The following is a 72,089-nucleotide window of genomic DNA, read 5'->3' as shown; positions in this document are numbered from 1 at the left end:
GGACATGCATCACTTGATATCAGAGCTTGAGAAATAAATTGCAGCAAATCAAACACTGTATTCACAACAGCCATAAAGCAATCAGCATCGTCATAGTTTTAATGTTATCCTCAAGATTTTTGGACTCATTCATCCATATGTTTTCTGTTAGATCATGATATAAAACTTACTATTCATTAGTAATTTTAACCTGCCTTTGACATGGTCACTTAATTTTGCCCTTTCCAAATAAACCTCTCTTTACTGGACCGGAGGAGTTTCCCCCCTCCACAAAATTAAGAGCAGACAATCAATAAAACATCACTCTGGTTACATGCAGTCACTAATGCTCCCATCTTACACTGTAACTTCATCTTCAACTGTTGCCATGGAAACAACACTTCCTTTCAGTCATGTCACAAGGACAACATTATTTTGTTGTAGCTTGCAAACTATTATAATGCGAACCAAAAGCCTGCTCTGTTATTTGGGTCTGTAATAAGCAGCAATGACACCCGACTATTTGATTTGATTGGTGCTGTTGGACATGAGGGAAAAGCAAAATATATTCAAAAGGAAGATCAGCAAGACGCCAGCTCCATCTGTGTGCAGAAATGTAAATAATGCAGAGGTAATAAACCTTGATTGAGGCCATGACATAAATCATTTATATCACTGCTCATCTCCCTTCATGTAAAAGCACAGGCTCCGAACGTCTCCAGCACCAAACTTAACCAGCATGTCTCAGAGGTGGGTAAAATAAAAACTACATGAATCTTCTTTAAATATGAAAACAGTTTGCTCACCATGCAATGTTGTACTAACTCCTCCCAGTCCAGGTAAGAGGTACTTTTAAAGCTTGTATCATACTTCACACTTCAGCAGACAAAATACAATATTTTGAGATTAAATACAAAAATGTATTAAATAAATGAGGATAAATTCTTCATGTGCTCCACCGGGGTGCTTCATACAAACCCACAGTTTTTGTTAACAAATGATGATGAGGAGAAATAACAATGTCAGTCTACAGTATTTAATCATCTACATAGTCACTTGTCACTTGCTGAGTATTTTAAGTGACAGGAGAGTTTGATCTTTTACTCTCGCTTAAAACAGGCACACTGAGCATGGAGGGTCAATGCGACAGCTCTCTCTCATCTTGTCAGAAACACCATTGCATCAATAAATCCTGTCACTGCCTGCTTCCTGAAACAAAAAAGGTAACTCAAGATAATGAGTCTGAGGAATGGAGGGACGGGGAGGTGACAGAATCACTTTCTGTCTCAGACATATCGAAAAAAACTGCTACTGGGACTGTATTTCAGTTGTTTCATGGAACATCATAGACACTCCTAACCCACAAGCAATTTCTATAAATCCGCCTTTGATTAACAAGTACAAATTCACGCCTCTTCTCTGGGAGCTGTCCAAAAGTATTCTGGGAAACAGCTAAATACTGTGTGGATGTGGCAAGTTGAGGGCAAGAGGGGACATCAAAATCAGTCAAAATAATAAAGCAGTGAATTGTTTGACATTAATCATTTTAACAGGGACATTGATATTTTCCCTTTTACCTTACAAACCTACACTATCCATTGGACTGAAATTGTAGAATTGAAGAGGCCGCATCAGTTTCACTGGCAGACAGGGAGTCCAAGCCATTTAAACCTACCGCAGGTTGACAGACTCACATGACTTCAGGTGTGAATTGGTGTGAAACCGCCTGGGAGTGGATGTCAGATGGCACCGTCAGTACCTGATAGTCTAAAAGGCACCAAAGGTGAGGTGTCTCCTGAATTTGATGTCCCCACCCGGGGGATGTCCCACTCTCTGGGGCTTGGAAAGTGGGTGTGTTGGAGAAATACCAAGGGTGTGATGACACAGGACTGTTGTAAACAGCAAACAGTTGGCATCACAGCAACACTACCCTGTTCCTTTAGATGAAAACCTACAGAAAATCCACCTATCCAGACGTGTACTTCCTGTTTAAACCATTCAATTGAGCATAAACTGGACATATTTCAAAATTTTTCAAAACTGAGCCAAGAAAACAAAAAATCCACCAACAGGCTAATTTCAATCAATCGAATGAGCTGTTTATATGTTTTAAAGCTGTTGCAGACCTGGGTGGATTTAAAGGGGAAATAACGTACATTCTCAGCAAAACTTTCCAGGACGAAAAAGGTTAAAAATAAAGTAGGAAGGCAGAATAGACGTTCTACAGTCTAGCACTGGATTACATCAGCAAGGATGCAGATAATCAAGGGAAGCCTGGGTGAGGGTCGGAGCTGCACCAAGCGTCTGAGCACAGCCCAGCAGGCGGACCAGCTACTTGGTATTCCACTCAGGTTTGGATCAGAGTCAGAAGCAGAGAGCTGAGGAGGAGAAGGGATTTTTGCTCTAGCTCCTGCTTTTGTAACACAGGTGAAGACGGCGAGATAAGCATAAAAGAGACGGTGCTAAAAACATCTTTGATTAAACAATCGTGAAAGCTTTTATCATCTCCACAACTGAAAATGAAAACTGACTTCGCTGTCATAGTCTCTCTCTTCTGAATGAGGACAGCAGCGTGAATGCAGATGAATTAAATCATGGGCCATGATGGTGATGTAACTGATCAAGAGGAATTTTCCATTTCTATGAACGTGGAATTACATTTGTACATTTCACATGCGCTTATTGATCCATTGTAATATAGATTTAAATTGAGTCAGAGTGGGCTGGGCTGCGTGGTTAATATACTGCATTGCACAGCAAGACCCTATAAAGTCTGGCTTTGTTCTTTGCTGGAGGAAATAAACTCCACTTCTGGTCCTCTGAGAAATGACTGGCTCAGTACCCCAAAACATACACACACGTAACACACAAGCACGACACTAAGACCCATAAATCTAAGCGATTCATACAGACACACTCGCATGCACAAGTATTTACAGACTCAGCTTCTCTGAGAGCAATCTGTGCGACAGGAGATTGAAGTTGGAGCCAAGCAGTGATTAGTCACCTTAAGGGCCCCCGGGGACAGGAAGCCGGGCAAAGAAGAATGGGGTTAAAGGTCAGGATCACTATGTAAAGAGTTTTTAGTGCCGAATAAAATGTCAGCATCCTCTGTGGGGCTGAACAACTGACAGAACGAATATGCTGCACAAACCCGGAGAACAGAGAAAATGTGGGGCCAGTTCACTGCAGAGATAAGGTGGAAGTGGCCATTAAATAATCTTACTCCATTTTGTGGCTTTGAATGCTCCGACACTCGATGCATGAAGAAATCGGCTGCCCATATATCAGGGAGGAGAACGCTGCAGTCCAGCTTTGTCAAGTTGTTGTATTTTGTTCCACCGTGCATGCACGCATGGCTGCCTCCCAACTGTGGTTTGAATGTTTGAGATTCTGAGTAAAAAGTAAATGGCAGCACAGTGTACAACAAGCAAACGCATTCGCCCATTGGCAAAGTTTTGTTGAATTATTTAAATTTCAGCAAAATATTAAGAATCCTGTCTTAGTTTGTGTTACAGAGCGCCAGGCAGAAATTTCCACGCATCTTTGATTTTCTTTGAGAAGTTTAACGGTCCTTTTCTGTCTTTGTTGACTAATAGTTGACTGTTTCGATCTCTCTCTCTCTCTCTGTGTCTTTAGGATGCCTTGAATGCTGCATCAAATGCCTCGGTGGGATCCCGTACCCGTCCCTTATAGCCACCATCTTGCTGTATGCGGGCGTGGCTCTGTTCTGCGGCTGCGGACATGAGGCCCTGTCTGGCACCGTCACCATCCTCCAGAACTACTTCGAGGTGGTGCGGAGCCCTGTGGACGCACTGGACGTCTTCACCATGTGAGTAGAAAAGGATCGCACTGGATTCTCTTAGTTTTAGTTGTTGCAGAAAACAATATTGACCCTAACGAACTGACAATTTGCATTCCCACAAGGGGGAAAACCATGAATATATGGGCCTACGTTTTCCACACTGCACCACCCATTGATTTTTGCTTTAGGACAATGTATTATCTATGTTACTAAACATTACTTTGACCCAGAATTAAATCTCCCCGTCCTGCAGCAATTTGACATGAAGACTTGTTACATCTTCGAGAACAAAGTGTAACACTGTGTTGTTGTGGATGTTTTCAGTGTTTCTCTATTCATTCTCCAGGATTGACATTATCAAGTATGTGATCTACGGCATTGCTTCGGCTTTCTTCGTCTACGGCATCCTGTTGATGGTGGAGGGCTTCTTCACCAGTGGAGCCATTAAAGACCTGTATGGAGACTTCAAAATCACCACCTGTGGACGCTGTGTCAGCGCTTGGGTAGGACAGTGCATATTTACTGTCAAATTTAGCTTAGATATTGGTTTGCATTATATATACTGTTCATTGCTATTATAATATGTACTACTACGTTTCCATTGCTGCTGCACTTTTCAGGGATCACTTGGTATTCAAACAGTCTAAATGTCAGATTTATGTTTCTCAGGGATTTACCTTTGAAATTTGAGTAGGTGAGGGCTTCTGTAAGTGACACTTTTTTCAGCCATGGTGGCAATCACTGCTCCTGCTACGTGTCCAGCTTTTGCGTTGTTTTTTAACAAATCTCTGTGGCATTTATTTTCAATAGAAAGTAGAGTAAAATGTAATAGATTGCATAAAGAGGGTATAGGTTGAACTTCTTTTGGGTTACGTTATCAATGGTCATTAAATATTATGCATTTATCTAATTGTGAATACAAGTCAACTTCTTATGCAGAACATTTAGGAATTGAGCAAGCATACAGACAACAAAACATTTGTTTGCTGTTGATTTGTATGTGTTTGTGTAGATTTTTTCAGAAAATGAATTCCTAATAACATACTGTGTCACAAGAGCTGTTAAATCACATTGTAAACATCTATCAAAATCATTTTATTATACTGCCATAATGACAGTAAAAGAAATCAGGGGCACTCTCATACGGAGCATATCAGAGAGCCTGCAGAAATCCTAACAAGATTATCTCTGGGATATAATTGCTTAGCAAATCTGAAGCTCCACAGGGAGGCAAAGGAAATGAGCTATGCTGTGGTATTTGTGGCCATTGGGGTCATTAAATTTGTGTGCGCTAATCTTGTGCCCACGGAATAGTCCATGCCAAAGTAAGACTGGTTGGTAGAAATGGACAAGTGGTGGCTTGGGAACACCTTGTAACCTAAAGGGTCATATGTTCACACCAGCCAATTTGTATCCCTCAAGACCCATATGTCCTTCCATAATGCCCTGAAACAATGCACAAACCAGTTCTACAGCAGCAGCAGCAGCAGTAGTAGTAGTGTATCAGGATACAGAAAACATCAGGCTAATTTGTAATTATTTAACTTAATTAAGAAAATTCAATTTTACATAGATTGTATTAAAAGCGACACAGTACCTAAACGTGACCTGTGTTCCTCTGTTGCCCTCGCAGTTCATCATGCTGACATACATCTTCATGCTGGCTTGGCTCGGAGTGACTGCTTTTACCTCCCTCCCAGTCTTCATATATTTCAACATCTGGAATATTTGCCAAAACGCGACCGTGCTGGAGGGGGCCACACTCTGCCTGGACCCACGCCAGTATGGTAAGGATAGATAATGTGATCTTTATGGCTGCTACTGCCGAAGTATAGGTCCTAGTTTTCTTCTTTAAATTCTGGATGCAACTATTAAGGCTATGCATAACTGATGGTGAGTAAAATTATATTTTGCCGTATGGCAGAACACATCTCCAACTGCACAGGAATCTAATAATCCATGATAAATTTCACACTTAATTTGTTTTATTTCTTTTTCTAATTTTGCATGTAAAGACAATGTGTTAAATAAGCCACTTCAGAAATAAAAATAACTGTTAATGACCCAGTTTGAAGGTGATGTTATATGGTATATGACACACTGTTCCTCCTCAAATTACTGTCCTGAAAACTTTAATGATCCAGAATAACGTTATGTTAAGCTGAGATAAAGGTCCATCGTATCAGTTGCCTATATGGCTGGCTCATTATTTTTAATTAGTGCCACATCTTTCAGTCCATTAGCCACCAACAGCCACTAATACTGCCTCTGTGTCAACAACCATTTGTTCAGCCACCATCACATTAGAGGCCTATACTTTTCCTATGTGTGATATAGTGTACATTAAGTCTGTATTATAATGGTGTAATTGTACATGTGAACCTTTTGCCACTTTTTTCACTTTCCCTGTTGTCTGTTCTTTGCCTACATCTTGTAGCACACTACTTTTCACACATGCTTTGTAAATAAAAAGCACTTTATTTCAGGTATTGTGCCAATTGCTGAGGCGAAAACAGTGTGTGCTGGATCAGAGAAATTCTACAAGATGTGTGAATCCAACGAGGTAAGGCGAAAGTGACATCTCAGGCTCAAACAGTGTTAATAATTACTGTAGATGGAATGAATTCAATAAATAAAATCAATAAATTGATGATAGATGTGTTTTCAACATAAGGATGTATGCATTAGACATGATTATGAGCAGTTTGACAGTTGGAACAATGGGAACAAGTAACACGCATTCAAAAGATCTCAGGCTGCTCACCACCAGCAACAATGACTCATCGAACACACACACACACATTACTTACACACCACTGCCTAGGTGCCATTGAACAAGGCATTTTACTCAGATGTAAATAGTGAAAGATATCCGACGCACCGGATAGCTGTGAATTATCCCTTTTCTTGGCGGTTTAGAGTGCGATGGAACAAAGTGAGGTTCCTGACACAAACATTACAGCATTACTCCAGTGAAAAAGGTGAAGAGTCTGAGTCACGCCATGTAAACAGAATCTATGTCAACTGCAACAACCAACAATAAATGCTGACTGGGAAATACTACATCCAAAAGGCATCTTAAATCACAATGCTCTATATCACACTGAAAAAATAAGCGGATCAATATAACTAATATTAAATGATAGTTAGACCATAAGTTGACGCATTGTTTTGGGAAAAATTGACATACTGTTCATAATCACATGGGTTTATGGATGTAAAGCAGAACGAACTGAATGTGTTTTCAAGCAGGGCTTTGATTGACAGAGACGTCCACTAAGCCTCGAAGAGTTAATATGTGCTGTGATTTGTTTTTGCTACAGCTCGACATGACTTTCCACCTGTTCATCTGTGCCCTCGCTGGAGCAGGTGCTGCTGTTATTGCTATGGTGAGACACCAATAAAACGTGCACCTCTCTCTCTCAAGGGATGAGACATCAATACATCACTCAAAGCATAACTAAAAGCATGACTAAAACATCTTTAAAATCAATAGAGCAATTTTCTTTTTTTTACGAATGCAGTATCTCATATTCTTCATAAAGGACACATTTTGCTTTGGTGTTAGCAAATCATTTCTGCAGTGGTAGGAATGAACTGTTTTTGTAAATAAAAGGTAGCTGTGGGGAAATACTGTAGCTGGGAAAATAGCTGTGTTTTGTTGTGGCTGGTTCATAGCTAGACGGTGTTGTGTTTGCCTGCGAGAGAATAGCTGTAGATGGAAGAGAAGGCATTTTGGCGCAGTGAAAAAGACAGGGTTTGTCTCCCTCCCTCTTTCGGAGGCGCCAGGCATGTCATGTCGTTGTCATGGAAACAGGGAGAAGAAAGGCTCACAGATTGTTGCAAACATCACTCAGTAATTTGTGAGGAGCCATTTTCTGAGAAACAGAAAGTGTTTGCTATTCAGGGATGATGTTGCAAATCGTGGCAGGACTCTTTTCCCCACATCCTCATTTTTTTTTTCTCCTCAGCTGATGGCAGAAAAGAATCATCACAACAGATTCACTGATGCATCCCAATAATGAGCTGCCCTCAAAGAAAAAAAGCTTCAAAGCCAAAATCACAATCAGTGCTAAAAAATGTTTAAAAATGCATCAGACTCAACAAGTGACCCTGAGGGAAACACTGGCGCCTAATTGGTCTTTCTGCATATCAGAAACAAAGAGCAATGCAGCTATGAAACTGTCATTCCTTGTGAAAAGAGAAGCTGTGTTACAACCTCAGTCATTAAAGCACAATACATTCATTATAGCTTCAGCTGCCATGGTAACGGCAGTCGAAGACTACATTCAGCATTATGCTGCCACCTGCTGGACCATTGGAAATGTCCTCCTTAATTTAAAGGGCCAGTCTACCCAAACAAGCTTTACAAGTCTATCCCATGCATTTTAAATGAACATAAGTAGTCTAAGTTGATCATTTGTATTCACAAAAGATAATAAAACTGAGAAATTAATAATAATGTCTACATTATATTATAGCCATCCCATGTGATTCCCGGTTATGTGAAGTTATTTAGGATCTGTCTCTGGGTGGCAATGCTTTCACAATGACATTAGACTAAACAAATATGAACACAAATCATAGAAGACAGATCTTATGTGATTTTTCAAAATTGGCTTTGTATTGTTGTCACACTTAATACATTTTCCACATCTCACAGATCCACTACTTGATGGTGCTGTCTGCCAACTGGGCCTACGTGAAGGACGCCTGCCGAATGCAGAAGTACGAGGACATCAAGTCAAAGGAGGAGCAGGAGCTTCATGACATCCACTCCACCCGCTCCAAGGAGCGTCTCAACGCTTACACATAAAGACCAGCGTGAGGCCTGGCCCTGCCACTCCGGCCTCTCTCCCTCTCTCTCTCTTCTGTCTTTCTATCTGTCTCTCTCTCTCTCTCTCTCTACCATCCCCTCCCGAGGGGGGGCGGATGGCGCCTAGGGCCCTCGCCACCGCTGATGTCACTGGTGCGTCATATGACAATGTGGTCTGGGGGGGGGAAGTCACACAAACCTCCTCAGTCACAAACAGCATTTCAGATGAAAAAAAGCCCCTTTACCTCTCTCATGGATGGTGTTATAATTATCATTATGGCAGTTATATTATTCTTGATACAAGTTGTTTAGTGCTGATAGTAGTTTTAGTGCAGTTTGTAGAATCAGAAGTAGCAGTAGTATTTCAGCTTTTTTTACTTGAAATCATTTGCGTATAATTGTTTTATTTTTCTTAAATTTTTATTTGATGCTACGTGTCATTTTGCTCTCATGAATAATTTATTTTTTGCTGATTTCCGAGGGGGTCAACTGGGGCTTACAAGGGTTTTCAAGCACATTTCTCATGTCGTGTGTCTGGAGATTTCATGTTCAAGAACTATGTACTGTATGTGAATGGGTGGTTAGTTTTGAAAATATTTTAAATCTCACAACGCAACCATGAAGCATCATAAACCTTTGTCATACCACTATTCCCAGGGATTAAAACTGCTTTCACATGAAAGTAATTCAATCTGTTTTTCTATTTGAAGTTATACAATAGCAAGATAACACAATGATAAATACCAAATCATTAGAGTAAAACAAATATTTGCTAGATGTGCCAAGCCTGTTTAACAGGAAACAATGACTTTGATAGCTATCAAAGATGGGATTAGTCGATAAAAGATAAATTATAGGTTATTTTATGATAATCTTACCAATTACATGTATTTTAGGACTGTGAATGATTCTATAGTCTTTGAATCACAAGCCACAAAAGCACATGCAGACATGCTTTCATAACCCCTTTTTTAATTTCTTAAAAGTGGAACTTTATAAATACAAAACTCCTGTTTTTGCAGAACTCTGCACTGTATATACTGATATATCAAAGCATACCTATATGTTAAGCACTGACATTTAAGGACAATTCATGTGAGAATAAGAAGAGATCACTGTGGGTCAGTCACTCTGCATCTATCAGTCTCAACCGAAAAGAAACCCTGACATTAAAAAGTTGTTGTAATGGCACTCCTTGGTGGACTCATCAGATGTGAGAAAAGTGTGTGTCACAGTCATTTTGTTCATGACAGTAACTGTATTGCTTACACATCCTGATGCCGTACAATTACAAAGGTTGTCTGTCAGTTCATTGCCTGGCAAAGTTTTGTCAGTATTCCTAAAAGCTAGTTTCATGCACTTATTTGACCATTTCTGTGCTCTCTCTAGATGTAAGCGCATTGGTGTTCAACTCAAAGTTGGATAACTGTACTGTTAGTAAAGACTGTGAATTTAGATGTTTTTCGTGGCATGGACATGCATTAATATAGTCTTATTGACTCAAAAGTTACTTTACTTCACTTCTTTATTTTTACACTTCTGACTGTCTTGCTGGATCAACCCTTTGTTTATATGTGCAGTACTAAACCTCCCACGCTTACCGCGTTATGCTACTGATATTAGAGACTGTAGTCTTTGAGTTGTGTCTATTTAGTTTGTGATGAGCTCTCAACCATGTCTTGAAACTAATACCTGTACCAACATTGCTTACTCTGTAATGATCTGAAAAAACGCTTTCAGCTTTCTCCTCGTATTAGTCTTTTGTACTTTCACTACGAATGCTTAGTAGCAGGCTTTAAATTGAATCTGTTTTGTACATTCATGTGCCAACAGCTTGAAGTGGCTTATTTGACCTGTATGATCAAATTTGCTTGCATTAATAAAATTCACTTGTGTACTTGTTAATAAATACTTGATGCGCCTTGTGTCCATTTTGTTTTAATGTTTGGGTTAAAATTACTTGGTAGTCCAGCAGGATTTGTAATAGCTACCGCCTGAGCCAATATCAACTGTCAGGTGAGCTGTTGAATATGGTCAGGCAAGATTAGACTCTCGAGAGATGGATTTTAATTTTAAGAGAAGAAAGGAAATTGATGTTTATCACAAGGAAATACACTCAGTAACAACCTCACACCACTAGATGTCTCCCTTTCCTCTTAGTCACTCCATATAGAGTTGGCTGTCAAAATTGAGATGTATACCAGCGTGAGTAAGATTACAAAGCACTCTTTAACATAATTGACCTGATACAGTATATGAGAAGCCAAGAATCAAGGAGACACAAGGATCAATAGAGATACATTCGGAGGAATAAAAAAGAATCCAACTTTAATATTAAAACTACAGGGCCACTAAAGTTACGTTTCCACCCATTTACATTAAACGTCTGTATGTCTGTCTATCAACACCGCAGCGTATGAACAGATTCCATGAAGTGTTTAAGGCTCGAGTCTAGGAACAGGTGATTTCATTTTGGTGGTGATGCAGATCTACAGAATTTTTACCATTTTATATCAGAGACTAAAGAAGACAAATAAGTAGAGGCCAAATTGCAAATTTGTGTTTTTAAAGTCACATTTCAATTAAGAAATAAATGATAGGAATGTCTTTTACTTGACATGTGCATTTACGCTTCAGGGTAATTGTGTGCAATGCTTAAATCTTTATCAACATAACAAATGCTAGGTAGAAAATACTAGCATTTGATGCTAGTATTGGCACATTCAATTGAACCCTTTAAAAGTAAGCTAGGAGCAGAAGTTGTGTGTGCCCATGTTAAACCAACATGTGCAGAAAATATGAAAGGGATACACTACTGTGGACCTGTCATCGGCAGGCAGGTTGAGTTTGGCCCCTTATCTTAAGAAACTGGTCCACCCAGTCAGGTAATAAATCACATCCAAGATTACACTTTGCACCCTAGTGCCAGACAGAACTCGCTCACACATCTTACACATGGCCTCCAGCTCAATAATACATTTACATTAAAGGAATTTATTGAGAGCAAGAGGGACTCGCATCAAAAAAAAAAAAAAATCCCACCTAAAATCTTCTCGTTATTTTAGAAGCAGGTTGACAACAATGAGTCAAAACCAGAGCCTGGTATCACGACGGAAAGGTTATTGGATACAACTAAACAGGGCTGGTCCTAGCTTTACATAACGTCATATAAAAAAAAGTTTTCCACTGTATCTAACAATGAATTTGACATATAGGTGCAGGCATGAACATTCAGAAAAACTTAAAAGTAGTGGTGCGGTTGGTAACTGAATGGATTAACAAAAGGCGTGGCTGGATCCCATGAGGGGAACCCTCACCAGAAATAGCTGATTAGCGCCATGCCCAAACTGCCCTGCTGCCTAGCTTGCGTGACCCTGTCAAACCTAAGAAATCCGCCACTAATCCACCCCCTCCCCCACACAGTCAATCTAACAGGTCACCTGTACTGTAATTAGAGCCTTAGCCTGTGTACTGTTGCACCCTATGGACTTTGAAAGCTCTTTTCTTTATTCTCCATTTGTTTTTGGGGGGGGGGAGAATAATTTTTCAGGATCTCAATGATTCCGGATGTCTTTTTTCCTGATCTCTTCTCAATGTGAGAATTGTGGGTGCATTCGGTGAAATCATGCGTCGACTTCTCTATGTGCATGTATTCCTATGCTGCCTCAGTATGGCTCATCCCTTCTGTCCATCCCAGTGCACCTGTGTCTTCCATGGACGTACCGAGGGAACAGGAACCAGGTAAATTGTACTTTAATTGTGTTGTCATTTGCACACACTTGCTGTCTTGTGGCAATTTGGAAAATTTAAATGAAAGACAGATGCAGATACATTTGTTTTCCCAATTAGGTCACCCTCTATACCTTCATTTACATAGTAATAAATGGTAAATAAAAAAGATAAATAAATTCACCTCAGTGTTCACTAAGTTTGTGAAGTTTTTTAAAAGTTCAACAGCTTATTTAACAATGATAACCAATTTGAATGAGCATAACATGAACATCCACTGCACTCAGACCACCTGGTGCGTGATCCGTGTTAAATCCACGGAAAGTAAAGATGACGCACTTAGTAAGTTATATTACATGTTTAGCGAGGAGCACAAAGCTAAAACCTTTTCAGCCATCCTGCCTCCATTGGTGTGTGTGTGAAAATAACTTTTTGAGGGTGACCTCATTTGGATGAGCAACAATTAGCTAAAATACAGAGGCATTGAACTGAGAATGTTAAAATGAAGGAAGAGCCACATTAACACCAGGGCTGTGAACATAAAGGTAAATACATCAAAATGCACCACAGTACAATTTGTACAGGTTCACTGACCTGTATTGACATAGTGTACATTCCCTGGCAAGGTCCCAATCCATTTATCCCTGAGAAAGACCTAATTGCCATCTGCATAATCAGTCTTATTGGTGCTAGACCCTATTCAACATTGCATCCCTCTTCTTGCAGTCAAATTTGGGCGACAAAGAAAGGACGTCAGTCCATCATGTTGACAAGTTGATGAGAAAATGCTAAATAGCAACATATAAACAAATACTATTCCCAATTGCTTGCCTTGGGTTGGTTTCTATAAGGAAGGTTCCACCGACAACTTAAGACAACAGAGAAGTTTGTCAGTTGTTAAACAGGGAAAAGGTGACTGTGGCAGTAGTGATACTAGTGAAGATGACATTATTATTATTACAAGTATAAGGGCACATATTATGGTACAGGCCTACTGACACTACCATTAGAAACGTCATAGCCACCACAAGCTAAAAGTAATAGCTAAAGGTAGTTTTTTTCCTTCTAGTAATCATATATTGCTAATCAACACTTTTATTGAAAGCTATTAAATGACTCCCTTTTACATAGGTCTTTGTCTGTGACTATAATTGATTCCAGGTATTCCACCTCCTGCAGTAGAAGACAATCCACATAATCACTCAGTATTTATGATGATAGTGATTAGCTCTGACCTTGCCATCTGGGAAGTGCCCTTTAGATGGACTACAGTCATGTCAGAAAAGGCTTCCCACATCACAACGGAGAGTCTGGATGGATGGATGGATAAATGAATAAATGAATGGATAGATATACAGATACTAACACCTTATAGACTCGCTGTTAATTCTTTAAAATGCTCTGCTGACATCATCTGCTGTCTCATTGGAGAATGTGTTAAAGTGTTACAGTTACCCTTTTCTAAAACAGTTTTGTTATCTGGCCATAGGATAGGTTGAAACCCTTTAACTTATGCATCTTTCATTCTCAGATCTGTGCTCTGCAATGATCCAGACATGTCCGACATCCCCGTCAACGTCCCTGTGGATACAGTCAAACTTCGCATTGAGAAAACCATGGTACGGCGAATCCCAACAGAAGCTTTTTACTACCTGGTGGATTTACGGTACCTGTGGATTACTTATAATTCCATAACCTCTGTGGATACTGGAAGTTTCTACAACCTCAAAGTGCTCCACGAGCTGAGGCTGGATGGAAATATGATCTCCATTTTCCCTTGGGAATCTCTGAAAGAGATGCCCATGCTGAGGACACTGGATCTACACAACAACAGAATCACTAATGTTCCCACTGAGGCAATACCCTACCTCCTCAAAATTACCTACTTGGACCTATCCAGCAACAAACTAGCCACCCTGCCCTCTGATCTCATGGATATCTGGCCCCCCTTCAATGGAGCACCCATCTCTACTAATGCCTCCCAGAAAGTTGTGTTAGGTAAGGATAAAAGATTGTGTCTGGCTTAGTTGTACAAGATATTAGGGCCAGGTCAATACACTTTTGGGGTTATTTCTAATTACCTCAGGAACTTCATTCCATCACCTGTTAATCTAGCCAGACTTGTTCTGATTGACTCAAACATGCCCTGGTAGTGACTGCCAGGTCACAGTCAAATTAGCTTATTGTAAGTAGTGGCAGTGTTGACGCTTAATGTACATTATCAATTTATTATGCCTCTTGGCGATCCAAGCCAGGGTCAAGTTCAGTGGAACACATCAGACAAAACAAATGTATAGCAAGTATACTGAGTTACATGTACCTATGCAATATAGTCAACTTATACAAAAGAACACGTGAGGTAGACGTATATTTCTCAAGCCAGGATGACCTGTGACTCTTCCAGTGATCAAACATTTATCATCATTTCTGATAGCCCCACAGTTGGTTGTTTCATTTACATTTTGAAACACCCAAAACTCCATGATTTAGTGTCATAGTTCTCTCTAGCCAAAGAAAATTGCAGTGCCAAAATTGTCCTTTTATTGGCATTTTGAAAACCATTGTTTCCATTGTAAACTGGAAAGTACAATATCTACTACATGACTGAGCAAAGTTTGCCCATGCGCAATACCTTGCGGTTGCAAGACACTGGTTATATGCTAAATAAGACAAAAATGTGTTTAAAGGTTTAGTCCAAAAGAAATGTTGCAGAGTCTCTACATTTCAGTTGAATAAATTGGTATTAATCTTGTGAGGGGATAGCAGACATTTGACAACAGAGTAGTGTCTACTTTTATGCATCAATCTCCTCCTGCAGAGTCAACTACTTGACATGTCATTTGGGATTGTTTTTGGGGGTTTTTGGCGAATGATTTTGGCATTTGTCACTGAAATATCTTGTACCAATGGTCACTTGCTTGTAGTACTGTGTGCCTTTGCACAAAAAACGTCTTTTTTTATTTGCATGTAACTGAATGTATTTTTCTAATAGATTCTATTAGCCTAGCATATATGACAATGGATGTTTGTTCACAGTTTTTGTGTTGCATGGACAGTGGGAGGGATATTGTTAATAGGCTGTATAAAGACAAGCTAGCTTATCTGTGCTGAAAGAGCTGGCTGTGTGAACTGGTGCACCTGAAGGAGAAACAGGATTAGGCTGTAGGAAAAAACAGCCCATGCACAAACAGACAACAGCTTTTTTAGCATATTCTAAGACCATTTCCTGTTAGTATTATATGAGAGGTATGCTCACCTTTACTGTTTTGAATTATTTGACCACTATCATAACTAAGTTAAAAATAAAAGTATTTTAAAATATAGAAAGAACATTAAAACATGGTTTGGACTTAAAACAAGAATCTCCCATGCCATTTAATTTTAAGTTTGTAATAAAAATTACATTAAACCACACAAATGCTTCCTATACGGTCAGACTTGACACATGGATTACAAAGTGTCAAAGTTGTTAGTGATCTATTGATATTTATGCTAACAGAAGGGCTAATGGAAAGAGTGTGTTGCCACAAAGTGGAGGAAGGCCAGAGCCAGCTTAGGTGCTTTGCCACTGTTAAGACAAACTAATCTGGTTAAAGGGCTTTAATATGCACCAGTACATGTGCTTACCTATTGTGTGCAGCAGGTGTTTACAGCAAGTTGTAAGGGAGTATATATGTAAACGTTTGTGGATTATTATCTACATCTATCTAAAGGCGGTCGATAAATATGGTTAACTTGTGTATACCCTGCAACATAATGGTACCCACTGTTTGAAATGGTGATTAACTCGCTTTAAAATATACAACATTAGCTGTCAAGTTATTTGTGTTGGCTTTTTTGTGCCCTACATATGAATTTGCCATTTTGAAACACATTTATCTTCTACTGATTTGCCTTCTATAAAATAGTACATCCATGTTTTTTTTCCTAGTCCCATAATTATAACCTTAATTTTTCTCTTCTGTTCATCGTCAGGCCTCCAAGATAATCCCTGGTTTTGTGACTGTAAAATCTCCAAGCTGATTGAGATTTCCAAAATGGTTGTCACACCAGTGGTTTTGATGGACCTATTCCTGACCTGCAGTGGACCAGAGAATCTGGCTGGTGTCCTTTTTCAGCGTGCTGAACTTGACAATTGCGTAAAACCATCAGTCATGACTTCGGCAACCAAGATCACATCTCCTTTGGGCAGTAATGTTCTCCTGCGATGTGATGCCACAGGGTTTCCAACACCAACTCTTTACTGGGTTAAGTCAGATGGCTCGCCAGTCAACAACACAGGTATAATATGCAGGCTTTTGAAAGTTTAAGCATTTTAGACAGCAGAAATATTTTTTTCTGAATTCATTGAGACTTAGACTTGCTATAAATTGTGTATAGATTTCTATTCCCTGTTGTGCATGAAGCATTAAGGTGTTCGGTACTAGTCCCACAAGGTAATAATCATGAAATCATGCAAAGCAATCCAAGACTTGGTAAGACTTGATCCATGTTGACTTTTGTGTTCTTGTTCTACTCTACAGTCCAGGAGTCACCTGGAGACGGCATCAGGTGGTCCATTATGAGTTTGCATGGAATATTGTACAAAGACGCCGGGAACTACAGTTGCAAAGCCAAGAGTGTTGCAGGCAACGCAGAAGCCACCATTTCTATCTCGATTGCTGGTACCATCAGCACCACTATCCCTCCATTGAGGCCGAGCATCGAAACAGGACCAACTAGCCAAGACACAACATTTATTCCACCAACGGACATCCCCAACTCGCCCGATGTCACGTCCACAGTTCTCCCAATGACATCAACAACACTACCTGCTGTCCCCAGGAAGCCGAAAACTACCCCCAGCAACAGTTTACAGAAAGGCCCACCCAAACAAGGAAAAATCCAGCAAGGAGGTAATGGGAGAAAGCTTGCAGCAGATGAAAAGAGCAAGAAAAGTGATGCATCAAAGTCTGTCAAAGACCTTAAGATTGTAGAGGAAACATCTGACACTGCAGTGTTGCTCTGGACAGCCGATGGGTTACCAAGTGATGCGCCACTCACAGTTGTATATTCACCTTATGATGACGATGACATCAAAAGGACAGTGGAGACTAATGCTGGCAGTGGAAAAGTGTTCCTAGAGGGACTGTCATCTGGGATGAGGTACTCAGTTTGCCTCGTAGCAAAAGGTAGTGCTGCTGGAAAAGATCCTTGCATTGACTTCTACACTCTGGAGAGCTTAGAGGATGGTGGGCAGAACCAGCTTTTCATGGTCATAAGCGGCATTGCCTGTGCTTTGGTTTTGCCTCTTATTGCACTGTTACTGTACAAGATTCTCGCTCTGTACTGCAAGGGACACAACATACCTTCAGATGAAGAGGAGCTTGAAAAAGAGAGCTATGTCAAGTTTGAGACAATTTCAATGAAACACAGGACCTTGAACTCTCGTCCAACTGAGCTTTGGGCAAGGAGACTGACTCATGATTCAGAGCAAATGCTCTTGTGCTCCAGGTCGAGCATCGACTCCCAGATGACCTATAAGAGTGACAGTTCCCGGTCTGAGTATCTCTGCTGACGCCACGAATCCATGGCCAATTCCCAAACGCCATGCTAGTAACACATTATATGAAATTCTCTTTATATGCCTTTTATAACACTGATAAACTATTAACTGTGAAATCATTTTTAAATCTTTATAAATACATATTTTCATTTCAAATCAGTGGGGCTGTAAGGAAATTATTTGCTGTATTGACTGGTGTAACACATTTATTCTGCAGTTTCCAATAACTGTTAATTTATAAAGATTTATATAATGATTTAGAAAAGTGTAGTTAACATGAAAACATTCCCTGGAGGTTGTTTGGGTGTTCAAAAGAACTTTTGTTAAAAACCCAATCAGATCAGTCAATGACTGTTTATTCATGTCCTTATTTATTTTGGAGCCTTATATTTGATAAAGAAGTTTGAGTGGTTGTCACTACAGCACGACATCTTTGTTGGACTTATAACTTATAAATAGTACCATACAAAGAGCCTGTCAGGTAGCTGTGTGTGGCATTTTATGTTATACCCAATGCCAAAGTTTAAGTGTCAGATATGAATATTACGTGGTGTCAAAGAAGACCCATTGTTCACTTCCCATCACATTTACAACATAATTGTTGCTTTAAGCATCAAGCTGATTGTTGCCTTACTGGACAAGAAAGTACTGCCATTGTGTTTGATAGAATGTGACTCGTCTGATAAACATTGCCTGTTTCTATGACTTTGCATATATATTTGTCTATAAATGGAGTTGTACATTTGTTTTTAATAAACTGAACAACTGTTGAATTCTATTAGTGTTGTGTACTTGTGTGGTATTATGTTACCTGAGTAGATAGGTGCACAGAAAATAGATCTCTCAAATACAATTTTCCAAACTTTAAAAAGAGTACCACGGTTTGGTAAATATTTAGATGTCAAAACACAGACATAAGGAAGAGAAGAGTGATTGAAAAAAAACTGCATATTATCTATTATGAATCAAACACAATACTTCATGTAGAAGCAAAATATAGATGTATCTACTGGTAAAAAGTATGATCAATGTCGTGTATTAATAGAAGTGGATATAGAAAGGTACACAGACATATAACATGTGCTTACTCAGTTATGAACAAGAGCAGACGTGTTCACCCTGAAAATCAGTGGGTCACAGTTGTCATGCTCTCATCTGAACAGGCGCCGTAAATCCCGATAAGATGATGGGTGGACCTGGAAAACTGTTCCCATGGATACCTCTGTACCACCAGCTGCATGAGCCTGCAGCACTAAGTAATCGCTAATGCCAGCTGTGCTGTTATCATGGCAACGGCCAGGCTGTTTTAACAAACAGAATGAATGGATGGTAGACGAGGATGGGCTGGGCTGTTAATGACGGATAAACTATGAATGGATAGACAGACGGGCACATGGACAGATAGATGGATTGGTAGCTAGGTAGATAGACGGGGTAAGAGGGAAAAGAGACATAACAATAGATCAATGAACAGACTAATATAGACAGACACAATACATTTCAACTTTAATTGTTAAACAGTTTCCACTGGGCTGTGGTCCAAGAAAGCAAATCCAGACAGGGCAACTGGAAGTGAGATACCTCACTTCTCTAGAGGCTTTACAGTTGCATCACAAATCTCCTGGCAAACCATGATTGGTGCCATTAAAAGCAGCCCAGTGGAAAATTGGCCACATGTAAATAGTGACAGAATATATAACAAGGCTAGAAAAAGGCATCGCTCACAGATTGTTGTGGTTGTTTAACCATTTTGTAACATAAGAGATAAATGAGTCTAATTAGGCAGATCTAAGTTGAGGTTAATGTGAAACAATAAACTTATCCTTAGCCTTTTCAGCCAGAGGTCAAACACAAAGGCACTGCAGCTTCATGAGTCAGTGCAGTTCATCTTAAACCTGCAATGATTTAACTGTCCACTCATTAAAATTACAGTAAACATCATGGAGCATCTAAGGTTGTATCTGTGAAGTCACCTTGTTTTTGTTGACACTGAATGTAGCAAAAAATAGAGTATGGAAAACATTTAAATATCCCCTCCAGACATGTATTAAAACACACAAACAAATAGTCTGCTTGGAACAATTATGTGTGTCTGATATGTTTTTTTCCACAAAAAAAGGATCATTTCCACATTAAAACTTTTTAAAATGGGCATCTACTCTTTGTAGCTCATTAACATTTCCAGAATCTATGAATATGCACATTTTGTTAATTTCTAAACTTTTCCTGCTGGACACAAGATGTCTCAGTGTATGTGCAGCAAATGTGAGTACGTATGAAATGTCAGCGTGCTATTATTTAAATCAAGAGCTACGTAGTCTCAAATGCTTTGTATTGTAATTTCTAAAAAAAAAAGTGACTCACCCAGCTGGAATTAAGGACCAGAACTATTTGTCTTACAAAAGCAAATGACATGAGGTGGCATTTAATGCAGCAGCATCTCTTGCTGTATGCTAGATATGCACTCTAACTAACTGATGATTCAAACCCATGTGGCACCATCATCACCCAGGACCTCAAGTGGGAGCTGAATCAGCTCCTTCACCAAGAAAGCACAGAAGAGGAAGAAATTCAACCTGCCAAAGTCAATGGTGGTGCACTTCTACACCGCCATCACTGAGTCCATCCTCACATCCTCCATCGCCATCTGGTACTCTGCTGCCACTGCCAAGGACAAGGGCAGACTGCAGCGTATCATTCGCTCTGCTGAGAAGGCGATTGGCTGCAATCTGCCACTTCTCCAGGACCTGTACGACTCCTGGGAAGCAGGGAAGATTGTGTCTGACCCCTCCCACCTTGAACACAACCCGTGTCTGGTTCGGCGGTCCATCAGGAACCAAAACCTCACGCCACAAGAGCAGTTTCTTCTCGTCTGCAGCTGGCCACATCAACAAGGCTCCCATAGACACTGCACGTTACATTATGCACATCTTTTGTACATTTGCACATATTCCTTATTCTTTATACTTCATACTGTGAATTTTTGCACACATTCCTTGGTCAATATTTTGTACATTCCTGCACAAAATGTACAGCTCTTTCATGCTAAAAGCAAATATATTGTATCTACTTTTCATAATATACAGTGCATCCGGAAAGTATTCACGGCGCTTCACTTTTTCCACATTTTGTTATGTTACACCCTTATTCCAAAATGGATTAAATAAATTTTTTTCCTCAAAATTCTACACACAACACCCCATAATGACAATGTGAAAAAAGTTTTTTTGAAATTTTTGCAAATTTATTAAAAATAAAAAACTAAGAAATCACATGTACATAAGTATTCACAGCCTTTGCCATGAAGCTCAAAATTGAGCTCAGGTGCATCCTGTTTCCACTGATCATCCTTGAGATGTTTCTGCAGCTTAATTGGAGTCCACCTGTGGTAAATTCAGTTGATTGGACATGATTTGGAAAGGCACACACCTGTCTATATAAGGTCCCACAGTTGACAGTGCATGTCAGAGCACAAACCAAGCATGAAGTCAAAGGAATTGTCTGTAGACCTCCGAGACAGGATTGTCTCGAGGCACAAATCTGGGGAAGGTTACAGAAAAATTTCTGCTGCTTTGAAGGTCCCAATGAGCACAGTGGCCTCCATCATCCGTAAGTGGAAGAAGTTCGGAACCACCAGGACTCTTCCTAGAGCTGGCCGGCCATCTAAACTGAGTAATCGGGGGAGAAGGGCCTTAGTCAGGGAGGTGACCAAGAACCCGATGGTCACTCTGTCAGAGCTCCAGAGTTCCTCTGTGGAGAGAGGAGAACCTTCCAGAAGGACAACCATCTCTGCAGCAATCCACCAATCAGGCCTGTATGGTAGAGTGGCCAGACGGAAGCCACTCCTTAGTAAAAGGCACATAGCAGCCCTGGAGTTTGCCAAAAGGCACCTGAAGGACTCTCAGACCATGAGAAACAAAATTCTCTGGTCTGATGAGACAAAGATTGAACTCTTTGGTGTGAATGCCAGGCGTCACGTTTGGAGGAAACCAGGCACCGCTCATCACCAGGCCAATACCATCCCTACAGTGAAGCATGGTGGTGGCAGCATCATGCTGTGGGGATGTTTTTCAGCGGCAGGAACTGGGAGACTAGTCAGGATAGAGGGAAAGATGAATGCAGCAAAGTACAGAGACATCCTGGATGAAAACCTGCTCCAGAGCGCTCTTGACCTCAGACTGGGGCGACGGTTTATCTTTCAGCAGGACAACGACCCTAAGCACACAGCCAAGATATCAAAGGAGTGGCTTCAGGACAACTCTGTGAATGTCCTTGAGTGGCCCAGCCAGAGCCCAGACTTGAATCCAATTGAACATCTCTGGAGAGATCTGAAAATGGCTGTGCACCGACGCTTCCCATCCAACCTGATGGAGCTTGAGAGGTGCTGCAAAGAGGAATGGGTGAAACTGCCCAAAGATAGGTGTGCCAAGCTTGTGGCATCATATTCAAAAAGACTTGAGGCTGTAATTGCTGCCAAAGGTGCATCAACAAAGTATTGAGCAAAGGCTGTGAATACTTATGTACATGTGATTTCTCAGGTTTTTTATTTTTAATAAATTTGCAAAAATCTCAAAAAAACTTTTTTCACCTTGTCATTATGGGGTGTTGTGTGTAGAATTTTGAGGAAAAAAATGAATTTAATCCATTTTGGTATAAGGCTGCAACATAACAAAATGTGGAACAAGTGAAGCGCTGTGAATACTTTCCGGATGCACTGTATATATATATATATATATATTTGTTTTCTATTTCTTGATTTTTGTCATTTTTTTTAGTTTTCTCTTCCTAATACCAAAGCAAATTCCTTCTATGTGAAATTTACTTGGCAATAAACCCAATTCTGATTCTGATGGTCACTCAGCACTCGAGTCACGTGAAGTGACACTACAGACATTAACGTTTTCATTCTTATCTGCCAGGGGTGAAATCGTGGGAAAAGGTTAGTGCCCTTCAGACTGCTAACATTAGTCTGGAGACAAGGCAACTTTCTCAGCCGTGTAAATCTTCTCCTGCTCCTCTACAAGGTTATTGCTGACGTTGTTGCTGACAATATCCTAGTCATGGAGGGTATGAATAGAGGTTTTGGTTCCTGGAGCCTGTTAGTTGTTCTCCTCGGTAAAAAGAGGACAAACAATTTAGGGATAATCTGCTCCACTCCTCCTCCGTTCTCTATAAATTACTCATTCTACAGATTGGCCCCGATAGCCAGACGAACTTCAACAGGGGACAGTCTGACACACTGACTGCTCATTCGCACACAGGACACAAAACAGAGTGTCTATTGTGTGTGTGGCATGTGTAAATTATACTTGTACTGTAGGTGTACGTCATTTATGAATGGTGTTATAGTTTTAAAAACTCAATTTTGTTCCCCAATGAATAAATAAATAAATATTTCAGGGTTGTGTTTGGTCTAATAGTCTTATATTGCAATGTCCATCTCCCAGTCTCTCTCTCCCAGACACAGACACATCCATCCACATTCAGAAAGGACATGGGTCAGGGGGTGGAGTGAGAGTAAGATGTTGTTATTATGTGGGACCTTTCTTCAGCCAGCCTCATTTCTTGCATATTCCACATTCTGCTTGAGACACTGACTGCAGCTTAAAGAAGATCTTGCTCCAATGCTGGACTAGCATGTGCAAAATTTACCACGGGGGTGTCAGGAATTTCAATCTTTGCTTCCAAAACAGACTGGCAGCCCGGGGGCCGAAGTGGGGAGTGAGCAGGATCCCACACACTGTTTTTTTTTTTTTGGTTGAACACTGCACTGACAGTATTACCCTCTTTATTCTGAGTAATCTTTTCATTGGGGTTTCACATCTCTCTTTAGCGTGACATCTTCTGGTATGTAAAGCTCCCCTGTCTCTCTGGTTAAAGCCCTGGACAAGGATGCCAACAGTCCATAAGCAAACGTTGCTTAATTTTGGGGAATTCTTGTGTGCCAGTGCTTATAGTGGGAATGCCTGAGAAAAAGTGAGCAAGTGCAGCTCCCAAGAAAGGGGCCGAGTGCAGGATTATGTTGGCTGCAACGATCACAGCAACGCTGATCTATTTTATGGTGCAAAGCTCTGGAACCTTGGCCCTCGGTACGGCATGTTGGGATGAGCGTCTATCGCGAGTGGGGAGAAACAGCAGCTGTGTGGGTGAGTTTGGCTGACACTTATGACTTCTGTCCAGACTGATACTCCCAATTCATGGTACTGACAGAAGTGATGTTGAATGTACTCTGCTGTATATGAGGTCTTTTGGTTCTTAAACCATGTGTGTCACAAGTCTACAAATGTTTTTTTTTATAGATTCATTGTGCTTGGCAAAGAAAGTAGTTAAAATGACAATCCTAACATAATCAAAAACAGTATATCTTCTGGGTATAGCTGGTACTTCTGATGCAATTGTACAATATTATGACATTATCACAGGGCAGCTTGGCCAGGGAGCAAGAACTACTTTCATAACACACAGATAAATAATGGTAAAATGTAATGATATTCAATATATGTATATATGTATATATATTAATATGTATACTGATGTAGCATGTGCACATTTTGATGTACAATCCTTTTTGTACATCAAAAAAGTGTGTTTGTTCACTATAACATCTTGTTTTATCAATCTTCTGATCAATTGTAAGTGGATTAGTATCACCTGAAGTTTATGTCAGTATATCTAAACTTAGATAACCCAGTTTGTATATCTTTTAATTTCAACAATAGACTTTTGCTTCATTAATACAAAATCAATCATTTTCTTAGTCGCTAGATATCCCGTTCTGCACAAAAGTTCACCATTTTCTCTCTATGTGGATACACGGGCTGGTGCGCAAGGATTAAAAAGCAAGCCACTAAAATGAAATAAAACAAAAAAAGTTGCTCTCAGAAGAAGTACCCAATCTCAAGTAACAGCAGGGCAACAGAAGGTAAAAGTCAGCCCCTCTCTACAGCATGTGTGGCAAAGTGAACTTGGCTGACAATACAATGCACTGTAGCAAAGGTACAGTAAGCTTGCCTGTGCTTGAGTGGGTGTTTCTCAGATTGTACCCAAGTTTTCTGTGGGATGCCACAAAGACATCAGTCGAAGCTTACAGATGGTGTTCGCTGATGTCCAAAAGGTTATCTTGTAGGAATGGCCGCTGTCATGCCAGATTGGCAGAGTTTAGCTTTATCTCAGTAGAACGTAAACTGAAGCAAAACATCATTATAATTGTAAATAATGTGATGTGATTTTTGACGGTGGAGAAATTCTCATCAATATTCTGTGTCCTCCACAGAGAGGTCAAAAGGTCATGGTCAGCTACAGAACATCACCCTTTGAATTTTAGTTTCTTCTCCACTCCAGCAGGGTGGATACTTATCAATGCAGGTGTTGGAAACTGGAGGCTTATGTGAAAGGCAGTCTCACACTTAACTAGGAATATTTTATTTTCTAAAAATTACTTTTTAGTAGCCTGAAGCAGCATATAGAGTGGCTGCAGCAGCAAAGTGAGAGATTGTGCTTATACCTCTGGTCACTAGAGCTACATAAATTATCTGGACACAACCCAAACGGTGTGCAAGAAATTAGAGATCAAGTACTGTAAGCTGCATTCAGTAACATTACTCTACATATCTGGTTATAGAAACGAAACATTTTCCTCACATGTATTTGGGACTGTCAACAGGTCTGGGTGATATGGATATACGCAGCCCTATATTTTAATTACATCCAACAAACTGAGCTTACCAAGTGAAGAATCATGTTGACCACCCTGTGAACTTGTCAATTAATGATTCATCAGGATGCCTCCTAGTGACTCATTTCATTATGTTATTTGTCTGGTGCTGCTCATTGTTTTCTTCATTCCACAGAGTTAAGAGCAGTATCCATGGTTGCACATGACACTGTTACGACCATGACAGACCAGAGCACCATCTATCAATAGTAATCCAAACTGTGAATACAGATTTGTTTTCACCTCATGGCCCGTTTGTCAAAGTTTAACGGACTCTAATGCAAACTACATCTTTGTATTATAAAATCTAACTCAGTGTTTCCAACAACGAACATGTTCCACTCATTCCATTTACAAAAGTAAAACCAGAGAGAAAAATCACTAATACACTTCAGCCTTTAATTTCAGTCATTGCAGAGTCAAACATTGGTACAAGAGCAATTTGTTGCTAAGGAATAATGTTTTATCCAGAAGCAGCCGAGTCTGCCTTGAACTTCATCCCATGAATAGGCTTTTTATCAGAGAATTTGACAAATTTAACGACAGCTGCAGTGTGACACAAAGAAGAAAGAAGCAGCTATTGAAATGTTAAAATGCTACCATAGTTAAGTTCCTGAGACAACTAGAACAAGAATATAGGAGGCAGTTTTCATATAAAAAAATCGGTACCTATTAGCTGGTCTGTCGTAGCACGACACAATTAAAAATAAAACTCAAATGAATAAATATGCTGTTGTAAAGCAGTCTGTAAATCTATGGTTGGGAAAAAGGTGGGGGGAATACTACTGACTAGATCCTTTGTATTTTACTAACATTTAGGGCTGCAACGTTAGGCGATTGATCTATAGTGGATGGACAGAAAATTACTCAACTATTTTGATAATCGATTAATCATTTCAGTTATTTTTCAAGAAGAAATGCCAAATATTCTGTGGTTTGAGCTTCTACGTTATTTTCCATTTTAAAACCTAAGCCCACCAAATTGTTATTATTATTATTATTATTATTAAGGAAGAAGTGTAGCAAATACTGAGGTACCTTTGTCTTTGGCGGTCTGCGCTGTGTGTTTGAGGACCTTGAAAAGAATGGAATTCATAAAATTCATGAAAGACATGTGATGTTTTATTTTTTGTTAAGCTTCACAGCCCTTCCTGATATTCGGCCATGGTAAAGCCATTCATCGGATGGACCTTGATGGGAAGAACCAGAGAAGGCTTGTCGCTGCGGTGGGACGTTCTATCCTGCTCGACTTTCATTTCAGAGAGGAGAGAGTTTACTGGGCTGACAAACACACTGGGGTCATCTACAAAGCATCAGTGAGAGGAGCACACAGACAGGTGGTTATGTAACTAAAGTTGGAACTGGGCAGGCACAAATGGATTCCAGTCCCTTGAAATGTATTCAGATTTTTAGTTTAGTTTTCAGTAAAGCTGTTTTAGGAACAGTGTGTACAAATGTGTAGGATTCAACGGGAGATCCTCCCTAAAAAAGGATCTGTTCTTCTTAAGATTTGACAATTATGCAGCGGTCTGAGCTTCAATGAACAACATTTTTATTTCAATGTTTGTTTTCCAGAAACTGTACTCATCTGACAAACACATCTCGGGCCTTGCAGTGGACTGGATTAGGAACAGTGTATACTGGACAAGTGGAGAAAAGGGAAAAATCAAGACAATGGATATAAATGGGAAAAATGAAAGGACTCTTTTAAGACACTTGACCCAACCAAGTTCTATAACTGTTGACCCCATTAGCAGGTAATACACTCTGCATTACACTTTTGACACATTTGTCATGATAGCTCTTCTTTTTATTAAGGGACGGGTCAAATTATACATATATAATAAATATATAACATTTATTAAATGAAAAGATGAGCTGGAGCAGAGCAAACGATTCCTACACAGCTCCTCACACAGTTCAGGCAGATCCCTGGCATTTTGTTTGTGTGCTACTATAAATGTTTCATCTCTCTCCATCAAGCACGACTGGCACAGAAGTGCAAAATGACAGACTGACTTTCACATACCACCAATCCCTCTCATAATAGACAGTTTCGTTTTTACCAGGCCACATACTGCCTGCTATCTTATTGCATTTTGGTCGGGTCGCTTGTCAAGTGCAAAAGTGAATACTGGCGATGGAGGATTTATATTAACATTTTAGAATATTTCCCCATGATAATAAAACGCCAAGAGCATGTTTTAAATTACTTTTTTACATATATGTCTGTAGGGCATCTTTATTAAACATTGCTAAAATACGACTGAGGCAAAAAGATTATGAAGCTCCTGATTTGGTGGTGGCGGTTTTGTAACAGTCAGACACACAAAGTGAGCAAATTATTTTTAGAAAAAAAATATAGAGCACATTGGGAATACTTCATTGCAAAGCCCTCAGTTCAAAACAAATACTTTGCAGGTTTCTCTTTTGGCTGACTGGTGGGACGACTCCAAGTATCCAGCGTTCTGATGCAACAGGACAGATGAAAACTACACTTATTAAGATCGTAGAACAACTAGACGCACTGTCGATTGACCGAGAGGACAAAAGACTGTTCTGGGTTCAGTTTGGTCTACAAGGAGAAAGTGCCATTGCCTCTTGTGATTACAACGGGAACGTCCTGCACATCATCGATCAGCCACTTCAGTGAGCATGTTGTTGTCGTATTCTTTTATTTTCGTTGGTAATTTTCTGATCAGCAAACTGGAATAAAACACTTTTGTTTTTGTCTCCTTTGCTCAGGTCTCAGCCGCTGGGGATTTCAGTTTTTCTGGAGCACTTATACTACACTGATGCTGCATCACGGGTTATAAAACAAGTGAACAAGTACACTGGTGGAGAGCCACTGCATGTTAACACAAAACGAATGGCAAAACCCCCAGCTGATATTAAGGTGGTGCATCCCCTCAACCAGCCAATGGCAGACTCCCAATCATCATTTCCAGGTTACAGCTGAACTTTTAACATTTAAACCACTCTGAACCTATTTCATAACTTGTATTTAAGACTCAAATCACAATGTTTTAGTAATATATTACCGTTCACCCTTTCAAACAGGTTGTGACGAACAGAGTGGAAATTGTGTGAGCGTGTGTTCCAGTCTAGCTGAGCGAGGGACTTGCCAGTGCAGTGAAGGCTTTGCTCTCAGTAAGGAAGGCACTTATTGTGAAGGTTGGTATCGATGCCATTTAATCAATGAATTAACAAATGTATAATCATAAGAAATTATCTTTAGTTCAGTTAGTTTAGAGCTTAAAAACAGAAATAGAAAAAGATTTTGTAATATTAAAAGAGCCACAGCATTGACTGCGTATTACTTACAAAGTTGGCATGAGTCTCACACATTTGCAATATATTATACCCATCATAAACATATACTCCTCCTGGGGCCACACAAATAAGAGCATACAGTATGACTAAAGTATGGCAAGGCATTTAAATTAAAGCATCCACTAAAATGTCACCGTATTTGTCTGTGTGTGCCATAGATGTGAATGAATGTGCCCTCTGGAACCATGGCTGCTCTCTTGGTTGTGAAAACATCCCAGGCTCCTATTTCTGCACCTGCCCTAAAGGATATGCCCTCCTACCGGACAGGAAGACATGTCAAGGTATAGTGGAAACATATATGTTGTTATTATGTTGATCTTTGAGCTAGTTTCTATTCTATTTTCTTAAAAAGACTTAGTTTTGATCCCATAATGGTTTTAGTAGTGTGGACAATTCATGACACGAAGAAAACAAATGAACAGATGAAGTTATATAAAGCTAGCTAGCAGTGAAGTCACTTAGCTGTTAATTGTGGATTAAAGAGTTAACTTGAGAGACACTAGACAAATATTCACTTATAGCTTTTCGAGATTGCAAATACACTTCTGGATGACGTTGACACCATCAATAAAATTGTCTCAACCTGCTGACTGACAAGAATTGGTTTTCATGTTGTATTCAGTATAATACCATGCAGCAGTTCTGTCCTTTATGTGAAGCTATGTCAAGCTGTGCAGGATCCTTGCTCAAAATGTAGGTTTGTTTTGGTCAGCATAATGAATGTAGCTCTGGTTTCAGATTAGATCCTCTTCTTTTTGTGGTGCTATGAAAGGTGGCATTTGTCCTCCATACACTACTTTGACCCTACAGAGCCAATAAAAAGGCTGGGTCATATGCTAGACATACTAGACTAGACACATGCGAGCTGCCAATTGTGTGTTAGGTTACTTGGGTCAAAACACTGACACTTTGTCACTAAAGGTCTACTAGTGCTGAGACTGAGGGGCTGTGTGAGGTATATGGAAGCAGGGAGATCCCATTAAAGTTAGTCAAAGAACTTCTTTTTAGGATAAGAGTAATATATATATGTGTTTGCTGGCATCCATTAAATAATAATAATAAATCAGACAACGGCCAGTTTACTGGTAAAATGGTCAAAAGCGCCACACTAAAACATATGATGTTTTATTTGGTTTATTTTACGAATGCAGGTATTCCATATAGCTGTTCTAGGTCAGTCTGTCTCTGGTCATTCCTCTCTGCCATAAAGCAGCTCTGTTGTCTGCCAGCATCACAACAGATTCTTTTGAGTGAACAGATACCACAGACAATCTAATATTTCAGCACAAACATAAACATATTGCAGTCATGAGGGAATGTATAGAAGATCTTTATTTAGTTAAATAAACCGGTAAAACCAATATATTTGGTGATTTTTTTTGTTTGTTTATTATCTGCCATCTAGTGTGCCCCGATACCGCAGAGTCTACACAGTGATTAACTGTATACTCGTAACATATTAAAACACATTATGGACACATCCTAATCACTTCTCTTCTAATCTCACAGCTATGAGGCCAAGAGAACAGGAAAGGCTCACAGACACAATGAGATTAGATGATGAGGTGACATTTGGAATAGGGAACATATCTGGTCAGCAGCTTTGTCCGTCTAAGCTGTTTAGCAGACAACCTTTGCCAAGGTGCAGAAGAAAATAAACATGCAGCCAAGCAGCAGGCTAGACAATGGAGACGACAACAGAGATTACATGGAGGAGGTTTATAGCCGGGCTGCTGTCTGTTATTTTTGATTCAAAAGGAGCAAACAGGAAAACATAATTCACAAATAAACAATTGTTTTCCAATGATTCAGCTGGGTATTAAGTTTATTTTTAATGTAAAAGTAATTATTTTTTTCCTGTTGTCTTTCATTCTTTTATCCTTGTTTACACACAGAACAGATAGAAGAACAGTTAATTCTTCAATTAATGTTCAAAGTACAGTATGTAGTTGGCGACATGACACATTTTTGACCATCAAATTAATTAACTACCATTAGGGAGAAGTTATCCGTCAGAGGCAAAGCAACAGATACTGTAACTATTTCACATCAGATTCATATCTGTATGGTCTGCCTCTGTATACCTGGCCCTTATCCACAGGTACAGGAGATACCATGCTCCTGTGAGCTAACATTACATCACCCTCGCTGCGTGGGCTTTGACTGCATTCTCATCACACTTTCACCTATTGTAATGGGGTTGAAGCTGACTTCATGAAGGGATTTTGCCAGAGAGGGCCCTAAGAAGCTTGTCGTCCATCTGGCTCTGTCAGAACCGACTACCTGCTGAGCCCAAAAATAACCTTGAACATGTAACAAGGTGTATGATCTTGACAATATGGCCCTTAATTAACTGTTGTATAATATGACATTCTTTAGCTTACTTTTACCTTTTATCGGTTTCTATGAGTTTAACGCACTTAGCTTTACTTCATCAGTGTTTCAACATGTACATTTTCCGTCCACAATCAGAGATCATAGCATGTGAAGGCAATATCACCAAGTGCGGCCATGGGTGCCTGACAACAGACGAGGGTGCTGTCTGTGTGTGTCCTGAGGGATCTTTACTGCAAGAGGATGGACAAGCCTGCACTGGTATGGACCATATTACAGTTAATCAGCCGTTATAATATTCATAATGATCTCATTCGAAGTGAAAATTTGCCAGTTAGTGTTTTCACAACTACACCAGTGTAGAAAGTATTCCTTCCTGTGTTTATATTCTGAGGCTTAATGTATAGAGCATGGCTATCCCCCCACTGCAAGTGTATTTATTTTCTTATACTGTAAAATAACTAAACTAATAACTGTTTACACATAATGACTTTTCACTGCACCAGTATGATTTTAATAAACTGAGCAACGTAATATATATTGTAGTTACTATATTATTTTTTTATCTTGTTATCTAAATATCTTGTAAGTAAGAGTTGGATCAAAGTGATCAAACTGAGGTCAGATGGATCAAAAGCTTGACAGCACAGCGGTGCAGTAACCAGGTGGCTTTGCATTACAGCTCAACAAGTGATGGAATCAACTTAGAGTAAGACACTATCTATGAAGACTGAGGTTTTATCATGTTTGTATCATGTTTTACAGGACAGCTGCCTGGTATATAATGTATTAATATGCAATGCTGCTTTCTCCTACAACCAGATCAAATACTGTAAACGAGAAAGCTGCCTTTCTTCTGTATTAGGCTAACTGAATAAGAATTAAAAACATAGCTTCAGTGATAGAGGAACAGGTAACATTAGGAACACTACATACTCATTTTGTATTACCAGTAAAATGGGGCCTCTGTGTGAAGAACAGATCTGTGTGTCTGTGTAACACAGTTTTTCGCTGTTGCAGGCTGCTCGTCTGCAGACAGAGGGGGTTGCAGTCAGCTCTGCACTCCTGTCAGCCCTAGTAGGTGGCAGTGTGGTTGTCTGCCTGGCTACCAGCTTCACCAAGATGGCAAGCGCTGTATTGCCTCTGGTGAGTCATACTATGGCAAAGCATACAGCTGAGGCGGATAAGCCCACACAGATAAACACTCCATCTAATCTCACAGTCTATCTTTCACAAACACATTCTGTAATTTAAATAAGGTAAAATGCAAATTACGAGTTTAGTGGGTTCACATCTACTACAGTACATCTGATCATAGAATAACGTGTTTTTATTCCTCAGGACCACCACCTTATCTACTAGTTGCCAATCTAGTGGATGTACGACAAATTCATCCTGATGGCACTGTGGATCAAACCCTGGTGGAGGAGCCCAGAGGAACAATCATAGCTTTGGACTATGACCCTGTCCAGAATAATGTAAGATGAAAAGCCCTTTCATCTTTTATTGCCAAAGCAAAAGTAGTAGAATATAACCTAGAGTCTCATGAGCCCCCTGGAGGAACAGAATATAGGTAGGCCACATTCAGGTTTTGGTGAAGACATCTAGTGACACCTAGTGGACAGACACTGTAATTTGATGGCTTGTAAGGGTCACCAAAGTTTAATGAAAAACAATCTTTTCTACTTTATTTTTGAAATACAGAACATATTCAATTATTTACTGCTTGCTTATTTTATATAATGAATGCGTTTCTTTATATATTTTCTGTATGCATGTTTAAGGTGTACTTTGCCAGTACAAGCCAGAAGACAATTGAGCGGGTTGATTTGAACGGTGGGTCGAGAGATGTTCTTGTCTCTGATGGTTTGGACTCACCAGAAGGACTGGCAATTGACTGGGTCCACCGCAGGATGTACTGGACAGATACAAGGTGTGTGGTGTTTGCAGAGAGTAAATGTTGAGGAGTGCTAATGAAAAAAAAATGAATCTAACAAATTAGATTTTGTTAATCTGTTTTGTTTTTATTAAACCTCAAACAAAGCAGGGATTTAACTAACATTTTAAGAGTTTTGAATTTTTGGAGTTGGTTTTTATAGTTTATAACATTACCAGAAATCAAATGTTTTTTGTTTTCCGTTTTACACTTCTGTGTACTTTCGTCCTCCAGACAGTCAACGGTAGACTGCAGTACCTTGGCTGGACTGAACAGAGAATCCATTGTAAGCAAAGGGCTGGAAAAACCAAGAGGAATCGCAGTTCATCCTTTGGCTAAGTGAGTGTGGCTGTATGTGTATGCTAGTTTGAGAAATTAAAACTACAAACTAACTGCAGCTCACTTAGAAGGGTTTAATCTTGGGTAAATTTGCTTCACGATAATTTTAATCGTTGAAAATGATCGACCAGATATCATGTATTTGTTATGATGGACAGACTGGAGGTTCTGTGGGATTAATAAATCTCCTATGCCTAATTTACAATTATTTTTTTCACTCTTTGAGGAAGTTGTTCTGGACTGATATAGGGGCCCAGCCTGCCGTGGAAAGTGCCTCTCTGGAAGGCAAAGACCGTGCTGTCATTGCAAGCACCAACCTTGTGTCACCAAGCGGCCTGACCATCGATTTCACGGAGGATCGTCTGTTCTGGTGTGACCAGAGGAGGGGCCTGGTGGAGACCGCTGCCCTGGATGGTTCAGATCGACAGGTCCTGTTAGAGAACCAAGTAGGTGAGGCTTGTGTGACAACAAGATACACATGCACAAGTGCACAGTACAGACAAACAGTTGGATTATGATACTGTAACTAAGATTAGCTTGCTGTTAAACGCAAAACAAAACCTCAAAAACTACTAACTGACCTAAACCTGAGAGAGTGCACCTTAGACCGACTAAGCCAGAGCTGAGTCTGACAAAGTAAAGCGAAGTCTAACAAGATGCCCTAAGATGTCCTGAAGCAGCAATAGAAGGGAAAGAAATTAAAACGTGTGTACGCTCTTATTCATTCTCTCATTCAGTGATGTCCCCAGTTAACTGCCTATTTCCTAGAAACATCATTCAAAGATGCTGAAATCCCTTTTTAACCAGTGTCCTTGCCTTCACAAAAGGTCCTTAAAATAATATGAACACTAGATAAACAACAGCTCTAAACCTTGAAATTCTTGGTTAACTCATGTCTTCTTTCTCTCTATTCTGATTCATCCAGGTCGACCTTTTGACCTCGCGGTGTTTGAGGACAGGTTGTGGATCTCTGATCGGGAGCACCAGCAGCTGAGGAGCGTACACAAGTGGACTGGGAAGAAGTTGCAACGTATCCATGGCAACATGGTCCAACCAGCATCCATTGTGGTGGTTCATCCCCTTGCGAAACCAGGTACAGACAGACAGACAGACAACAGGGATTCATTTCTGAGATTAATTTGTTCAGAAATTAAACACTCGTAGCAACTCCAGCACAAGCAATATCAAAAAGAAGGATTACAAGACGATCTCATGTGGAAAGATTGAGCATTATGATAAGTATATTCTGCTGCCCCTTTTAATTAAGCTATGCAAAAACATTGACTAAAATTCCTGCTGATTCATCGTAGATGGACGATTTCTAAATGAAGCTGCAAAGCATTTCAGATAAATGCTCGGATATGTGTAGGCCAGCACAACAAAACCTGTCAAAAAGTTGTCGTTTTGCGTCTTCAGGGGCAGACGTTTGCCTTCACCTGAATGGAGGTTGTGCCCAGGTGTGTGAAAGCAAACTGGGATTCGCCCACTGCTCCTGTCTGTCACACTACATCCTGTCAGCTGATGGAAGAAGTTGCCTGCCTGCCGATGCTTCGAATGGAACAACAGGTGATTTATTTTAAGCCGTCTTACTGAAGGTGCGTGCACTTAAGTATCAACTATGAAGTTGATGTTAACTATATGAACTCATTGTGTAGAATCTGGTGAATCCGCTGATTTAACGTCTCTCAACAACAAGACAGTCAACGATGAGAGCACACCCCTGACAACACCTGGGCTGTCAACCGATAACGCCGAGGCTAAATTAGACGCTGATGAAGGCCGTGAGCCAACTCTCTTTACAGACAAGATGGTTTCAGGTAACAGAGAACTCTTAAAAGCAAATTATCTGTAGTTCTTCCCATTCAAGTTCTTACTCTACCTAAATGTTATGATTCCACATGTCCCCTTCTCCGTCAGACCAGAATGAGTGTTACTCACTTCGCTGTGATGTAAATGCAGAGTGCCGGCTGAATGCTGGCAGCCCAACCTGTCTCTGTCTAGAGGGCTTTACAGGTGATGGACAGTTGTGTGTGGGTGAGTAGCTCTCTTCCTGTACTATAAATATGTCTTGGGATGAAGTAACATATCCTGAAGAAAGCTTATGGGATTACATTTGATGCAGAGACACTTTTATCTCACCAACTGTAGCAGGGGTTTAAAATTGTGCATTTTGGCATAGTTGACAGCACAGGGAATGGAGCAGAATTGAGTTTTAGATATAAAAACATCTCACAGAGGCAGAGCTGCTCTGGAAGCAAAGATAATCACAAAATTTAAGATAAACATTAATGACAGGAGCTGAAGCCAAAATGCCTGAAAGGCTCTAAAAACTTTTCTAATAATTCATATTATTATATCCTTTGCAGACCAGTTTAGGTGTTTGCTAGGTTTGTCTGAATGCAGCAGTCAGAGGTCATGTGTCAACTAACGTGATGGATAAAAATACTTTCACCAATGTACCAGAGAAGTGCAGGCTTAGTTTTAGAAATTGTATATCGTCATTCTTCTTTGTTTGACTGTAATGCTGAAGAAAAGTAATGTTTGTTTTGATGAGCTGGCAACATTAAAGTTAACTGTAAATCTGCGATACTCTGAATACTGTAAAATGTTAGATCTCTTCTCCTGTTATTTTAGATATTGATGAATGTAAACAGGGAACGCACAAATGTGACAAAAACGCAGAATGCCAAAACACCTTGGGAAAGTATCTCTGCAAGTGCCAGACTGGATACCACGGCAATGACAAGATATGTCAAGGTGTGTCTCGATTATTTACTGCACAAACAATTTTCACTAGCAAGTTTATCACAATTAGAATATTAGGAAAACTGTGTTTGTGATATTAAAAGCAGGATACGCGCATTTGCTCATCAGGTGTACTACTTACAGCAGAATCAATAAATTCAGTAAAGTGGAGGCTTATAGCTGTCTGATTCAATATAACCAACACTAAATATAATGACCCCTTTCATTATACATGGAATATATTGTTTATATGACTCCCCTCATAGGAGGACTATTATTCTAAAAAGCAGACCAAAGGTATTAAAAGGAACAGTGCCATAACTGCATAACTGTCTAATTTCATGAAATCATATCCTCTCAAGAGTTGGAGACTACGTCGCCATGGGTGACCACCGGTAGCCCTGCTGATGTCACCACCCGGCACCACAACAGTAACTCAGTGGAGAGTTGCCCCTCCACCCACGAGTCCTACTGTCTGTACGAGGGCGTCTGCTTCTACTTTCCTGAAATGGAGTCCTATGCTTGCAAGTAAACAACCCCTCTTGTGTAACCCCTCAGTGTTTACTGTGTAAACTGCTTTCCTAAACTGACATAATTTGATCACATGCTCTGTAGTACAAGGCTATAGTTCAACTGCTGCAGTTGCACTCTAAAATATGTCGTAACTCAAAATGTAACCAGGAGAATATTTAAGTGATCTCTGGGTAGTATTTTCCTTTTCAAGCAGCTCTTTACAAACACTTTGGAATAAAATACCATCATAAAATGCCGACATTGTTAGAAAGTATGAGAATATCTCCTGCACCACACGTGCCAGGCTTTCGGGTGTCTTCTTTTTTATCTGCTTATCTCTCATGTCTACTGACAAACAGTAGGTGTCACTATTGTTCCATGATTAAAGCCATTGCCTCAGGACAGAGTGGCTGCAGGACAGACAATTCTGAATTTGACCATTTCATATTTATACACATATGCAACATAAAACATATGAACAAAAAAAAGTTGGTCATATGCATGTGACCCACTACGTTGTAATCTAAGTACGCACTTACTTGTTCAATACCAGATTCTGATCACAAACTACATAATTACGCTGTTAGCCTTATCTCATTTATGTCTGCAAAATTAGAATATGAAAGAAAGAAATGGCTCTTTGCTTTTAAAAAAAATGTCAACTATAACTTTAAATTGTGTCTTTGTCGAACCTGTTGCAGTTGTGTATCAGGTTACATGGGGGAGCGTTGTCAGTTCAGTGACCTGGAGTGGTGGGAGCTTCAGCAAGCTGAGGAAGAGAAGAGGAGAAACGTGGTCATCGCGGCCTGCATGGTGGTCCTCGTGTCCCTGCTCTCCATCGCTGCCTGTGTCACCTATTGCTACGGGTGAGAAGGAGGAAAAGTAGTAAAAGAGGGCCAAGGGGTACAAAACTGCAACGTAAAAATGAAGGAAAGAGTTCATGAAGAGGGGAAGTAAGGAAAAAAAAAAGGTAAAAAGGGAAATGAGTGAAGGGAGTAACACTTTGTGAAGAGTTGAAGGAGGAAGAAAGTAGGGACTGGGGAAAAGAAATCAATGACAAGGCATAATAAAGGGACTGTAAACAGAATGAAAAAGAAAAGGGAAAAAAAGTGCAAAGGTAAAGTAAGGACAATGTACGGATGAAACGAAGGGAAAAGGAATATGATCCAATGAAATGAGGGGAGAAAGAGGGGAAATCTAATCAAACAAGGACATGTTTCATTTTCAGTGAAAGATGCAAGGAAGTGTGAAATCTTCTCCCTGCTAATAAGATTTTCTATAAATCAGCCTTCAGGAACATTTTAACCCTTTGCTCAAAACTACATTGCATATGTAGCAGATTCTCCAACTGGTTATCCCTAAGAGTAGTATAATGCAAAACTAACCTTGTCTGGAGATAGTGCGATAGTAATGCCCCAAAATAATTCTAGTTTTATTCAAATAGTAAATATGAGAGTCCCGTTATTTAGGTCTTAAGTGGGTTTCATAGGCTTTTCCACCCTAATGGTAAAAGACAATAACAATGGGCAGAGTTCTGTTATGTATGTCTGCATGTATTTCGAGGTATGTGCTGGTATATGCATTGTAGTAATGAAGCGTAGGGCAGCACAGATAGCCAAAGAGGAGCTGCTGCCACAATGAATGAGCTGACAGCATTTAGAGGTGTCTATCAAACCCAGGGTGGCATGAGCCGTGTAATGTAGGTGTCTCAGCGTGACTGCAGGGGGTCAGGGAGCAGATCACATGTGGAACGAATGGCAGCATGCGATTCTGGTTAGCTGAGAGAGTAGCATACGTAAACTACACACTGCGACCCCTCCTCCCTTTTATTTCCACCTGAGCTGTCTCTAAGTAGCTGATTTGTTTTACGGTTGTTTCGCTGGCTTATGGACAAGGCTGCTGGCATTCTCCACTCTTTTGACTCACAAAGCACACCCCTCCCCTCCCCTCCACCTTCCACGTTTGCACTCCTGGTTCCCCTGTGGAAGTGGCACGCTTTCAATTACATGCTTGGTTTAGCTTGTTCTACAGCAATTACACATAAAAATAGGTCATTTCTCAGCTACAAAATGGAGCCGCTGAGGTATGACCCCAGTGGAAACGCTACATGGCCGCCAATAGCTCTGCCTCAAATTGCCTTCTGCACTTGACTGCAAGTGCACTTACGCAGTTTTTGAGTTTGGTGGTTTAGTTTCCTCTGCAACACACACACACACACACACACACAAGTATAATACAGTACACAGCAATATGGGCTAAAAAAAACACTTGCTTCTCATGCTGTGTCTTTTTAGGCTAAAAGATGCAAACAAACCCACTGAAAGCATAAACACACACACAGTCCTTGGGGTAGTTTATCACTCTTCTGGTTAACAAGTAGGCTAGGATCATGCATAATGAAAGCAATTTAAACATCTGCAGTGTGTTGCAGTTTCTCACAGACTTTTTTTGGAATAAATGTGTTTTACAATATATATGTGTTAGTGCAGGTGCAGGGCGTTAAACCGTTAACAGGTTATGCACAGCACGGGTCAATTCTATATTTCCTACCGTGTTGGATTTGAACGCATAATTTTTTTGCCACGGCTCCGTGAATTGATAACCATGTAAATGTCGCATGAGTCTGTTGATACCTACATGCTCATTATAAGTTGAGTGAGTTTGAGGACCCCTGGGATTTATAAATTAATTAGAATACTGCATGTCTTCCATGCAGAACTAGGAAATTCTTCCACAAACAGCCCTCAGAGGATAATGTGAGTGAGACCAGCGTGACAGATGAGAGCATGTCAGAGACCAGTACCACCAGTGTGCCTCGGGTAAGATCATCATCACCAAGCTCCGTCATAAAAACATCAAGTAGAGCCATAGTTTTGTATAGTTTGTATATAGCCATAGTTTGCGGTCAACTGTACAAATTTCCTTTAAAATCAATGCAAATTTGGGTGATTAAGTACAATCTTAAGAGCAAGAAGCATGACGTAGACTGAAAGCTAAATTAGTTGTTGAAAGACACCATGACAACATAACAAATTGAGCTATAGTTATAAAATGTTTTAGAAAAGCACATAAACCTCTTAATGAATCCCTGTATGACTCTGCAGTTCTACATGATGGTAGAAAGTGGTGTGGAGGGAATGGTCATCCCTGCCATGGGCTGCCCCAGGAGAGCCATCTGTCCATCCTGCTCCTCACAAACAGGTAACTGAAACTGATATAAGCGCCCTGGCATTCATCTTTGCAGACAGTATTGACCTTATTCCTTTTTCAACATACTTACAACTAAGACAAATCTGCAACTGTACTGTGATCTTTTGTTTGTGCTTTAATTTCTAAATTATGATGTTTCTTTTTACAGGTGACCACCCCGCTTCTGAAGAGTCGGGAACATTGTCCAAACACAACCACGGGTACGAGTGCTCCATGGTGTCGGCTGTTGCCATGGAGACCAACCAACCTACTGTCCATCACTCAAGTCCATCGTTGTCAAGCCAATATACTTGTACGTCATTCAAGCCACCACTGCTCCCCCAGACTCCCAGCCCAGAGTCCCCTGCTTCCTAGTTCACCAGAGAGACCAACACAGCTGTACAGCTAAAACGCACACATACTGTAACATCTGGCTGATGAACAAACTGCTAATTAAGAGTTTCATTACAAAATGAAATACCTCACAAAAGAAAGAAATGTCATGGAAGCTGTTATTAATGCCAAGCCAGTTAACTAAAGCTATATAAACACACACACACACACACACACACACACACACACACAAACTGCACCAAAAGTAATGCAAAGAAGAAGGAAACTATAGTTAACACACAGTCGGCTTAGTTAACTGAAGCAATGTACAAAAAACAGCAAAGACAAAATAAAAATGGTTTGTATTATTATCCATTTTCCAAAATAAAGTATTTGAAATGAAACTCTTCCCTGCATTAACATTTACCTGATATTTCATGTAAAATACATATGTACAGTATGTCTTTCTTCCAAAATAGATCTAAAGAATGTTGTCATATTATATAAATAAATAAATCACATATACAAGCTGAGCAACAAGCAAACAAAGACAATAAAATCTAGTCACAATTTTGAAATGAAAAAAAAAAGAAAAGCTTCCACTGCCTGCGTTTGAAAAGAAATGAAAGAACCAGTACCGCTCGTCAAGATGTCAAAGGCCGTTTAAGAAAAACAACGTGATTACTATTTGTTTGGCATAAAGCATAAATGCTAGACTAGCATAAATACTAGGACCTGAACGAATATTTTATTTTCAAGACAGTTTTGTTTATATAGCTCAAAATGTGTTTTGCATGTTTCAGACTCAGTAACTTGCTTTGTTCAGGATGGGGTTGCCTACTAAAAAAAGGACTTTGCATGGTGTTTAACAATATTGATATGCATTTCATCCAACAACAAATAACTGACGTTGGCTCCACCCCTGAAAGGATTTCACTCCTCACATCCAAAAGGTCTGAAAGCCGTTGGCTTTGTTTAAAAGGCTGCACAAACAGTTTCTTGCGTGAGCACTGACATGCCCACATGTTTCATCTGCTGAATAAACTTTGAGCTACCATTACATTTTGTATTAAATTATCAAATATCTGAACACCCTTGTTAAGTTGCTTGGATTAAGCCGGTGCAGGAGAGCATGTGATGAAGAATAACTGCTTGCTTGTGTTTAAAGGGATGTGTTTTATTTAGTTTCATGTTTTCTCTTTTTGTTGTTTACTTCATGGAATAGTTGTATGTGAGAAGGAAATGGTTTTTTAAACTCCATGAGGGGCTTTGTTGGGCGCCATGTAACATTTGACTCAACTTATATTCAACACTGCCTTCAAATTCAGTGCCACACTGAGTGAAACAAGTTGTTGCTCATCTCGAAATCAGCTGACATTAACGTAATATGATTTTGTAAACCATATAAACTAAAAATGCACCACATGCATTCGCCTGATAATATTTAGCCGAGGAAGACAGCTAGCATATCAGTGCATTAACTCAACTAACCTGGCAACTGTGATATTGTTAGCAAAGTGTATATCTATTTTTCTACAAAGGTCTAGATATGTTTACTTGGGCCAAAGCTCTACTTAGAACTATGCTTTTAGAAATAAGATGAAGATAAACCACACTGGATTGGACTGATTGGTGATTGATTTAATTGGACTGTTTGGTTTGGAAAGGGAAGGTTTTATATCTAAACAAGCAAAACACAGGTAATATTTATTTGGAAAGCACAAGCAACATCCAGCATTTTTATTCACACTGTATTCAGCTCTGATTATGTATTATGTTCAGCACCTATGTACTATAACTGGAATTAGAACATTACAAGATGAAGCTTGTTTTTATTTCAATCAATAAAATTATATTCACAAAAAATGTGTTGTATTTAGCATCAATGCAAGTTTACTGGACGCATAAAAATGCCAATACCATTCATTTTGCTGTTTGTTTTTTTACCATACACTTTTCTTTGCAAAATGCACTTCTCTAATGTCATTATTTTCTTATAATTGAAAGATTATTTTGGCCATTCATAGTCCATCACTGTCTCGTTACACACCATCACACTCTTCTTCAAAGCTCTTGCTCCGTTGATGATGCTTTTCTATCCTCCAGCAAATCTAACGCTCTAGTGATGTTGGTACCAACGCTGCCACCCTCCACCACCACCCCATGTGTCTATTTCTATTTCTATCTCTGTCTCTGTCTGCGACTGTCTCAAGGTTGACTGGGAATTGTTAATAGAAGGACCCACGGCCTCTTTGTTTCGAGGCAATGGCAGAAAACAAAGCACTTTAACTCAAAAACCATCAGGGGCCACATCGATATTGATTTTCCTGGCAAGACACACTTATCTATATATTGGTCTCCATTAGGGCTAACAGATAGGTTAGGGCACCACTCTAAACAGCAGCAGATCAGCCTTCAAGTAAAGATGAAATTGGGCCCAGTGTCAATTTATCTTGTATTACTCCTCAATTGGGGCAACAGGGGGCAATAGAGTCACTGACACTGTAAGTAACAGGGGCCTCAAGGGTCCTCAGTTTTGTCTCATTTTTGGAGATGGCATTGTTTTAAATGTTATTATAAATATACACTCAGTTGCCAGTTTATTATATACATCTAGCTAAAACTAAGGCAGTCGAATACAACAGTCCTGGAAAATTATTAATTATTACAGTTAAAGTTATTATGCATTATATTGATGTAAATGAGGTGGACAAAAACTGTATTATGCAATGTTGAATAAACACCTCTCAAAAACAATTTCAACAAAAATGAACAATACAACCTTAACAAAGGTAGGATTGATAGCAGGACTGTTGTATTAGACTGCATTAGTTTTAGCTAGGTGTACCTAATAAACTGGCAACTGAGTGAATGTTGTTACCGATGTTATCATAGTGTTCAAAACATTAAGCTAGCAGCTTCTCATTATTAGCCGCGGCATCCAAGTTTCAGGCCAACATGAAACTTGGATGTTGTGAGTTTGTGAAACGTTACTGAATGTGGCTGCTGTCTATAGACAACCAAAGATTGCTTATGAAGTAAAGAAGCATCACTCTGTAACAGCACTGTTTGTAGTCTCAACAGCTCCAACAGAGTGATAGCTCAGTCAGTTTCAAGAGTTGCCTTCTCCAAGTTACCCGTGATTTTGATGCATCAGATACATGTTTAATCAACATATAGCATTATAGAAATTTAGCTAAGTCTCAGATCGGGGTCCAGAAAACTTGACTGAGACAATGCTTACTTGCTAGTGTAACAGATGTTACACGTTAACATTTTCTATGCACCAAATTAAGCATCAATTAATAGCACAATTATGAGTTTCCCATCAAAGCCAGCAGACAAATCAGTTTAATTCTGTTGAAATGGACCTGTTTGGGAACAAATCTTTCTCAGCACTCACTAATTACAAGCTGTCAACCTCTGATAACACAACCATCATGATGTGGCCATATCATCTGAAAGCTCTCAAAAAGATAAAGAAAGAGGCCAGCTGTAGTAGAGGATGTAGAGCACCATCCTCACAAAATGTTCTTGTCATGTCATTTTCTGTAGATGAAGTTTCAGTTTTGGCTTCATATGTTAAAAACTTTCAAAATCAAATAAAAGGGGGTCGAATGTGTCAATGGATTATCACGTAGACACAGTAAGGAAAGGCAAAACAAAACATGAATTGGAAGTTATTAAATTAAAGTTCATTTAAAGAAAAAATATGTTGAAATGATGGGAATGGGAGAAGAAATGGGACACCATACAGTACAAAACATACACAAGTAGCTTAAGTATTTTTCATTCTTTCTCTATTAGCTAAATTTTGTATTTTTCTGCCAGATGGGGCTAGCTTTGCTTTATCGCTTACATCTCCATCCCAGCCCGGAGGACAGCTGATGAGGGCTAAAGAGGGAATTAGCTACCCACTCAAAGGCTTTGCTCTGATCCTTCAGGTCAGTATTTGGTCCCTCCAGCTCTTGAGCAGGACAGAGTAACACTAGTTTAGGAGGATTTGGGCAGATTTAAAATCAAAAGCAGAGGAGGGTCTAATGCATGCATTGGACATAGACACATGAGACAGAATCTATGGGTGCACCACGGAGGAGGGAAAGTCCCAAACAAGGGGGCTCTCTTAGTAGTTTTGTCTCCTGAGGGGCAGTTGGAGGGAACAATTTGAGATTTAAAGCCTGAAATATTCTTTCCCTTAAGTAGCAGCCAATCCCAAATTAAAACTTCCCAATCAATTAATGTTTCCCTTACTGCAAAATAAAAGCATATAAAGATTCGGTTTGGTCGAACAGAAGATGTATTAGTGCATTTGTGTGTCATAACTTTCAAACTGTATATCACATATTAATTTAGAAAATATACATCTGTTATATGGAGTCAAATCTTTTTTGTCCTCAAACTGCTTATTGTACTCTTATTCATTATGTTTAAAGTTGACCATTCTCATGCAAACAAGTATTCACTGTTTCCACCCATGCTAAAGATCTCAGTCTGCATGTTGAATGGGTTAGTGATGCTTTCAGGCCTGGTCTTGTTTACATTGCTCGGTTAAAATAGTAAATATTTTGCTTTTTTTAAATAAATAAATCAATGACAACGACAGAATAAAAGGTCTGATTTTTGCTCTATGATCCTGGAGAGAATGCCATCACACTATAAGAGTAGCAGACCTCATTAACAAAACAATATTAAAGTATATATGAAGTTGCCCTTGCAGTTTACATGTTCAATCTTACAGACATTCTTACAGCCAGGACACTCAAAGGGAAGTCAGACGTGAAGGTTTGGCATGGAGGACCATCATCAGAATGATTGCAACTGGATTTCAGCAGGAACGCTCAGATAAAATGAAAACTGGGAGAACATATATGCCCATTTTGTTTTGTTTTGTTTTGTAGTTCAAGAAAAAAAGATATCCTAATTTTTATGTTTGAGGCTGGACTGTCACGCTCCAGCAGATGGCGATAATGTATAGGGAAAACCACTTTATAGAAGTTAGACCTTGGTGATAGGTATATTATCAGTATTAGTAGTAGTAGAAGCAGCAATCTAGTTAGTAACTCATAGGTGAAAACCCTTCTTATGAGACAAATTATTCATATAATAAAATCCTCATGTCAAAGACAAACGTCTGCAGAGACCTAAGTGCAAACAGGTCACGTCTGACAGGAGTGAACTTGTGGCATGCAGACTAATAAAACAGTGGTGCCTGTGTTAGATCAATCACTTCACACTTGGATTTACTTAATGGGGAACGCACAGTAAGGTAATGCACCTATTGGCAGGGCTGCACATGTATGTCAGCACAATAAACTAGCACAGCTGTCTATATTGGATGGGATTACCTGGGCTTTCACCCTTTAGTGGCAGAGATCAGATCTCATTATTGCTGTCTACAAAAGAGTGAAAAACAAATTAGATGTAAATCAAATTAAATTCAGAACACTGTCACAAAAAGTCAGCCTGAGAGTCTAAATCTAGTCTTATTTGCTTATTCAAATACAGCGTTTCTCAGCGACATAATGCGTAACAAAACAAAGTGATACAATACTGCATGTATTTGCAGCCTCTTGTGCAAACATAAGTGTGCAGGATGGGAATTTCTGACACAACCCACTCATTGTCCCTTCATATAAATTATATTGTGGCTTCAATAGTCAATAGTCTAGCAATTTTTTTTTACATACAACATACTAACATCATGTCACAGTTCCCTCTGGCTCACAGTAACATGCGTCACCATTACACACGGTGTGTACTTAGTCGACTGAGACTGAACAGACCATCCAGCTACTGCATCCAGTAAACCCTGAATGGCAACATTCACTGTAACGAAATGTGACACGCGAGACAGCTAATCTATAAACATCATGTTCAGCAGGGTCAAAATAGACAACGCCGTTCATTCTGCTTGCCAATAATTTGCCGTTTTTTTAAAAAATGTGCAACAAACAACATCACCCTTAACATAAATAAACGATGGCACCCAGAAAAACAGTTTGATTAGATTCAAACTGTCAATAATTTAAAACATATAGAAATACTATAGAAAATACTTATGTATTTTTAATATATCTTTCCATCTCCACATTAAGAGAAATTCAGTGGGATAAAAAAAATCATTTGTTTGCATTTAGGAACGCTACATAGTCGTTGTTTAGTTCTTATATTTGTGGCTAATAGTATGTGACACAACTAACAAATCCTTGAAATATGATCAGCAGTAAATGCTTTAATGTAAATGACAGCAATTTATATAAAAAGGAGAAAGGTTTCTGATAAAACACATCTGTGGATGCAAATCTCTGCTGGGTTCTTCTGATCCGGTGGACATACTTCAAGACTCAGCTAATTTTTTCCTAATCACAATAAACAGTTATTCTGCAGGACTGTTTATAAAACACACTATATTAAACTACGTACTACAGCTGTGACATGTGTCTACTAGAGTTGATGGGAGTTGCTTATGTCCCTGCAGCAAACACCTGTAGAAACCTGACTTAAAAGACATTTGACATATTTTGAGCTGTCACAGCAGGAAAAGCACAGGTGTAACTGACAGCATCACAATAGCTGCATTCCCTTCATTCTCTGACTTTGAGAAAGCTGGCTCACTGCCTCAACACTTGAAAGGAACACAGCAATCATAAACCAATATGTAACTGACTGCTACGAAATGGCTAGAAAAAGGACAAACATTAATATTTTCTCCTAAGTTTGGTCTGCTGTGGCAGCAGAAGTCACTGAGGAAGTTCTGTCGCCTGTAATAAACGCCTGTGCAGACCTTTCAAATGTAAAGAAGATAATTAACATCAGTTGCATCAAAACAACCTAATTAGCAAGCTTTAGCAAAATATGACTGAATTAGTCTCTCCTAACTTTATACTATAACCTTAGATAGTTCCATTTATTGCAGCCAGTGTGACTCAAGCTTTCAATGCATCGTCTTAGCCTTTTAAGCTTTCTATGTAGGGTTATTAACAAATGTCCCCCTCACACATGTATCCTATTATATTATAAATAAGCATTATAAATATTGCATGGTTACAATATAGTTTATATGTATGTAATATGAAGTATACTGCAGCAGCGACAGTGGACCATTTTCAGGGCACACATTAGCATTAATTCGTCTTAGCAGGAAAAACAGGTCTCCAGTCACACGTGGGACTGAGGCTGGGGTTAGCTGACTGAACGTGTTCCTGGAAGGTGAAATCAAGTCCGCCTTTTAAAAGTCGTTTGACAACACTTACCGCAGTTTTCGAAGTCTTCAGATTCCTCAAAGACTGCCTCATCCAGTCGAACAAAAAATATCCAGTCTGCAGCGTGATAAGTAAGAGTTTTAACTCATCCGGCTCTTCTTGAACCCAAAAATAAAGGTGGCCGGAAGCGCCTTGTTTAAGACGGTCGCTTCCGGCTACCATTGTTTCCCTTTATTTTTGCTGAAATAAACAATAGTCTGCTGAACAAGAGAACACATTGGGCTGGGCTAAACTCACAATTAATGTATGTTGGTCTGGTAAACTACAAATGTATTGCTGTATGAGTTTTTTAAGTCTGAGGTAAGTGGCTATAGTAGATTCCAGCAAGAATCAAACACTGGAGCCATTTACTTTACTGGCTTTTGCCATTGTCATTCTTATGAGGTCCGTCCCTGCATGTACTAAAGAACAATTCTGCCTTTAGTCTTTTACTGTGTGGTATCATTAACACATTAACAATATGGCACTGACAGTGAAAGTCATGATGAATTTATTTTTCTAAAAGACAAACGAAAGAATACACTACACAGGAATTAACACTTCTGTTAGATGATCAATATACCAAAACAATTAACAGAAGAGAGCGAAGAACCCTTATTTTCACACAAAAACTGTCTTTACTCAAAGTGAAGGATCCAGTTTTTGCCCAAATGTAGTTTGTTTTTAGTCTCAATAATTAAGCTTTATTGCATAATTGCACCTCTAGAGGGAGGCCAGGTACAGCGGATGTGAACACTTTTGAATGCAGGTCCAGCAGAAATTGTGGAATGGTTTATTGGTTGAGCCAATCAGCTTACTCAAGTCATGTATGCTGTTCATCCAGTGTTGACACACAATGACTTCGGTGACTCAGGTAAAACCAGAAAGTGGAATCCTATGAATGCTACAAGAGCTCTTAACAGGTATGCAACTTAACTTGTTTTTAATTGATACATGCTTCATTTAGGAGACATCATTAGGAAACACTCCATAAATGACTCTAGACCTGCTCTCTTTGTAAAGTGTCATGAGATACCTTTTGTTGTGATTTGGCGCTATATATGAATAAAATTGAACTGAATTGAATTAATTACTGCTACATAAGAGCCACTCAATCAAGTTTGACATGCATGCAAGCACACCATCTCCTCATTTAAACAGCTGAACAGACTGGATATTTGGAAGTGATAATCACCCTCTAACTTTTCTTAATATTGCCGCTTTAAAATCTGCCATGTAGCCCCTAAAATTTCAGATTCAGCACCAAAAAAGGATTAAGTGTGTGCAATGTCAAGATGTTTCAGCAGAGACAAAAAAAATAAACACCACAGGCACATGTCACATTTTTGCACTCTTTGTTCATACGTTATGTTTTTCAGCAACAATTGTTTTTGACATTGATACAGTGCAAATGCACAATAGCACAACAGACACCATTAAGGATACATACTATTTTTTAAAGTCAATACAGCAGATTTTAACAATTTGCATGTTTGATTTTTTTTTTATTTTGCTAAATATAAATATGTTTGTCCTCCATTTAAGCCTTCCGTGTTCAACAGACAAGTTTTCTTCACTGGTAGGGACCCTTTAACACAGAGAAGCGTTTGGAAATCAATGGCAAGTCATTTTCCAAGTGTGGTCGGCAACTTGTGCAAGGTCATGACAAGTGGTGAAGCAGGGCACTGTCAGCATCTGTTTCCCATCATGCCCAGGAGCAGTGTGATCATCTGAGTCAGGCAGTCCAATCAGCTTCATTCATACTGTTTTCAACTATGCGGCCATACTGGATGAATTTTAGCCATACTGTAAACCGGTGCTGATGTTAAACATGTCTACTTTGTCTTGATATGCATATTATATTAAGAAAGAGATAACCTAAGACCTGAGAAAATATCGCATTTTGCAATGTAAGACACAGAGGATACAGTGCCGTTCACCCCGTCAGTTCACACCAACCACCAACACCCATCAGCTTCACACACTCACCAGTATCTAAAACTTTTTCTTCTTCAACAGATCAAAACAAAACAACAAACACTGACGACAGACGGACAAAAACATACTCAGATGGCTCAAGTTAACGCTGACTTCATCCATCTTCATATGTACCAATTAATTTATTTTTTTAATATCAAGTAAACATATGCTCGTGGCAGATGTTTTGGGGTTTTTTAATCCGGTGATTTCGTCCTTTTGTTATATTCTAGGTTTTAAAAACTATTCATGGTGAATTCAAAAAAGGGGCTTTTAGACTTCAGGCAGACAACTTGTGATGGCTTCTGATCATGGCGGCGCTGCTTCCTCAGCATCCCTCAACGGAGACGTCACCTCCATTGAGGCATTTTAGATCTGCACATTAATAGTAATGCTCAAAGCACAAACACCAGTCATCCTCTTGACCCTCCCACCCCACCCCACACCACCCCCACTCCACCCCCACACCACCCCCACACCACCAGCGTCAATGCCACCTCTCCATCATCCATCTTTCATTCCCACCACCCTCACCCAACCCTAACAGATTCTCTCAAGTCACTGGTCCCTGCTCTCCATTTCCAACTCCTTTTTTCTTCGTGATCTCCCTTCTTCCCATACTTATGGCAATTGTTTACTCGCTCTTCTTGGTGACAGCCATGGCCGATGATTTGGACTTGCCGATGTAGGCCTCGACAAAGAACTGGACAAAGAGCACAAAGTAGCTGAGGTACATGAGGGAAGACCACACAATGTTCTGCATGTGGGATGGACACTCCTGGCCCTGCTGCATCCACGAGTACACCAGGTAGTTGACCACACAGCCCATCAGCATCTGGGTGATCTGGGTCAGTGTGATGAACATGGCGAACTTGCGCGACACCTTGAAGCCAGCCGCCCGCAAGGCATAGTAAGAGTACATGACAGCGTGGACCAAGTAGTTCATGGTCATGAACCATCCGCCACCAGCCACCATGTCTTTGTAGGAGTACCAGGAGTAGAGCAGCACGGTGATGTGGTGGTACCAGTGGAGGAAGATGAGCTTCTGTTTCCTCAGGACGATGAAGAGAGTGTCACCTGCAGGAAGTTGGGTTGTTCAAGAGATGGGGGAAGTTGGAGTATGGAGAGCATAGGCAGGAGGGAAATAAAGAAATGGGGGGTTGAATGAAGGAACAGGAACAGGAGGAAAGGGTACATCATTACCACTGGTTCATTCAAAATCACTGGCTATGATTCAAGTTGCTCTCAAATATGCAGAAAATATTGGCTGAATGAACTATATAAAACCACAAAGCTGTTGATTCACACAGAGTAGCACTGAAATGTTTGAAACAACTTAACTAGCTGCCCAATAAATAATAAACAGAGACACAAGTGACAGCAAAAGCTGTGTTTACTGCACCCATTTATTACACATTATAATGCTAACATTGACAAGTGTTTAACAATAAACCAATAGTCATCGTAAATGCAGACAGAAAGAAAACAAGCCTTTATTGGGGGGGGGGGCCTGCCTACCTAAGTTTACCCTCAGTATTTTTAAAAATGTATTTATTCTTACCTGCTACAATGTTATACGCAAATAACTGTAATATAAATGATTTAGTATCAGTGATTGCCAGGGTTAATTTAATAATTTTTATCACTAAACTAGGAACTGTCATTACTGTATCAGCATTATGCCTGGTAACTGTGCGATTATGTTTCCCTTTTCAAATTGACGTACAGTAGTGAATACTTGTTTAAAATGGTGGAAAATTACCAAAAAGCCACTCCTTGCTAGAGTGTAAGATCACTATGTGCATGTGGTAAAACAGTCAACAGGAGCAAGCTATTTGTGAGGTTACCCCTCGATACAGCAGCATACAATAGGCCTGTTTGTAATTGTATCTGCCTAATGCGTATGTGCTTTGTCTAACAACAGGTTACACTGCAACGGACAACAGAACAGTTGTAATGAATGGATGACTGAATTATTGTAATTGCAGTTCACTAACATGCCTTTGCCATTTGGCAGTATTAAGTCTTTCTGACAGCAACATCATTAAAGAGCACCAGCTTCGTGCACATCATTATGAAACAATGAAATTAATTGAAAACTAAACCTTATTTGGTTTAGATTAATTGGGCTAGATGGTTTATGGGAAACAATACATTATACTCAGTACATGGACAACAGGAGACATGCCATAAAATGGTCTTACCCAGTTCTGGTGCTTTACTAAGTACAAAGGCGTATGCCCAGAACTTGCTGACAGGTCCGTTGTAAAAGCTCTGGTCACAAACGGACTGTTTAAGCCCTTTCGTCATCAGGATGTACGTCATGTAACTCCCAGTACGGATGGCACCAAATATACTACAAGCACGGAGAGACAAAACAGATTTCGTTACTGTAGTTAATATGTGAAGTCATGCAATGTGTGTCGACATCAGCTGCAGCTACCAACATAAAGCCAAAAATATATGAATTAAAACAAACAAAACATGACATCCCAGCAAAAAGCAGGTCTAAGTTATTCCCCACACTGACCATCTGCTCAAACTAAGAAAACCGCAGGAAAACCTTGAACTATAAAAAAGGACCAGTATGACTGAGTAAAGGAAATTAAAAGTAAATGTGGTCAAATGCAAATGCCACCACAACAGCTGTCTGTCTACTGAACCACTTCCACTTCAATGTTTTGTAAAAAAGTAAAGCTAGAAAAAAATGTTCCTGTAAGTGTTATTGATCACACAAAATAATTTAATTTGGCCACTAACTGGTTAAACTGTTGGCCCTTTACATTAAATATGTTGTATATGTTTGAACATTGATACGTATTTGCTGCCATTGATAATGATAACGTTTTCTCACCTGAATACAGCAAGTGTGAGCGACCATAGCACCAGCGGTTTCCTCAACTCAAACTTCTCCCTCTGTTTCATGACATGGCGGCCACCGAGGATAAAGGCAGCGTAGAGTGCAGAGAAGAGAAAAGACTTCTTCCTGTAAACACAAAGAGCAAGAAGATTACCATTAACAGAAATAGTGCACAGCTAATTTATAAAAAGAATACACGAAAACAATATAAGGTCCCAGAGCAAGTTGACATGTGAGCAACAAACAGCAATTAATCAGTTAGCAATCCATCCTCAAACTAAAGCAGCTATTCCCCACGAACACATTTCTTGGCACACACTTCATGCACATCACAAAACGATGACATCGTACAGCATGTTTTTCGAAGTGGGACTTTTCCTTTATGGACTACAATTAAAAGCATTTTGACAGCAGTTACTAAGGGAGTCCTGAGTGTCACTCGTGTCCTTTAAACCCACATTTTCTAATTTGAAAAGAAATCGAACTGCTCCTCTACTATAATAAGTACCACATACTGTTTACAGAACACAAACAATAGCTGTACTGACTTCACAAGCAATGCCTAAAGTAATGATTTAATGATTTGAGTCCAGCTCCAACTGTCGCTAAATGCTTAGCTTTCAGTTTACAGTTATTGCTTCAATTCAGCTCCAACCCCCACCATCCTGTGACGCCTGTTTGCCTTAATTGACTTGTCAGAGATCACTGCTGTGCCGCATCAAGTGGAGGACTTGTGCTGAAGCACCACCTGGCCCAACCAAATGTAAAGAGAAGCATTTCCCCGCACTCAGCACCATTACAAAGCACAGGTGGTGTGACTTGAAAGACTGGATGCTGAGTAGAACCAATAGAAGATTGGGGCATGCTGCCTAGAACTACAGCAGCTTCATCCAAAACACTGTTTGGTCTATTGGACAGGAAGCAGAGTAATAGTTTGGAGTAGCATTAGCCAGAAAATAATTAGCGAAAATAAACTTATAATGGTATGGTTGCAGGTGCCAATGAGCAAGGCATTAGATCTGCAGTAGAGTTCTCAGCGGCCAGAAGTAGACATGTGACAGAGACATGTGTGTAACTGTATGGAGGAAAAAAGAAGCAACAGCAACACCCTTGAAAATGTTGCTCTGAGAGGACAGTGCACCAGGAATGAGGCATTCTGGGAGCTCTGGGACCAACAGCCCTGGGGATGATGAGTTGCGTAAAACTAGCCCAAGGAGTGATTCAGCGCTGTTGTTTAGAGGTTATACAAAGAGAACAACATGACGTTGAAATTAATCACCAAATTAAAATGTATTACTCAGTGGAAAGGATTGAAATGAGTTATTCTATTCAAAGCCTTAAGTGTGTAAGACTGAACTATACAAAGGACAAGTTCAACATCTGGATAGAACCATCTATTCAAGGTCAGTTGTCTTTGTTATATACTGTACAGTAGCAGACTTGTATACTGGCCAAGGGTCTGTGCGCAACTCACACTACAAACGCAAACATTTCTCACAGAACTGTGACAAATGCAACGTGTAAAATGTAATTCATCCTGTTCTGTTGTGCAACCTCAGCAGAGCACGACAAAACAGCACTTAGTTTTGCTGATCAGGTGTGTCGCTAGGCAAGAAAGAGAAAAAAATGTACATTTTTCTCAGACAGTTAAGAAAAAAACTCGAGAAATGTGGCTGTGTGATATGCAGGGATTGGACAATATATAACCGCCATACAAGAGAGTCAGTCAAGTTAAGCAGAATATCATTTAGCGGTTATGTTTCAACCAATACCAACTAATATATAATGCCTGTCTTTTAAATACAATTCAAATATGACCAACTATATATTCTAAGAAATTACATCACTATCACACAGAGTTTATGGACTTTCTGAAGCTCAAACTATTGTTATCATAACAGTAACCAATCAGGCAAGTCAATGACGATAAGAACACAAGTACAATAACAAAATCAGTTGTTTAAAGTAATGAACTCCATTGTGCGTCAGTATTTCGAGAATGAAGGATGACACCTTTCTGTTCTTGAAGGAAGCCCACAAACTGATTTAGGCCACCTCCACAGAACAAAGGACAAAGCACTCCAGTCAAAGTCAAACGGAGCTGCTTTCAGAGAATGACAACAGGGTTGGACTGCAGAATGACATCACTGTTTCTGAAACCACACGGAGGAGGGGAGACCAGAGAAACACAGAATACACAGTGGCCTACATACTGTAGTGAGGTGGGGAGGACTGCAGAGGAGCAACAATCTCAGCTCCTTTAGCATTCCTCCTTTCAAGCTGAAAGGTCAAAGGTCAGAGGGATATACGGCCTAAACTGTGATTCTGTAGTGTGCAGTATACTTTTCATGATATCCTGCACAGATACGGCCTCCATTTACTTTTTTTTGTCAGATGAAAATGTATCAACAACATTTATTTTATAATAAATTAATCCTTTAAAGTGAGACTATGTAACTTTTGAAAGCAGAAATAACACATTCTTCATCTTACAAATTAAAACTTGAATTAATCAGCAACAAAACACACATGTGCTCACTTCAATACACTCAGCAGTTTTGCTGCTACTGCTTGGTCTGGTACTAGTCATACCAGCGTATGGATGCTAATGTTAGCTAATGTTTGCAAACTTTAGATAGAGTTTGTTACTGTTACTGTAACAATACATTTTAGCATTTACCATTGCCCTGTAATTGTCATTTATGGTAAAAGTTACACTGGCTTGCTGTAAGTAATGTATTAAAAGGATGGTATTTTTAAACCTGGGCCCTATTTTTACAAATTTTGGTGTCTAAATGAGTAATAGTTAGCAAAAGTTTTGGAATTGGTCCAGTAGATTGCCTCAGCGAACGGGCTGCAATGGCCCATTGTAAATGTAAACGTAAATGCGCCCATCAAAAGTACGTCCACTAAAAGTGCTTGTTTTGGCCACTGAAAGGCTCAGATTGTTATTGTAAGTGTCTGACAGCATTATGGAAAGGATCCTTACGGAGATAGAGTCCATCCATTTGTTTAACCAGAAACACTGTTGTCTTCCTGCAACAGCTCACGTCTTGCGAGATTTCAAAGTGAGACTTCTGTTTCTGGTATCTTATTTACATTACAGACCCACTGAACTGAGTGTTGTCAAAACTGACCAAGACGGTTATTCTTATCAGTTTAGAAGATCGAATACCCTCATGTGTTGGTTTCCCATGCCTAATCTTGCACAAAAGGTTTTGCAGACATCTGTGTGAACCATCTAACCATATTTTTGGCACATGGGGTATAAAAACTTGTTTCTATCAAAATATATCTGCAGATTATTTGAGTTACATTGTTTTGATTTGACATTACTGTGCTATTCAATATAACAAGTCTAAACATTTTATGATCCAGCCCAAGCACAAAGGTAAGGAGGAATTTTCCTGCCCTGCTCTGTTTTATCATCATCATGTGCCAGCAGAACAAACCAAAGGGTAAGGCATACATGGCCAACTACATTATGTTTAGAAGATGGATTACACTGCTGTAAGGAAAAAAATAATAAAGGGTAAAGAAACCCAAGGGCACGGTCAAAGCTGACAAGTTGGTGGAGGTGGTGGGGGAGGTGCTGCTGTTGTCTTTGCAAAGGCTCCAAAAAGTGCCAGCTGCAGCCAAGCTATGTCACAGGAATCTATTTGAGACATCAGTGTGAATTCACATCATCCCTTCATGCTCCCCAGTGCCTCTACAGCTCCACTCCTCACCTTCAGTGCTCAGATTAGCCCAAGATATAATACTTTAAACTAAGCTTGGGAGATATCACGGTATATACCGTGCAACAGTCCACCAGTAGAGATGTGGCAATATGTAATGTTTCCACCACGGGAGCGGTCTCTGCTATATATTCGGGGCTGCATTCTTGCGCGATCTCGCGAATCCAGCGGCCTCGCAAGGTAGCGTGATTTAGACAGCAGAACTTGACGTGAGAGCGACAGCTGGTTCGTTTGCCAATAGAGTGACAAGAAAACGTGGAGGAAAAGAGTGAAATTGTAAATACAGAGCATGCAAGTACGGTATGGTTATTTTAAACCATTTCTTAATTGAATTTATAGAACAGTTACTGTATCGTGATATATACCTTTACCGTGATAAAAAAAAATTACATGTACTGTGATAGAAGATTTTGGCCATATCGCCCAACCGTACTTCAAACTAAATCATACTCAATAAAACTAAACTACTTGTTACTTGATGATGTGAGGATTTGCTTCTTTTCTCTTTTTTATAGTATTGTAAACTGAATGAATTTGAGTTTTGGACTGTTGGTCATACATAATAAAAAATGTGATGGTGTTACAAAGAACTCTGGGAAAATGTGATCAAATTATATGGCAATAACAAAATTCAACTGAAATAAAACATGCACTGGAAAAGAAATTGGAACTAGCACTTCTGACCTGACGTATGTCTACACAGGAGAATATATCAGAGGGGTGTGGAGAGGCTTGACTCTGCAGTTTGTGAAAGTGGGCCGAGGCAGCACAATTAAAAAACTACAACGTCAGAGCTCTTTTGGGGAAGATCAGCATGGAGTAGTAACAGAATCAGCAGAGATTTCTGGCTTGCTGCAAGTTTGGAAACCAGCTGCTTTCCTCCAGCTGAGATTTCCTCCAAATAACAGTGAGCAGCAGTGGCTTCATTTAAAAAAAATTATAGGGGTCCCAGACCCACTGCATAAATTACACATGTTCAGATGTTCCTTAACTTGTTAAAACACGTATCGAGATAAATATTAGAGATTAAACATTAGTTTACAAGAAGACCACCAATTTATGAGATCAAGATCAATGTGTACAACCTGGACAATATGCAAGAGCTGCTCAGTTAGGTAAGGCATCTCTGGTATCGCTTTTTCTCATGTGTGATTGTTATCACAGGCTAAGACGCTGGGTTAGACCCTGGGCGTTGGCCCAGTTTGCGCTGTTGCCAAATCATGCTGAATATCTGAGATCTGACAGAGTAAAGAAAATAAATACACAAAGCCGACAAACCAGAACTCAAGAGCTGCTACTTCATATGTTGTGTAGCAGGCTGCAAAGATATCCAGACAACTGACAATGACAAAAGGCTTCATACACAATTGTAAAGTAAACTAGCAAGGTCTTTACATCAGCTTAAAGTACTGTAATACTATAGAGGTGTGTACTGTGTTTTAGGCAGCCCATGTACTTGCATGTAACCAATATAGTACAGTACATATAATAAGGATGTTGATCCTGTAGACCCTCCCCTCCCCCACTGACAGTGTTGTATAAAGCTGCTGGATAACCTCCTGTGGAACTTGGATCTGTATTAGCTGGTCCAGGAGATTTCACCCGTTACGTAATCCTGAGTTTGCAGTCTGAGGATGAGTCTGCAAGCCTGTGCCAGTGAGCTAGAGTCTAACTGTCTCACCTAAGTGTGTGTTTACAGTGTCACATGTGCATATGCAACTGTATGCACACAAAGCCACTCAGTTCTGTCCAGGGTGTGTAACTCAATTCCCTGACACTGTTGCCTGTGAAAGGCAATCAGAGCTACTGTGCCAAAGTGTAGGATGAGCAGCAAGCCGCTAAATAAGACCAAGAGGTGCTGTAAATAAGACCTACCTTTACAGAATAATCTGTCATCCAGGAAGCACCCAGATATAATCCAGTTAGTAACAAACCCACAAGTCCTAGTCACTGCATGCAATTTCTAGAGGGACTTTAAAAAAAGTCAGGCTTGTAAGATACTGTCACTCCTTGGTTTAGTTCATTCTGCATCTGGTGGCCCACATGAGGGCCAGTTTATCAATTCAGGAAACATAAGAGTACTTTTCTTTCCTGATAATTATTTCAGCCTGTTAAGTGCTGAAGAACATCTTGAGTCATGCTTATTTTAAGCACTGGGACAAATGGCTTGTAGGAAGCTTGTATTACATAGCACTCAACAGCATAAGCACAATGTACACATGAACAAGAAGATGACCGCTAACCAATATTAACAATTCAAGTTTCAAAAAAATTTAAATCATGGAAAAATCAAAGTTCTCAAGGAAGATATGTTGGTGTTTGGCCCTTATCTGCCACCTAGTAGATTTATCTTTACATAAATGACAAGGCAGTTTCAAATCATATTCCATTCAGACGGACACAGTGAACTGCTCTTATCTTTGTTTGCATCTAAGCTTTTCCTTGACAGTCTGAAAGTGAAACCAGAGTGCACAGAGACACTCCAGGCAGAACTTCTGAGGAGCCAGCCCACATCTTCTTCTCTGGCCTCACCAGTCGTGAGGAGAGCAGCCTAGAAAACATCAAGCCTGGGGTGGACTCTGGGTTAACGTGGTCAGAAATAATCGGCATCACCATGTGCTGCTCTCGTTAAAATGGCAGCAGCATGCAGAACCAAGACTTTGTACATTTGACTGTATGACCGTCAAGAGGAACCTCTAGAATAACACTAGGAAACAATGATTTATTATCATCATTTAGCAAAACAATAAATGTTGTTTGCTTTAAATTTTTTTGGTTTTGGAGGTGTAACATTTTATTTACAACAGAATAAAAAAAACTCTTTAGTAATTTGTATGTTAAACTACACATTAAATCTAGGGCACAAGAAATAACATAAAACACAGGAGGCAGAAAGAAGCTTATTGTGGTTATAAAACAAATTCTTACTACCCCAGTTTGACACCAGAAAAACAATTTCTTCAATAAACATTTTGAAATGGCTTCTTATTAACTACAACCACCTCTTCTGCACTGTGGCTTTGAATTATGCATCCTTTGTTAGGTGCCTGCCTGTGATGCTGACATCTAGAAATGTATTATTCCATTATCTCTGTTCAATGGAAAGCACTACGGAGAAGATCATCAGCTAAATCCCTCAGATGAAAAACAATTGAAATTGGAACTATTATTTTACCAAATCGATCACAACAAGCTATGCACTGAAATGATACCCTGATGCCAAATTTAAGACGGGTGTATCTGTTGGTCTCATCCATCCAACAGCAGGGCTGTGAGACAATAGGCTGGACTGCTCTTGGACTGAATAAGTAACATGAGACTTGGAGGGAAGAGACTTATCTCCTCAACTCATCAAGTACCACTGGAACCTGACCTTGAAGACTATTCAATGAGCTATGATACTTGATTAGCCACGTTAAGTCCACCATTAGAACAAAGCAAACATTCCTATATCCCTCATAGGGTCTTCAAAACAACTACAGTATTTACAATACGGTGGTATGCAAATGATGGGAATAAACATTAAAATACGCAAAAACAGACCACAACAAAGATCTCATTGTTCATTCTCACTGCAGCACTCTCAGACTCTGCCTCCCTTCTTATCAGTCCCAGGCAAAACCACCAGAGATCCATCAAAAGTGCGGAGACCCGCAGGGATGCTTTCCACCCCAGAGGCGTTTCAAAAAGAGAGAACACAGATTCCCGGCAACCTGCATGGCAATGAGGCATGATGACGTCTGTGAGAGTACGGAGTGAGTCAGCAGGTTAAAGATGTGTGTATAACAGCTCTCTTTTTGTATAGGATGGCCGCACTGCTAAACATGGCCATCTTAATACATAACAGGACGTTTTTTGAACTGCAGCAGATTTTATCCATCACACAGAATCACATCAAAAGGAGAGAGGAAAAAAAAAAAAAACACAAATCCCAAATGCACCTACACAATGCAAATGCTTACTCGGATTGACACACATAATCCTCAATAGCGTATTACACAACAGTCTCATATTAGATCGTTTTCATTTGATTATTTTCAATGACCGTTTTTCCACCACGTCACACAGTGAGCAATCTGTCTGTTAAATGATGTGCTTTGAATTATGTTGTGATTGCTTTTCTACACGTTCACTGGTTGTTAATATCATACTGATGACCCCAGAGCGTCTGATATAGGTAGGAAGATAGGAACTTCATAAAGCAACATGCCTGATGTTGTAACTGTCATGGCTACAGTCCAAATATGCACTGCCATCTCTCCACACGTCTAGAAAATGTAATTTGAAATGAAATGACGTATACACCAAAGTTGACATGTTAGATGTTTAGTTTAATACCCTTTATTTAGAAATAATGGTGAAAGCACACATGTAAAACATAGTATTTCATCAGAAAATCAGAAATCAACCACTTTGGAAGTTCATATCATGCTAATGAAGCACAATACCTACAATTACGTAAGTAAAGGGTATACTTGTGTGTGAGCTAAATGCAATCGGTGGATTTTGGATACAGTTTTTGTAAAAAGTGAACTTTTTAAATAAGAGAAAATTCACATAAGAAAATGTAAAAATAAAGTATGGCTGACTTAGAAAACAGTAAACAAGATTTGTTTAATTCTGCAGACTCCTGTCATATGTAAAGCAAAACCTTTCACTGTCATTCTAAAATTGTAGCCAAACAAGATATTTTAGTCCTATTCTCTGCTCTACTTTAACTGTAGCAGAGCCAGTCTTTTCTTAATCACTCTACCAGTTGAAAGGTATGTGTTGAACAGAGTGCATTAATCACTCAGCTGACATGACACGTTCACTCAGAAATGTGCCTGACTTCACGTTGCATTTCTCAGGTCCCAGGTGCTACGTGATGCTGCTGACACTCCTGAAATAACAAGAAAGCATTGACGACAGCAATATGTGATGTAGGAGAAATGTTTTTGTATGCAGAAACTACTGTGTGGTCTGCACTATCAATTTTTCCAGAGAGTTTATTACAATCGCTGATTACTTTAAGAGTTGGCTGCCCACAGTTTCATGAGCAACGTCAACGTTGTTTGTGCTGTGGAAATTAAAAGGGTATGCACCACAGGCGTGTCTTTCAACTGTACAGCCAATATATTAAGGTGGTGTACGAGCAAGAGCAATATGTTGTCTTGCTCTTACACTGCCTCATGTGTTCATGGTACTTTTATACTGTTCGTTATAGGAGGGAAAGAGGATGGTGTTCATGTTGTCACTAAACAACATCTTCTAGGTCTATGTCCACTCCTTCCTCTTCCTTTTCCTTGTCTTCTTACAACTAGTTGTTGAATTGTCCTTCCTTCACAATGCTGAGCTGTCTGCTGCCAGTCTCAAGGGAATACATCAGATCAGTGTACCAGTCTCCATTCATCCCTGCAAAACAATGAACGTATACACGTTATATATACAGTGTCCATTGATGTCTCACCGTGTGTGTTTTGAAACACATGCATTACTTTAGCTAAGGATATACTCTGTATGGATTTCTTTCAAAAACACAAACATCTTCCTTTGCATGTATCAACCATAAAAGTGCTTAAAAGCGTTGAAACTAAGAACAGTAAATTAATTGAATTCATCAACGTAATAATATGAGATGGCCTGAGACGATCTGCCAAATATGTTTGAAATATATTCACAAGGATAATAAAAAAATTAAAGAAATGCAACAATATCACTGGGACTTTTCTAAGAGTGGCAGTAGTCAGTTTATTGCAGCTAGCTACCGTACTGGCTGATGACCTTTGGTAGTAGTGCTAAAATGGACAATCTACCCAAATCAGCTACTAATTAGCTTGTGTTATTACAAGAGCTGAACAATGCATAGTTTCATCATCGCCAACACTGTGAGATAAGCACGTACAACAGGCACACCTCAAAGAATTGACTGTATTGTAAGGTAAACTGGGTCCAAACAGACGCATTAAGTTAAAACTTGTACTGCTGGACAGAAAGAGGAAACTAGTTGTCACTACAGCTGTCTAGTGCTACTACAGTAGCGATGTAAAAGTTAGATTTCAGACAAAATAAACATTTCTGGTTATATCCAAACTCAAGTAACCCATAAATGTGTCTTACCTTTGAGGTGTGAATAGTTTTCTTGATCGTCATTTATCAACACAGATCCTCCACCTCTGGTGGACAGCTCAGCCTCCATAGTGACAGTTTTACAACCTTACATGGGTTTTTATGTTACAGATAAATCCTGCTGCCAGCAGCATTTTTCATATCTGGTTAGAAAATCAGATTTCAGGGGTTGAGTCCAGGGAAAAAAGGCAAAATGTTCACTTACAATACTGCATGCTGAGCCACTGCTTTTCTTTAGAACTGGGGTGATAAGTGCAACAGTAGTTTACACCTGGCGTACATCTACGCTCATGTGTGTTGTTTACAATGTGATGAGCTGGAGCTAGAACTCAGGATCAATTAGCACTGTCAATAAAATAAATAAATTCATCCTATTCAAATATGTTGCCATTTATTACAAAAGATTGTTTATGGCAGCCTAAATTTGCTGAGAATATTGGTGTATTTTGCTTTTAACATGTTTAGTTTCTTTTTTTTAATTAAAATAACATGTCAGAAACTGAACCACAACTTGTAATTCATGAACAGAATCAGAAACAATTCAATCTTAACATCCAATCCTAGTGCTGAGTGACCCTTTGTCGGCCAAAAACTAATTTTATTGGCATTTGTTCTTGGCTTAGTTGATGTTAATTTCAGACCCTAGTAGAGGTTTGCTGAAGTCTGTGGTTAATATCACTGCATTGTGAAAAGGCATTGCAGTTAGTTTTCAAGTGTCCTAACAGCTTCATTTTTTTCCTATTTTGCTTGACACGCCTTCAAACTAGTTTATTTCTGTTTGGTTTTGCTTTCTCAGCCTCACCCCTAAGTCATAAAAACATGCCATGCTTAGTCAGTTGCTCCGTGTACATAATGAATGTAATAAACAACCTATCAAATCCCATTTTCTGCGGCTCCTTCCTCTATCAGCCATGTGCACTGGCCCAGTCTGACATCCCCCACTACAGGAGCAGCGGAAAGAAGTCAGCACAGATCAGCTGCAACGTGATTGGCTAATACTCTGTCAGCAGACATCAGAAGATGAACGTTATTGGCCGGTTGTCAGTACCAGGGTAAGGACAGCTCCTACACATTGCTCGCATGCTGTCTCTCCCTCTCTCTCTCTCTCTCTCGCTCTCTCTGTCTCTCTCTCAAAAACACTGATTTCATTTCAATGAATAAGAACGATACTGTTCCGAGCTTGTGTTAAAAATAATATGCTAACTTGTCTACAGGCAGTTCAAACAGATGACAGAAGCCAGATGAATGCCTCTTGCTCACCATGTGCTGCTTTTTTTTTTTTTTTTTATAAACCCAGTGCCACTGAATGCTTAATGAAGCCTATGCTATGCTAACTTTACGCATGACTCATTTTGTTTTGCTTAGAACCGTTTCTTGCTCAACCTGGACAATAATGACCCTTCAGTGAAATCACGCATAGCTGGATGGACCTGCACATGACCTACATATGAAATGCATCAATGCATACAAACCATGAAGCAATATTTACTTAATCCCAGTAGCAACAGTGAAATATCAGTCTAGGATAATGATGCAGTTCGCGTAGAGCCTTGCAGACACTTCCCTGGGCAAATAGTGACATATTAGTTTTCATCTTAACTCCTCAGTCGTTCCAATGTGTCATGAAATGCACTGCAGGTTACTCAGTCGGAGCTTCTGTAGTAATTAATCAGTTATTAGTTCATCAGTATTATCTACTTTTTGACAAAAAACATCATCTTTAGAGCTGATTGATGAGGAGATTGACAGAAAATGTATCATTTCAGTCATTATTTAAGCAAAAACACCAAACATTCACTGATTCCAGCGTCTCTGATGTGTGGCGATTTGCTGCCTTTCTATGTTTTATATCATTGTAAATGGAAAATCTTTGGGTTTTGAACTGTTGTTTGGACAAAACAATCTGTTTGGCGACGCCGCCTTGGACTCTGGGAAATTGTCACTTTTCTCCTTTTTCCTGATATTTCAAAGTCTAAATGATTAATCGCAAAAATAGATGAATCACGAATGAAAATAATAGTTAGTTTTCATGCAGAATTAAACATAAATTGTTCATAGTAAAGCTTTGATTTAACTTACAATAACATGCAGCACTGTTACCTTTCCATTCTCCTGTGCAACATATTCTTCTACTGTCATATCTGTAGTTATGTACAGTAGTCTACTTTTACTGTAATAACAGTAAGACCATCTCCTCTGAAGGAGAAAACCATTGCACTGGGGGGGGTGTAGTTTACCAGTCTGGGGCCAGGCTTGGCCCAATATGCTACTGGGCCAGTGACTGTCTAAATGGATGAGGCAGCTGGGGCCACGGATGACCTTTACAATAGTATCGCGGTAACTGATGCCGGGAGAATAAATCACAGTTAAATCAAGGACGAATAAAGATGCAACAGCAGAGTGTCACGCAGTGAAGTGTGGCAGAGCAGCGCATTCGCACGCGGCTGCAGGCCCGCGTGAATGTGTTCATTTTATGAAGCACAAGCAGCAACTTGCGGATGATGACAGAGAGCCTGATATAATAGGATACAGCGCGGTTTAATCCCGGTGAGCGAGGCTGATGCATGTGCGCCGTTACAGCCTCCACTTCACGCTTAGCACGCAACACGCACCGCGCTGAATTTGCAGTGGGAAAACGTTGACTGTAATGTGGGATTAAAACCGGGGCGCTGACATTACATCGCAATGTAGCCTTACCAGTTCTCCTGCATCCATCGGATGGCTTCGTCCTCGTTGAACTGTCTCTCGAATTCGTACTCTTGCAGAGCTAGCACCGACATGCTCGCTGTGTTTCTGTTCAAACCGCTGCTGAAACAAGACGATACTCGGTTTCTATTTAGTCTGTTTCCTCGCAACCTTTAACTCGCATCGCTCGCGCTGCTGTCAGGACCTCGCGGTTGTGCGCGAGCAGCTCGGCAGTCGCGGCACCTTCCTCTTCTACCGGCCGAGCGAGCCTACGCCCTCTTCCTCAGGGGGGTGAACTCCGGGTCCTAACGCCGCCGAGTTTCTGCTTCTTCTCTCTGCGTTTTAAATTCAGTCCAGTTCAAATAGATTCAGCTCACTTCAATTCAAGTTTTAAAAAGTAATTAAAAAGTGAATGATATGTAGAAGTACCAAGAAAAGCTATAAGATTATCTTATATCCTATTAATACGTTCAGTTTAGTTAAATTTAGTGCAATTTGTCTCACCTAATTTAAGGCTGCATGATTGTTTTCTTAATTTATAAATCCATCGTTAAACCTATACAATGTCAGACAGTAGTGGGGAAAAAAACCAATCACCATTTCCCAAAGCCCAATCTGACATGTAAGAACTGCTTGTTTCGTCTGAGCAACAGTCCAGAACCAAAGCCGGATAATATTCACATTTTAGAAGCTGTCACCATTGAATTTTTGACTAATGACTAATCAATCATCAAAATAGTTTCTACTTAATTTTCTCTTCAAGAACTAATTGATTAATCAGTTGTTTTAGCTCTAATTTCATCTGTAAAATTCATTCTATTTCACGTCAGCAGGGGTGAAAGAAGTATTCAGATCTTTTGCTAATGTAAAAGTAGAAGAGTACTCCAGTACTGCGTTCAAAAGTGCGGACATACAGTACATAAATATTATTGATAAAATGTACTTTAAGTATCAAAAGAGATTTGTCTTACCACCTACTTTAATGCTTGTTTGCATCTGATTTGTATTCTTGTTTTAGTAATCTCAGTGTTGAGCCACTAATGCCACCAAAATACAACAGTATTTTTAGAAATATATACAGTATATGATACCCTGTCAGTTTTGCATTACTAGCTTGGAGCACAAATAGTTCATGATGTGCCTCTTGCATAATCGTAAGCTGTTCCAAGCGTTTTGAAAGACTGTTGTAATGGCTGTTTTATCTATCCAGGCGGTGTATCCAGGTGCTATTTCTTCATCTGGCAAAAAGGCAAATAGGTGGAGTGAGCGTCTTTGGCACCACCTGATTGAACTTTCACCTAGATACTGACAACAGACGACTGCAAACGCAGACACATGCATACATGTACAGAAGCGCACACACTATACAATGGTGCTTTCTCCAGATTTGGCTACAGGTTGTTCCCTTTCAGCACTGATATGTAGGCTGTGCTCTCTGGCATACTTACCTTTGGATGGTGGACTGATGATATCTTCTGATGATATTGCAGCTTGACCTGGACTTTTCAGCACATTTACCCTTGATCTCATACACAAACACTGGGCCAAAACCCCCCTGATTCAAACATAGAGTGTTGCAGGTAACTGATGATTATATTTTTTCTTGTGACCTTCTCCTCTGATAGTTTTCCTCATTGTAAGCATTTTCATTGTACAAATCATCTGGATGAAAGATTTGACCACATCTTGAACAGTTTGTTACGGGTTCTTTCTACTACAAGTGATTTGTTGACGTCTATCAAAGTTTCCAGTTCAAAAGTGCTTTTTTGACCTCTCAGGGCAGAGCATCAGCTCAGCTCACATCTGAAGGTGGGCCACCAAATCTACACGCCACAACTCTCACTGTCTAACCATATCTGCTCCTAATACTGACTGAAATAGCAACTGTAGGAACATACATACACATAAACCTGTCCTGCTGTATTCCTGTTATTGTTTGTTTTGTATTTGTATGTCACTACAGGTAAAATCACATCCTTTGCAGGGTATAAGTGTTGTCTTACATTTTAAAAACTACAAAGCAATCACTTTTCCTTGTGAATGATACAGACAGTAGTTTATACATATCCATTATCTCGTTACTCTAAATGCAAAATGTCTTGTAGTTGTGTTGCATTATGGTCTGCTGAGTCTATCAATAAATTGGCATCACAATGTTGAACATGGTGAGACTGGAGAGAAGCCAAACATTTGTGCGTCTGAGGGACGGATAACAATGTGTAGGGTGGGTTCTGCAAAAGTGGCACAAGCATTAAGCATAAGAATTGCCTCGTTTTGCAATTGGACTTAAAGGCACCAATAGAAAATTTGTATCGCAAACTCATGTGTCACTGAACAGGCACTTTTATTTCATCATTGTGGGCTTGGTTGAAGGTTAAAGAGAGAGACTCATAAGCATACAAGTTATCATTATCATCAAAGTTATTATTAGTGTTTTCAGGTGAAGTGGGGCGCTGAATTGGCTCAGGATGTTAAAGCTGTAATAATTATAATAATTTAGAGGTTGGATCCACTAGAATCTAACAGTTTAGTAGTTACAGTAGACATAGACATAACTCCATAGGAATTATCTAAAGGAGTTGGTATGTTGTCTTCAAAATGCACTGTAGATCAGTGTCCCACTTAAGCAAACGTGAAAAACCTGAATGAGGGAAGCAGAAACAACACTCAGTCTTTAAAACTTTGCACAAGCATGTTAACAAAGGTTGGTCCATTTCCATTTCAGAATCAGAGTCAGAATCAGAAATACTTTATTGATCCCCGGGGGGGGGGGGGGGGGGGGGGGGGGGGGGGATTATACAGTACTGGTGCTCCCACTCAAGAGTAGAAAGTAGCATACATTTAGAAATGAGAGTATGTACAAAAATAAGATAAAATAAAAAATATACACATTTACAATATTTAAAAAAAAATGAAAATGAAAAATATGAGTGAAAAATAAAAGTAAAAAATACATACAATAACAATGTATATGTATGTATGTATGTATATATATGTATTGCACTATTGCGTATGAATATATATGTATCGCACTGACATTTAAAGAATAAATAATAATGAGGTAGTATATGTAGAAGCAGGTCCAGGTTTCCAGTCTGTTTATTCTGAATGTCTGACACTCAGAGGGAGGAGTTGAACAGTCTGATGGCCACAGGCAGGAATGATTTCCTGTGGCGCTCCGTTGTACATTTGGGTGGAATGAGTCTCCCACTGACTGTACTCTTGTGCCTGACCAGTACGTCATGGAGAGGATGTGAGACATTGTCCAAGATGACCCGTAGCTTGGACAGCATCCTCCTCTCTGCCACCACCGTCAGAGAGTCCAGCTCCACCCCCACAACGTCACTGGCCTTGCGGATCAGTTTATTGAGTCTGTTGGAGTCCGCCACCCTCAGCCTGCTGCCCCAGCATGCAACAGCATATAAAATATCATCATCATAAAACATCCTCAGCATAGTCCGGCAGATGTTGAAGGACCACAGCCGCCTCAGAAAATAGAGTCGGCTCCGGCCCTTCCTGTAGAGAGCTTTAGTGTTCTTTACCCAGTCCAGTTTATTGTCAATGTGAACTCCCATGTACTTGTAATCCTCTACACTGTCCACACTGACCCCCTGGATGGAAACAGGGGTCATCGGCACCTTGGTCCTCCTCAGATCAACAGTCAGCTCCTTTGTCTTTGTCACGTTGAGCTGCAGGTGGTTCTGCTCGCACCATGTGACAAAGTTGTCCACAGCAGCCCTGTACTCCTCCTCATCACCCTTACTGACACATCCAACTACTGCCGAGTCATCAGAAACCTTCTGAAGATGGCAGGTCTCAGTGCAGTAGCTGAAGTCTGTGGTGTAGACGGTGAAGAGGAAGGGAGAGAGGAACCCACTCATCTTTACTGTTGTCTACATTTGGCCATTTAGATCGATACATAGATGGATAGGTACTTTATTGATCCCCAGGGAAATTTAAGCATCCAGTAGGCTAGCTTAAATGACACGTACCAAAAGAATATAAGAATAAAAACACAAAAAGAATCACACACAGAGAAATAAGAAAACAAATCACAGCCCAACATCAACAATAAAAGAAAGGCACATTGCTAATGTTTCTTTTGTTAACAGTGATATTGACTTTATGGTGAATTTCCTTTTAAATGGAGCGAGCTCTCCCAGCTTGTCCAGGTGCGCTGCTACACTCTCACGTGACCTCCTTCACCTGCTGCAACACATATCGAACGCGCCCCGGTGGGTCGGTCCATCCGCGATTTAAACTGGCAGTGCCCTCCCCTCAGTTTCGGCCCTCCGAGCTGCCCTTCAGCTCACTCCGCTGTAACGTGTCTCTGAACATCTGCTGCTCCCGAATCATTAAGCATTTCACAGCCAAGCTCGCCTGCTCGCAGTCCTAAATGTCGCTTCAGAGAGACTCTGTGGAGGAAATGTGTGTTTGGCGCCATCAGCTGTCGCTCCTGATGTTCCCCGAATCCCAAACGAGCAGCTGAGGCCTGAAAGCGCGCTTTAAATCTGAATCTGAAGTCCTGCTGTGGTTTGGGCAGCCTGGAAATATCACTGCTACTCCCCCCTGAGACACTTCACCAAGTAGGTTCCTGCTGCTTGTGCTTACATCCGTGTTGTGAGCTGAGTGTGTGCAGTTGGTGTGTGTGGGCTCATCAGTTAACAGTGCTGATGCTGCTGGTTGGATCTGCTTGTGCTCACTGTCTCACTGGGATGGCTGCTGGCTGCTGCTCTGATGCTGCTGCTTTCTTCCTGTGTGCAGTATTTGCTTTAAGTATTAATTGTTACTTTCTTGTTGTGGCTGAGCTCATTTTCCCTTTGATTCATGCATTATGCTTCTTTCATACTGCTGACTTACACTGGGGTCAAATATCACTCCCGTTTGAGTATCTTTGTTGTTTTATTGATTTACAATATTTCTCCCTACAGAAAGTTGCTATTGTTTTGGGGGCTTTGCTAGTTGCTCACTGCAAACCAGGCCCTTGTGTAGAGGGGGATATACAGTGGCCAGTTTATTAGGTACACCTACCTAAAACTAATGTAGTCTGATACAACAGTCCTGCTATCAATTATGCCTTCATAAATAGTATAATGTTCAACTTTATGATCATTAACCCTCAAGTCAAGTCCATTTTATTTTTATAGCCCAATATCATGTTGATGTAAATGGGGTGGACAAAATAATAGAAACACCTGTCATTTTAACGCTACACAATTCAACAGCTACACAAACTACATTTTCTAACATGACCGTACAGTTGAATCAACACCTCTCTAAAACTGAACATTACAGGCTTCATGAAGGTTGGATTTATAGGGCTGTTGTGTTGTATTAGACTGCATTAGTTTTGCTTAGGCGTACCTAATAAACTGGCAACTGAGTGTATGTTAGCGTCATACAGATGTTAATGTTGCCTTCTCGCACACCGCCCGTACACAGTTTTGCGTATCATGGCTGCTGCCACATGTAGGAGAGGTTGTCATATTCACACACTTCATATTCAGCTGGGCATCAGAGAAATAGTTCAGCTTGGAGGTAATGGTTTCATGTGTCATCATTATCATAATTACATCTGAACTGCTCAGCTCCTGTGGTTTATGCTGCTACACTCAGCCAGATTCAATGCCAGCCTCATGCTTACATCCACGTGCTGATGGCCGTCTGCTAATCATGCTACATTGCATTTCATAGATGTGATTATGAATGTCAGTAATTTCAGTGAATGATTAACTGTTGCATGTGGTTTGCTGGGTTTAGACTTAGTCCTCTCAGTTCACTAGAAAGTAAATGTCCTGCAGTGGTTGGAGATGCATTGTTGGCCACATAGCCAAATATTATGACTCCACATAATGACTGGGCTTTGTATATAATGTGTTTTTTTGTGGGGGACGGGAGTTCATTATCGTCACTCCACAGTACCTTCTGTGTAGAGCTACAGGCGTGGTTGCAGGCCCTGATGAGGTCCGAGCCTGGATGGCAAATATCAACTCTATTCACATGAATGTGAGCCGGCTCACTGAACTGCACTTATGTTCCTGCACCTTTTTCACTCTCGCTCTTTTTCTCCCCTGTTACCTAATTACGCTTCCCAAAATATCCAGCTTTTAGATTTCATCACGCCATCATTAGTTTCTCACGGGTCTCTTGGGCGTAATTCTGCTGTAGGAGTGAAAGGTGTGACCTCTCACCTGTCTGTCTAAACATATCATCTTAAAGTCTCCCAGTGGAGCATCTGCCGCTGAGGCCGGGTGGACTACAGCATCAGCTGGGATTTCATCATCCCAGTTCATTCTCTCCACATCAAATAAATCTCAAGTGTTGTTGGGGAGGCACAAAAGGGCTGTGTAAACGAATGAGTGTCTACGTACGTGCTTACCTGCGTGTCTGTTGTGTTTTGTGAGTTGGTGTGTGCACTGTGTAGTGGATCTGGCCTTGTGGGTGAAGTTTGTCAGGCATCTGGAGCATCGCTCATTGGAGCTGGACTACAGGGAGTTCATGAGTTGTGTCCTTTTGTAATCGGGGGAAGTCACGTGTGTGTGTGTGTGTGTGTGTGTGTGTGTGTGTGTGTGTGTGTGTGTGTGTGTGTGTGTGTGTGTGTGTGTGTGTGTGTGTGTGTGTGTGTGTGTGTGTGTTGAGATTTCAAGATGGGAGGCTTATTCATTGAATATTTGTTTCAAGTAATTTATTTATTTGTACAAGATCAGTATATTAAAAGATAATGAATCATGATTTGACAAAATAATCTTAACTCAAGGTCCCTTTATGAGCTTTTTTATTGTTTTTAATAGTATTTTATATTACAAGTACAAACAGGCTTTCAACCACAGCTCCTGGTCTTTATCAATAAACACTTCATGGAGTTTGACCTTTGACCTTTAGAGTTTAGATTAATTTACAGCTCTGGTTTTGTTTTAATTTTGCAACTAAAGGACTTGTGGTTTGAATCCTGGTTCTTCCAAAAATGACTTAATCTCTGAAATGTCACTTTTTAGCAAAGTTTTAGCAACAAAAATGAAGTAGAATGTTTTAACAAATATTTCTCCCTTGATACTGATTTTGATATTTAAACTCAGTGTATATCCTGATACCCAGCACCAGTCGGATACCAGACATATAGTGATAAGTAAGGTAATATTATGTATTGCTGTGGCACTAAATATGTTGCGGC

At 39.9% G+C, this 72,089-nt stretch overlaps 4 protein-coding genes across 4 annotated transcripts; 3 read left to right on the top strand and 1 right to left on the bottom strand.

The window, feature by feature from the left end:
- Window positions 1-5,423: 5,423 nt before the first annotated feature.
- Window positions 5,424-8,600, top strand: gpm6aa (glycoprotein M6Aa). Its single transcript, XM_070912982.1, has 4 exons — window positions 5,424-5,571; window positions 6,271-6,347; window positions 7,108-7,173; window positions 8,448-8,600. Exons 1-4 carry the CDS (start codon window positions 5,424-5,426, stop codon window positions 8,598-8,600), a joined length of 444 nt encoding a protein of 147 aa, XP_070769083.1.
- Window positions 8,601-12,225: 3,625 nt separating this feature from the next.
- On the top strand, window positions 12,226-17,886 carry lrit3a (info leucine-rich repeat, immunoglobulin-like and transmembrane domains 3a). The gene is made up of 4 exons (XM_070913734.1): window positions 12,226-12,341; window positions 13,861-14,327; window positions 16,305-16,610; window positions 16,853-17,886. Exons 1-4 carry the CDS (start codon window positions 12,226-12,228, stop codon window positions 17,884-17,886), a joined length of 1,923 nt encoding a protein of 640 aa, XP_070769835.1.
- Window positions 17,887-23,893: 6,007 nt separating this feature from the next.
- Window positions 23,894-40,352, top strand: egf (epidermal growth factor). The gene is made up of 23 exons (XM_070913493.1): window positions 23,894-24,020; window positions 26,726-26,925; window positions 27,164-27,345; window positions 28,010-28,237; window positions 28,334-28,536; window positions 28,649-28,762; window positions 29,080-29,202; window positions 31,394-31,516; window positions 32,276-32,401; window positions 32,597-32,733; window positions 33,040-33,188; window positions 33,426-33,530; window positions 33,757-33,980; window positions 34,456-34,623; window positions 34,947-35,096; window positions 35,186-35,347; window positions 35,448-35,564; window positions 36,165-36,287; window positions 36,638-36,803; window positions 37,490-37,654; window positions 39,505-39,607; window positions 39,893-39,989; window positions 40,147-40,352. The coding sequence occupies exons 1-23, from the start codon at window positions 23,894-23,896 to the stop codon at window positions 40,350-40,352; spliced, it is 3,498 nt and encodes a 1,165-aa protein (XP_070769594.1).
- Window positions 40,353-50,085: 9,733 nt separating this feature from the next.
- elovl6 (ELOVL fatty acid elongase 6) lies at window positions 50,086-65,051 on the bottom strand. The gene is made up of 4 exons (XM_070913395.1): window positions 64,931-65,051; window positions 52,383-52,514; window positions 51,733-51,884; window positions 50,086-50,605 (listed from the first exon to the last, which is right to left on the bottom strand). The coding sequence occupies exons 1-4, from the start codon at window positions 65,011-65,013 to the stop codon at window positions 50,163-50,165; spliced, it is 810 nt and encodes a 269-aa protein (XP_070769496.1). The 5' UTR covers window positions 65,014-65,051; the 3' UTR covers window positions 50,086-50,162.
- Between the last annotated feature and the right edge of the window lie 7,038 nt (window positions 65,052-72,089).

This window comes from Enoplosus armatus, chromosome 10 (genome assembly GCF_043641665.1).
Source record: "Enoplosus armatus isolate fEnoArm2 chromosome 10, fEnoArm2.hap1, whole genome shotgun sequence".
Taxonomy (NCBI): domain Eukaryota; kingdom Metazoa; phylum Chordata; class Actinopteri; order Centrarchiformes; family Enoplosidae; genus Enoplosus; species Enoplosus armatus.
This window is presented reverse-complemented; position numbering and strand designations above follow the sequence as displayed.

Excerpts from the sequence above, each read along its gene's own strand:
- lrit3a (XM_070913734.1), top strand. The coding sequence starts at position 12,226 with ATGCGTCGACTTCTCTATGTGCATGTATTCCTATGCTGCCTCAGTATG. Across the intron at positions 12,342-13,860 it reads ACCGAGGGAACAGGAACCAG|ATCTGTGCTCTGCAATGATC; the intron begins GTAAATTGTACT and ends TTTCATTCTCAG. Across the intron at positions 14,328-16,304 it reads CTCCCAGAAAGTTGTGTTAG|GCCTCCAAGATAATCCCTGG; the intron begins GTAAGGATAAAA and ends GTTCATCGTCAG.
- gpm6aa (XM_070912982.1), top strand. The coding sequence starts at position 5,424 with ATGCTGACATACATCTTCATGCTGGCTTGGCTCGGAGTGACTGCTTTT. Across the intron at positions 5,572-6,270 it reads CCTGGACCCACGCCAGTATG|GTATTGTGCCAATTGCTGAG; the intron begins GTAAGGATAGAT and ends ACTTTATTTCAG. Across the intron at positions 6,348-7,107 it reads AGATGTGTGAATCCAACGAG|CTCGACATGACTTTCCACCT; the intron begins GTAAGGCGAAAG and ends TTTTTGCTACAG.
- elovl6 (XM_070913395.1), bottom strand. The coding sequence starts at position 65,013 with ATGTCGGTGCTAGCTCTGCAAGAGTACGAATTCGAGAGACAGTTCAAC. Across the intron at positions 51,885-52,382 it reads CTCACACTTGCTGTATTCAG|TATATTTGGTGCCATCCGTA; the intron begins GTGAGAAAACGT and ends CCGTGCTTGTAG. Across the intron at positions 50,606-51,732 it reads TAGTAAAGCACCAGAACTGG|GTGACACTCTCTTCATCGTC; the intron begins GTAAGACCATTT and ends AACTTCCTGCAG.
- egf (XM_070913493.1), top strand. The coding sequence starts at position 23,894 with ATGTTGGCTGCAACGATCACAGCAACGCTGATCTATTTTATGGTGCAA. Across the intron at positions 32,402-32,596 it reads CAAGCGCTGTATTGCCTCTG|GACCACCACCTTATCTACTA; the intron begins GTGAGTCATACT and ends TTTATTCCTCAG. Across the intron at positions 37,655-39,504 it reads TGTGTCACCTATTGCTACGG|AACTAGGAAATTCTTCCACA; the intron begins GTGAGAAGGAGG and ends TCTTCCATGCAG.